The sequence below is a fragment of the Protopterus annectens genome, chromosome 8.part0, assembly GCF_019279795.1.
Source record: "Protopterus annectens isolate FY-2018-M chromosome 8.part0, PAN1.0, whole genome shotgun sequence".
In the NCBI taxonomy this organism is placed as follows: Eukaryota; Metazoa; Chordata; order Ceratodontiformes; family Protopteridae; genus Protopterus; species Protopterus annectens.
Genome location: NC_056741.1, coordinates 433395460 through 433467548, shown reverse-complemented (window position 1 = coordinate 433467548; position 72089 = coordinate 433395460).

Sequence of the window (72089 nt, the reverse complement as noted above, 5' to 3'; positions counted from 1 at the left end):
TAGGGTGTTTGTGTTGACAAATTCCAGGAATCTCTGGGCCTGAATGGTTGAGGTCATATATGATTCCCAGTTTATAGTGGAATAGTTACAGTCAAGAATATGGTATGGGGTTGAATGGGAAGAATCACCAGTATATTTAAATATGTGATATGCTGGCTTCTTGAATAATAGAGGAGGAAGCATAGCTTGCCAAGATATGCTGCAGGACTTTGCTTATGGTAAGTTGGACATGGAGAAGCTTTAAACATGTGATACTGTTTGACAAGTCTTGAGGTGAGTTAGTGTTTGATGGAAATTGAGACTCCTCCACTTTTTGTCCATTCATGTGCAGCTGATGGTCTAAATGTGTGGAAGGCATTATATCCCTACACTGCCATGGCACTCTCCATGGCTTTAAACCATTTCTCTCTAAATGTAGAGATGTCAATATTCTCCAGGCTGAGGATAGCTTGGTGGGAGTGGAGTTTCTTGTTTAGAGTACTGGCAATAAGCAGTACCATCTTCAGATTATCCTGGGTAGGTTTAGGTAAGTCAGAAGGTTTATCCAGTTGGCAAAGATAAAAAAAGGATCTATAGAGTAGACAAGGTTTTATCCAATATTCAAAAGCCAAAAGAGGACAGGTGCAGACCATCCCTGCAAAGCAGCATGGCCTGTCAACCATATCCTTCCACGCAGATATTGTACTCCCTTCAAATTACAGCAGAAACTAAGCTATTTATTGAAGTCAATTATCTTCTGTTTATATTGTGACATCAACCTTGGAGAAGGTAGAATGGTGCTCAACTAGGCTCATACTGGCCTGGGAGACATATTCCGAGAACTCCATTAGAGGTACATCTCAGGTCGTTTACACCCACATGGACTATGACAGAGTCATACTAGCACCTGTAGTTTAACAACCTGAGTGCTTGCATGGTCTTGCGGATCCTGGCCCCTGGTAGGCAACTGACTGGGACTCTCTCCTGATGCATGATGAGCAGTGATACGCAAATGCACCAACTTTTTACAAACATGGAAACTAACTAAACAATCAAAATGGCCCCCTGGAAAATCAGCCAATTACACTTGATCCTGACTAGAATGATTCTCAAGCTCAGAATGAGATCAGGCTACTCTCCACTGACACTGGAGTACAGACCTTCTTCTTCTTCTTCTTTTGGCTGTTCCCATTAGGGGTCGCCACAGCAGATCACCTGTTTCCATTTCTTCCTGTCCTCTGCATCTTGCTCTGTCACACCAACCACCTGCATGTCCTCTCTCACCATATCCATAAACCTTAACTTAGGCCTTCCTCTTTTCCTGTTACCTGGTAGCTTCATCCTTAGCATCTTTTTCCCAATATACTCAGCATCCCTCCTCAGCACATGTCCAAACCAAGATAATCATGCCTCTCTGGCTTTGTCTCCAAACCTTCCGACCTGGGCTGACCCTTTAATATACTTATTCCTAATCCTGTCCACCCTCATCACACCCAGTGCAAATCTTAACATCTTTAATTCTGCCACATCCAGCTCAAACTCCTGCCTTTTTGTCAATGCCACTGTCTCCAACCCATATAACATAGCTGGTCTCACTACCCTCTTGTAGACCTTCCCTTTCAGTACAGACCTAATCTAATCCTTCCTAATGTAAAATCAACTTGGTTGTAGCAAAAAGAGTAGGAGCACAATAGCCAACAAGCAAATAGAATGAATCACTGCCTAAAGAATGTTAACAAAGTGCAAATATCAGTAACAGATGATAGTAAATTTTAGGGGCACTTTAAAATGAGAGACATAGTATATAGTGCAAAATGTAAAGGCAGCAGCCTTAAACTGTAAACAGAAGTGCAGTTTAACAATGTATTGTACTTATTTGCCAAGGATGGCACAGGTTTGAAACAGAGCACTCTCATATGTCTGACATGGATGCCAAGCAGTTGGAAGCTGTCTGGAAATGAGCCCATATCTGCGCAAGTATACTGGCTTTATACAGGCACAGAAATTGAGTAAACAATCAAAATAGCCCTCTGGCTAATTGCCCAATTACAGTTGAAGCTGACTCGAGTGATTCCCACGCTCAGAATGAGATTTGGCAAGTCTCCACTGCCACTAGAGTGCAGACCTAAAACTTCCTAATGTAAAATCAACTTGGTTGTAACAAAAAGTGCAAAAATACAGCAACTAGCAAGCATATGCGATGGATTACTATCTAAGCATTGCTTACAAAGTGCAGAAATCAGTAGCGAATGACAGTGAATTTTAGGGACCTTTTGGAATTATATAAAGTGCGGATACAGTTCAAATAAAGCAAAAATATGAAATCAGTGCTATCTGAAAATGATCCCAGACCTCCGCAAATGTGCCAACTTTATTCAGGCACAGAAACTGACTAAACAATCAAAATGTCCCACTGGCCAATCACCAAACTGCACTTAAATCTGACTAGAATTATTCTCAGGCTCAGAATGAAATCAAGCTATTCCCAATGCCACTAGAGTGCACGCCTATACTTTCCTCATGTGAAATGAGCTCTCTTGTAGCAAAAGTACATGGATACAGTAACCAACAAGCAGATGCAATGAATTACTACCTAACATTGCTTATAAAGTGCAGAAATCAGTAAGAAATGACATTGAATTTCAGGGGGGCTCTGAAATTATATAAAGTATAGATACAATTCAAATAATGCAAAAATATAAAATCAGTGCTATCTGGAATTGAGCCCAAATCTGTGCAAATGTGCCAACTTTATAGAGGCAGAGAAACTGACTAAACAATCAAAATGGCCCTTTGGTCACTCACCAAATTATACTTAAAGCTAACTAGAGTGATTTCCAGTCTCAGAACGAGATTATGCTATTCTCCACTGCCACTAGAGTGCAGGCCTAATCCTTCTTAATGCAAAATTAACTTGAAGGTAGCAAATAGTGTAAGAATAGTGTAAACAAGCATATACAATGAATCACTGCCTAAGAAATACTCACAAAGTGAAGAAATCAGCAACAAATTAGGGAAAATTTCAGGGACACTTTAAAATGATGTAAACTGCAGAGACACAAAAAATAATACAAAAGTATAACAGCAGCACTCTTAAACTGCAAATAAAAGTGCGGTTTAGGAAAGTATTGTAGTTATCTGCCAAGGATGGCACAGGATTGAAGCAGAATGCTCTCAAATGTGTGTCATGGATGCCAAGCAATTGGAAGTTATCTGGAAATGCATGCTATTGCTCATCTGCTTCTTATTTGGGCTTCACACTCTAAATGATGTCACAAGACTGCAGAATTCTGATGTGTTACATGATTGTGCATGCTCGTACTGGTATACCTACAGCCCACTGATGTCTGTGAAAGCAGTTAGGTGCTGCTGTACTACATCAGCAGTGTGGCACCTTTATATATGAGACATGATAGAATATTACATTTTGTGTTCAGATGTGCTGACAGGTAGGCAGGGGGATCACATATGGGAGTTTTTGCTTATTTGTGATTGCACTTGTCAGGGCACCACTTCCAGATGTCAATACACGTCTTATCTCATGGAGATAACATTGATTCCAGTGCATTGTGTATAAATTATCACACTATTCCGTGTGTCTGTATGAACAGCCTTCTATGTCAGAGGGAAAGGCAGTCCATACAGCCTACCTCGATCTGGCGAAGGCCTTTGATACAATACCCCACTCGGGTATCATTGAAAAACTCATCAGCTTAAATGTTAACCCATACATCACAAGATGGGTTGCAAACTGGCTGAGTGACAGAACCCACAGGGTCAGAGTTGCTGGCGCCATGTCAGACTCAAAGCCTGTCACAAGTGGTGTACCACAGGGCTCAGTCCTGGGCCCACTCTTGTTTGGCATCTACTTTTCCGAAGTACAAGCAAACACAGGAGGGTTATGAGCTGACAAAGTTTGCAGATGACTGCAAACTGGGTGCCATAGTAGAAAACACATCTGACACAGATATCCTTCAGAAGGGTCTCACAGAAACGGATAACTGGTGCCAGAGCCATGGCCTAAAGTTAAATGCCAAAAATGCATAGTCATACCCTTCGGGAAAAACAAGGTTACCCCTAGCTACCAAATAGGTGGCAATCCACTGAGTACAGAAGAAGTTATCAGGGACCTGGGGACCCAGGTTGATAGTAGTCTGTCATTCGACACCCATGTAGCTAAAGTAGTTAGGAAGACCTTCTACATTGCCCACCTTATCATGAAGGGATTCTCATCTAGATCAAGGGAGGTCATAGTCTCCCTATACTCATCACTCATCAGACCAATGATTGAGTACAATGCCCCATTCGAATGTATCTGACCCGACACTTGCAGCAGCTGGAGAGGCCACAAAAGTTCCTCACCAAAAGGATAAAGGGTCTCAAACATCTGTCCTATGCTGCCCGACTGAAAGAACTCCAGCTCTATTCAGTCGCACCGCTTGCTCAGAGGTGACCTTTGCCTAACATACAAGGCCATGTCAAACCCAGATTTGATGAATATGCTTCACCTCAAAAATCTAGATCCGACAGAGCCACAAGGGCGGGAGACTTAAACCTCGACACGGCTATTAATAGGACGTGCTGGAGGGATAGATTCATCACCCAAAGACTCCCTATGCTGTGGAATAAAATCCCAGTATATGTGAGGCAGAGCACCTCGCTGGCCTTGTTCAAGAGAAATCTTGACCAATGGATGGGAGATCGCAGATATACCCCAGGGATTACCTCAGTGTCACTGCTCAACAGAGGCACAGCAAAATAATGGGTATAGTTCCCCATACTAAAGGGGTGGCGTAAGCCACAAAACTATGGGCTAGGCTTGTAAATGCCCTCGGGCAGATAGCCTAGTATGAACCTATGAACCTATGTGCCTCCCTGTATGTAACACATATTTATAGCAGTTAGCCTACCAATGCACTTTTCAATGTGTACTTGTCTTTGGTTTTCCATTTGTTAGTATTTGTTAGCAGTTTTGTGTCTGTATTTTATGGCTACTACTACTTTGTCCCTCCTGCTTCATGATCTCCTCACTTACATAACCTTTATGTGCTGTACACCTGGCCTGAACCTGGAGAACATTCACTGGAATCAATATTCTTTTCCAGTTAAAAAATCCATTACATAAATAAATAGATAGAAGTAATGATGCCAACATATATGGGGATCCTCCCATATTCATATCTGCTGACGTCTTAAAAACTGCTTTTTCTTCTTTCACTTTACTCATTCTTCATTTACTGTAGTGCAACCAGCAACATGGGCCAGCTGTTGTACCAGCATTTTGAAGTAACTACTCTTTATGTATGTTACAACATTTACAGAATTAAAAATGGTTCCGCTATATTTCTGAATCTCTAAATCATATAGATGTCTGTATTCTTTTCCCCATCCATCAGACATATCCTTTCTTTAGGCACATAAATAACAGACTACTTCACCATATATACTTTCTCTGAGTTAGTGCATCCTCAAGGCATGTGACAGTATAGCCTCTATGATGAGGGTTTGAAAGCTTGTGGGGATTAAGCCTCCATGATGAGTGTTTGGAGGCTTGTGGGTGTACAACTTCCATGATAAGAGTTTGGAGGCTTGTGGATGTACAACCTCTATGATGAGGGTTTGGAGGCTTGTGGGGATACAGCCTCCATGATGAGAGTTTGGAGGCTTGTATGGGTACAGTCTCCATGATGAGGGTTCAGAGGCCTGTGGGATTACAGCCTCCGTGATGAGGGTTTGGTGGCTTGTGGGGATACAACCTCCATGATGAGAATTTAGAAGCTTGTGGGGGTACAGTCTCTATGATGAAAGCTTGGAGGCTTGTAAGTGTACAGCCTCCATGACGAGGGTTTGGAGGCTTGTGTGGATATAGCCTCCATGATAAGGGTTTGGAGGTTTTCTCTCCTTCAGAAAACACTTTTTAAGTTGCTGCTGATCACAAAGTGCAGCTGCTATAAGTGATCTGCAGCAAATTTCTGAAACTTCAGCAGATGGTACTCGAGTTACTAAAATAGATCCTTTATGTGCATGTATGGTCTGTGAAGTGCTATGTTAGTGTGTTAAGCAAAACACCGTTACATAAGACTACTGACTTTTAATGGCCTCATGTGTCAGCATTATTCTGTGTGCCAAGAGTTTCATAGATTCATAGATTATTCATAGATTAGTACTAGGCTAACTGCCCTTGTGAGCCATTTTAAGCCTAACCAATTAACCCTTGTGAGACTCAAACCCTGCACCTTGTGTTTGTAAGGCAAACACCTTAACCATTATGCCACCCTCCCAACCCAACGTTGCGTCACTGAATCAGTTGCTGTCAGTATATCTCATTACCAAGAATCATGTCTGCTACACTTATTTATCAGCATTACACTGGGATAATTCCTTTACACATAGAGTCAAAAACACTGTCTCTAAATCTTGTTATACATCAACACTTCATCAGTGTAACTCACTTATCAAGAACTTTCTCTCTCTCTGAATTGCTTCTTCTGTAGCAGCATTATCACAGCATAACTCAATATCAAGAACCCTGCTTCTAGGTTACTCTTATTAATCATTAACATATTGGAATAATGTACTAACTCACTTTCTGGGATTCAGAAAAGTTTTCTGTGAGTGGGAAGCCTTAAAATGGTTGTTTACTCACAGAGTAAGCCATTCTAATTCTTAGACCACCCTACTGCTGTGATTTCCCACTAGCAGGAGTCTCAGCACAAAAAGAGATTATAATAGCAGAGCTGCGTGGTAATGCAGCAATCCAGTGGAGTGGCTAATGTTAATTTGTCATGTGTTCTCCCCAGGAAATTCCAGCAATCCTGATTTACACTGTTGACCAGTTCAGGGAATTGTTTGGCTGAGTAAATTTCCAGTGTTGGATGAAAAAGTAAAAATTATCAAAGATGGTGATTACCCATTCACTCCTATGGAAGCAGTTGTGGTGCAGGTAAATCCAGTGAAAACATGTGTGGGGGGGGTGTCAGTGTGTGCATGTGTATGGGCATATGTGTACATGTCTGTGGGGGTATGAATGAAGCAGTATAAAATGCGTGTGTGTCTGAATGTATGTCAACCTGGGTATTGCACAAAGAGCATTTGGTAGGGAATCAAGAGTCTGGATGCATCTGTGTTGCAGCAAGTGAGTGTGTGTGTGTGTGTGTGTGTGTGTGTGTGTGTGTGTGTGTGTGTGTGTGTGTGTGTATGTGTGTGTATTAGTGTTTTCCTGACTATGGGAGGGAGCCTTGTTTGTTGACAGGTGTGTGTGTGTGTGTGTGTGTGTGTGTGTGTGTGTGTGTGTGTGTGTGTGTGTGTGTGTGTGTGTGTGTGTGTGTGTGTGTGTGTGTGTGTGTGTGTGTGTGTGTGTGTGTGTGTGTGTGTGTGTGTGTGTGTGTGTGTGTGTGTGTGTGTGTGTGTAAATGTAGTGGGGAGTGCACAATGCATGAGCTGCCAGAGAAAAAACTATCACGATCAGGTCTAACAGCACTAATGTTAGAAAAGTGTGATTCAGAAAGATGCTTATGAGTCAGTGATGAGGACTTTCTCATGATAGCCATAGCTGCCTGTGAATCACATTTTCTCACCATTGCATAAATTGACTTACTTGCAGCAGGCAGTTAAGTGGTGAGGATCTTTTTGAATCCTAGGGACTGAGTACCAACAGTCCTTTCAAAAACTCTGTTGCCCACGGAGTACCAAATGTACACAGCAAGTGCCAGTTTTCTGATTCAATCCCTGTATGTTATTCATTTTGTGTTTGTAAGCTGCTTTGGGTGGTGCATAATAATAAATTTGACTCCTGCTATATACTTTGCATTAGGGATACTTCAGAAAAGCAACACAAGAAGAACATGAACTGTCCTTTTCCACGATAAAGCACCTCAAGACTAAGAAATATGACTATAATTAATTACCTCTTTTCCTTCACAGAACACTTTTTTTCTTGACATATATGTCCTTACTACAAAAATAACCACTCGCATCTGCCAACAATAAAGAAACAAACAAAGCCCCCATCTGGGTGAAAATCTACTTAGTAAAAAGAAAACGTTTTCCAAAATTGCATAAGTGAAAGGATGCTATTACAGGCCCAAATGAACAGCAAATCTTGCAAGATTACTGCTGGCTAGAGGAGAAGAGTTGCATTTTAGATATCCCTTCTGTCTATCCTGCTGTGGGCAAGTGGCCACAACCATGGCCATTAGTACACCATACTTCTCCCTTAACCTTGGTACACAGATGTTTAAGTCAGTGCTGGCCGGTATGCAGGGGTAGAGCACAGCCCATGGCTCATGTGTGAAGCATAAGCCTAAATCTGTATGCATGAGTACCAGCCTGCAGTATCTTAATTATGCCAGGAGAACACAAACACATACATCCCCAAAGCTAGGATTTGTAACTGTCGGGCTACGTCCCTTCCAGGCACACCCACAGCACAGTACTTATGTCACCAGCTTGTGCTATGGGTTACTTTCTTTCTGGTATGTTGACATTGATTTTGCTGCTGTAGCAGCTATGACTTTGTAGAGGTTTCCTTTCTGAGAGTGATGCATGGTCATTGCCTACCTGCATGTATGAGTATAGCAGCCTTCTTATGTATGCTGAAGGAGAGATGCTGATAGTTTTGTTTCAAGACTATTTATGTCTTTTAGTTTGAGCATCTCTATGCATTGCATTTCCAGTGGAATCCAGAACTTTATATACCTAACCAACTTTTCAGAATTGTGGCTGAGTCATTCTTCACATAATGCTGCTCATTTACATATGTTCTGTGGGCCACAGATCACTGTGGTTTGCGAACGCATATAACTTCTGTAGCGTTGTTGCTCATACCTCCATGATTTTCATCATGCAGAAGCCAAGCACAGCAAATACAATGTTTGTAAATTTTATCCCATGTTTCAAGTACCATTACAGGATATAGTTGTCTCAGAGTAGTTAGTCCTGCTGATGTATTTAATACAGATATACTATTTTATTTGCATTTGTTAACCTGGGTCACCTTTATGGACCTTTTCCACACTCAGCATGGCAATACTGTCTGGTTAATTGACTTGCTCAGAGTCATTGCTCAGACAATGGAGGCTGATAGAATCAAACCCAGGGACACTAGAGCACAGGAAATGGCTCATTAACAGCTCCATAGTCCCCTGCACCAACTGCCAGATAAATACATGTCAAGTAAATAAGTACAAATAAATATTATATGCAAGCCCATTATAGCTCCATTGTACATGTATTTATTCTGTGTTCAATGTTTTCAATGGCGTTTTCAGACTAGACTCATACAGATCTACAGTTACAGTGGTCATTCTTATCAACCTCTTTGCACAAGAAATAGGACATAGCCAAAAATAATGGGGGCACAAATGCCCAGAAATAGGGATAGCTTTTAAATATTGCTGTTATAAACTTTGAAAATTGCTTGAATAACAGGATTTGCACTAGCATGTATTTTCTGAAGAATATGCAGTCTGAAACTGAAATGTATGTCATTATTTAGTGACTTAATTCCTCAATGATTTGCCAGAAAACAACACATTTTATAAGGAACAGGTCGAACATATGAGACAAAAATGTGTGCACTTTGTGAATATCTGGACAGATGAGAGGTATGATAGTGTTACATCAAGTATTGACCAACATCTCTGTAGACAGGTGTGCACACACACACACACACACACACACACACACACACACACACACACACACACACACACACACACACACTCACACATCTTCTGCCAACCTAACAGTGTTATAGCTGGTTATAGCTGTTCTATTGGCAGTAACTATTTTATGCAATTTTTGAATCCCTCCCCTGACAATAATAATGATAAGCCACTCTAAGGCACCATACTCAATGTTTTATTTATTTGTGCAATATATACTTACATATATTCCAAATAAGTGTAAGATATATTTAATATATCCGTAATCAATCATATTTAACTCACTCAAGTGCAATATTAGACAAACAACTTAGGCATTTCAATCTGTAGTGTGTTTTGTATTACTTTAAATAGGGTAGTTAATTTAACTCATAGGAGGGTATACTTTTTATATATGAGTGTTGGTAAATGGCTCTGCTTTTTCATGCGTGTATTGTGAGTAGTACTGTATTTGATAGTTATGTTTATTCCTCTACTTGTATGTGTTGTTTCACTTTTCTTTGTAATCTCAAGAAGTGAGCTGACGTACAAAATTTTGTTTAGGCAACACGTGTGTAATTCAAAATGACAATAAAGTTTACTTTGACTTTGACAAACTTCACTTCTGTACCTGCAGAAGGGATATTAAACTAAATTCCCATCTGTTTGAGTTGATGATAGCTCAAATAGATACAAAAGATCCTACAGCACCTATTGAAAACAGCACCCTTTCCAAATTTCCCTTAGTAGTACAAATACCACCTTGGGTCTCCCATGAAAAGAGGTCACTAGCCTAGTGGGACCATATCAAACAAAAAATAAAGGATAAATAAATACAAATATAGCAGCCATGCAATATTTTATGGGTAATAAAAGGAATGTCACATGAGTCATGACTAGAATGATAATCCAAGTTATGCTTCAGTACATAACAGAAGGGAATCTTTCTTTTTTCTATGTGGTTTTCTCAGACTGCACCAGCCAAATATCAAGCCTCCCCATATCAGCCATGCCCAGTCATTTCCCCATGTTTAGGTATTCTCCAGTTAGTGCAAGAGTTGGCCAGGGGTACACTGTCATACAGATACCTCAGCAGTGGTTTGTGCTCTCACTGGTATCTGAAATAAGTGCATATTTATTAAGCCTAACCCCTCCCTTGGGCAGAGGGAAGGATGACCCACACCACCATAAAGATCACAACTCCCTTTCCCAACTTGGTCGCATGTTGCCATACACTTGTGATGAGACCTACCTCTGAAGTAACACTGAGGCTGAACACCTGCCCCCTGGGACCACCTCATGAAACACTGCCCCTCTTCCAAGAGAATGTGGCATTGGGTGGTTCTGGGCTGACCTCCATGATGCACATGAGCCTCTAAATCATCTCAAGTCACCTGGACCACAGTCAGGGCTTTATCCCTCTGTGCCACCGGAGCTGAATAGCAAAAGTGAATCTGTCAATGAGATGTTCCATTTACTAATCCAAGATCAGCCAGATTTAAGAAAAGATGAAGAAAAAAATGGGATTGTATAACATGGTTGCCTAAACCAAATTTTGTATGGCTTGATGACAACTGTGCTTTACATAGAAATCTTAACATAAAAAAATATAATCATGCAAATGTAATACATAATGAAATATTACAGTCAAAAGGTAATTTTGTTTTTCAAGCACTCTAGAAGAACACTGAGTAGATTATTTTATAGTATGCTGTTCAGTTATGTATCCTGATATATTATGACATTCTTACAATAAAGCAAAAACTGAACAGAATGGGAGCCTGTAATAAACAATTCCATACCGTCATATACAAAGTACACAATATTAAAACAAAAACTTATAATATTGTTAATGATATAAACATAAATATGTATTCAGGAACATTCTTATCACATTTTTTGTACTTTCTAGTCACTCAGAAAGATTACACTAGGTGTACATGTAGTCTACACTTTGTGGTAACCTTTATGGATCCCTGTCCATATTTAAAGCTTGAATATCAGTAGGAAAACTAAAATTAGGAGGAGTAACGTGTGAGTTATGTCTGTGTTTACCCAGAATAGTGTACACATACCCTGGGATTCAATAAAGCAATTTTACCATGCTAGAATAGTGTAGCAGCTTCTGCATGGAATATGGCCGCCGAGCGATTCAGTAAACAAGGCTGGGGGCATGCACAAGCCTGCCAGCACTATTCTGGCACAGACACCACTGAATAATGCTAATTACCTCATTTGCTGGTAAAAAGCATGCAAATGAGGTGAATTGGCCATTCAGTAAGCAGGCAGGCATTCGTGTCAGAGCAGTGTCCATTGCAAAAATGTATTCAGCTACTAACCATGTACATTTCTGCAAAAATCAAAATGAGGGCATGACAGCTCAAAGTAAAGCATGTATTATGACTATTAGGCATACCAATGGCCAAAAATATGGCCATTGGCATGGAAAACAGTTGCAAAATTATAAAAATAAATGTTTTTTTTTGGCCAATTGCGTCCGTTTAAGCATAGCGCAGCGGCGCACAAATGGGATCGTGCAGAAAATAAAAAAAATGTGAAAAGACAATTTTAAGTGAAATCTTCATTTTGCCATTATAGTGGGTAGCATGCAGAACCAAAACAATAACAGGTAACACTGGTTGCTAAGGAGAAAGGCTCTGATGTAGCAAGGGACTAAGGTAGTGGGGTATGCAAATGAGCTAAATTTATTGAATAGCACAATGGGAGGCCATGTCTGCCTGCACCTAACCATGAAGAAGCTATAATGCTGCAGTGTAAGCAGGAGAAGCAGCTGACATGAAAATGCGATGTGTCATGCTTGGTGTAAGCACAGTGGAGCTCTGCTGCCTCTATTTGCACTTAGCTAAGCAAGGGGGTGTGTCTGAGCTAGTTCATGAAATGCTGAATGTGTTCCCGTCCCTGGGAGGGTCCTTTTTGCTAAAAACTGTTTACTATAGCTGCAAGGGTTTGTGTGGCATGCCACAGGGCTTAAACACAAGGAAAAAAAAAACAACAGGAACCAGCAGAAGTGTTTACATTTGAGCAGTGGGTGTGTGCAGAAATGGGAAGAGAAAAAAGGGGAAATAGCAGAATAAAGGCACTCAAGTACACATAATATAGCTGCCAGGTGGAATGTATCATAGTCAGCCAAGCACACAATCAGCATCTGCAGCACAACAGTATAAACTATGCCAACACCTTTCAGTCTGTTTTTTTCCCACAAACTCTGCACTATTGGTGTACACATTTGGGGGAATTCTAACAGACAAAATGTTAGGGGCTGCTGTAACTTTGATACATCAATATGTGCTAGAGGCTGAGGGCACTGAGGAAGATAATGCTGACAACCACCCCAGACTGAGAAGGAAGAGAAGAGTGTTCAGACCCAGGGTAACCTACCAGGGTCTACATGATATGGAGACACTGGAGCACTACAGGGTGGACAGGGACTTATTTCAGCAACTCATCAAATTGTGCCAGCCTCACCTCAGACACAGAGCCAACAGAGGGGAACCCATCCCAGTGGATACAAAGGTATGTGTAGCCTTAAGAATACTAGCTACATGTACTTTCCAAAGACCTACTGGGGACATCATGGGGGTCTCACAGGCATTTGCATTCAGGGTACTCCACCAGCTCCTGGATGCTATGCTACCACATTCTGGTGAGCACATTTACTTCCCCAGCACCCCTGAGGAGAGGACCAGCAATATGCCCACTTCCACCATGTAGCAGACTACCCAGAGGTACTGGGTGCCATAGACTGCACTCACATCTACATCAAAGCACCATCCAGTGAAGAGGGTAGGATCTATGTAAACCCCAAGGGGTTTCACTCCATCAACTGCCAGGTCATATGCAATGCCCAGGACATTATCATTAATGTGTGTGCTGTCAGCCCTGGAAGCTATCACAGCTCCCACATCTGGCATTCCTCACAGCTGTACCAGGGATTTGCCAGGGGGGACATCATGTATGGCCATCTGGTGGGGGATGCTGGCTATGCACTGGAGCCGTGGATGATGACACCCATCAGAAATGCACACACACGCTTTCAAGAATGCCATAATGAGGCACATGCACAAACCAGAATCATTATAGAGCATGTGTTTGGGATGCTCAAGTCATGGTTCCACTGTCTTGACATATCTGGTGGAGCCCTGCAGTTACTCTCCAGCCACATGTGCTCACATGTTCATAGTATGTGCAATGCTACACAATATGATCTTGTGGAAACAGCTGCTGCTGGAACAGCACAGGGAAGGGCCACACATCCCCCCACCATTGCCAAGGTCCCCACAGGCACAGAGGGACTTGGAGGAGGAGCCCCCTGAGCCTGCTCCTGTAGGCAGACGGAGGCATGCCCAGTTTGCCCTGGCCTTAACAAAGACAGAATGCATAGCACACACACTGACACTGTAGGGACCCAGGGACTGATATCTCTCTCCGACTCACACACACAGTAAATGGATGCCACACACATCACACTACCTGTACCTTACCATGTATAGGTAGTGTACTACGTGCATCCGACATAGGCAATCCTCAAGCACCATCCTCACAACTGCTGCAGGCACAAGGTAAGTCAGTCTTCTTAACAATAAATGAATGGAGTAGTATGTTCTGGTAGCATATCTATGGTATTGCTGCATGTGTGCAAGGGAATGGAGTGGCCTCCTGGGATAGCAGCAGACAAATAACAGCTATGTGGGACACCAGGAAATGTTTGCCCAATACTGGCTTCCCCACACTATGCAATAGTACCTAATGTGACAAATCCCACTGCAGTATGTGTGGGGGGCCAACTAATTGGGGGGGTCATAGGTCACATGCATGGATGTCAATGTGGGGTCCCATACTCACCCCTCAGCCTTACCCAGAAAGTCAGCCATAGAAAACCATAAAGAAATGTCTGGCAAAGGCACACAAATGGTGAAAATTATGAAATACCCCCCTACAGACATACACAGTGATATTACAGCAGGTCTTGCAGTTGCAGTAAGGCTCTAAAGGGTAAGAAGTCCGAAACTCAAATGTATGCCATTACAATCTGACCTGTGGTCTTTAGTGATATGCCTCTAGTCTCCAAGACAGGTCATAATACTATGCTAAATGGAACCAAAATGTAAAGCAAATATCAGCACAGTCTGTGCAAATGTGTACAGTTGACAGGTGTGCCCCCCCACACTCATAGCCCCATAGAACTGCAGTAACATGTATGTTTGTAGGGAAATAGCAGCAGAGCACACATTGCCAGGGCTGTCCCACTCAACATGATAACTTGTTGCCTGTCCACAATATGCAGGGGTCAATGAGCTATGTATATGTGTGGTTAATACTGTCGGATGTGGCCAGCACTTACTCCCAGCTGTTGTGTCTTAGTGACCTAGGTACAGTACCATGATTGACAGGGTCATGTTCCAAGAACTTCAGTGCCAACTATTTTGCAGGTCAGCTACACCTATGGTAGGAGTTGTACACACTGTCTAGACGTTAATATCTGTTACTGCAGGAAATCTGGACAGGTCATAGACAGGGGGCCACAAATATGGACAGTACACAGCTTGGAGTAACCTACACAGTGCCTGCCATACCTCTCAACTGTACAGACCTATTGCAGAATGTCCAGAGGTTTGCATCATATTTGTGGTCTGTATATCATGAAATAGTGGTTGCCTGGCAATTCATTGGCAAATCACTTAAGACTAAGGTCAGAAAATAATAACAGATAATAACAGATTGTAGTTTCAGATTTCATACCCTTTAGGAAAATGGATGCTAATGCAAAACCTATTATTGTATCACCTTTCTAGGTTTGTAAGGCCAATAGTTAACAATTGTCCCTATATGTAGGCATCTGTCCCCAAATTACTTATGACTTTGTCCAGATGTCTGGCTCTAAATAGTCGGGAGGTATGGTGTCTAGTAGGACAGCAAGTATCTGAAGGTCAGTGTACTGCCAGTTTATAAAAGGCTGCCACTTTTTTGTGTCAGCACTGACAACATGTCACTGGCCAACAGCCATACCCCTGCAATGACAGAGGTTGTCACAGAAGGAGCACAAGTATGCCTTGTATATCTGTTCTGCTTGTCCTAACATTGCATTCACCTGCCAACTATTTGCACAACAAGAAAAGGACATGTCAAAACACCAACAGCAGACAGTGGAGAAGCAGACATTATACCCATAACAAAAAACAAGCAAAAACCAAACTGGTCCCTCAACTGTCTATTTTTGGCAGAACATTATTAACGCCCTGTCCCCATGTGTGGGCCTTCATCTGACTGTCATATATGGGCCTGTCCAGATCTGTGATGGTATGACAGCTAGGCCCACATGTAGCTTCATAATAACATATAGCAACACAAACCATCTGAGGAGCACAGCAGATGAAGTGGTGCAATGATGGACAATCTGCTATATAGGTACGCTCAGAGGTGTGAAGTCCACAACCTTGTGTGTGATGTTATGGCATTTACCCTACTCACACCGGAATTACAAATACATAACAGCAGCCACTGTGGACAAAGCCTGTGACTGGACTACAGAAGGACAAAGAGACACACATAAGGAGAAGGGGAACCACTGGCCAGACAAATGGAGAATCTGCACACCAGAACAAATATTGCAGTAACATAGGTGCCCTGCAGTGTATGGAGTCAGTAAACATCACCTGCAAATACAAGTCACACACCCACATAAGTGGAGGTCCACAAAAAATCAAAACCCCAAGCAAAGGACACCTCAGAGGTAAGAACACATGAGAACCCCACAGACTCGCACACCACAGATCATGCATAGTCCACACACCAGGGTCTTGCAAACACTAAGGCCCTACCATACACCCAACATATTACTCATGAATGACTCCACTGTGAGACACACAGATGTGCCACACACCAGGCAAGATAAGGAGAAAGTCACGGTTACTTGTCTGTCAGGTGCCATAAACTGCCATATCACGCATTCACATAAGTCACCATACAACAGGTACAGGTATCACTCTGGTCTGGTCCATGGCAGTGTGAATGATGTCAGATGTACCTCCCGGTCTATAGGAAGACAGATATGAGCCAGCTTGCTGAATATGTGTCCCATGCAGGTATGTCCCTAGCCTTAAGCAGCATCCTGCTGTCACCCAGAGTGATGGTTCAATACAAATAGAAAATGATTGTCAGTAGCTCTTGGCTCACTTACTGGTGTCATCCCAGGGAGATCCACTGCCTGGCAGCCTGGGAACATATGATCGAGAGAATGCACTGCCTTGCTACAGATGGCCTGCATCTGTCTCACCTGGCCTACAGGCCTCTGGCAAAGGCCCATGCCTCACCCATAATGCCTTTGGAGGGAATGTCATGGAGTCCATACTACCAACATAACACAGTCAACAAAATGCAAATGAAAGACCATGCTGCTAAATGCTAGGAACATACCTCTCAACCTCCTAGAGCAAGAAATCTGGACAAAGCCATAAATAATGAGGGGATAAAGGCCCAAATATAGGGACACTTTTTAAATATTGCTCTTATAATGCTAGAAAGTTGATAGAATAACAGGGTTTGTATTAGCATGGATTTACTGAAGGGTTTGAAGTCTGAAACTCAAATGTCTCTGTCATTATTTCCTGACTTCAACCCTGAGTGATTTGTAATAAACTTGCTGCAAAACCATAATTTTATGCGACACCAACCATATATATGAGGCATGAATCTGGACATTCTGTGAAAATCTGTCCAGTTGAAAGGTATGGCTAGGAGTCTAAACAGGGAAATGCACTCATTGCAGGCAGTCGTACCCTGGAAGATGGTGACATGTCTGCACTCACAGAAACTTGGCCCACAGCCATGGAGAGAAACACATCCTTACCTGATCACTCATCCTATCACACAGCCAGACTCCAAAATGTGGGCAGCAAAGCCAAAGGAGGTGGAGTATAAATATATGTTAGACAGACACACACACACCTCTAGGCTGGTCAAACAGTCTGACATACATGAGACACTCCAAGTGCAATCAGTCATTGACAAGACCCCTCTGCAAATTATAGGTAACTACAGGCCAACATATCTTACTCAGGGCACCCATATCTGGCCCTCTACAAATCTAACAGGATTCCACCCATCACCCTGATCCTGGCTGACTTATATTAGCCAATCATGAATTGGAAATCCAACCATGCCAGAACAGAAATGCACAGAGATTCCTCCATCTTAGCAATGCTACCTCCTTAGGACAGTCACTTGATACCCCCACAAGATCTGATACCTATGTCAGACATGGCAGTAACCAACATGATCAACAGCTGCATCATCCCTATGGTATCATCCTCCCTGGCAAGATCCAACAGAAAAGTGTTCACGTGTCATCACCATCAACCCTGACCCCCCTCTAGCCATGGTAAAAGGAAGATGTCCCACAAGCTGATCACAACCACCAGTGGGATGGTATAAACAGCTGAACAGTCCCCTACCTCACTAGAGGAACAGGAACCAACTTACAAATGTACACAAAATGACTATGCCAGCATATACATAGAGATGCACAAAATCAGGAACACCTTACAGGACAACATCACCATCTGCAAGGGAGACTAAACCTGTCCACAAACATCTGCAATAGAGGAACTACATAACACAAGGATAACATTGCTGAACAGGACCAAGAAGGAACAGGTGCACAATTTGAAGTAATCACCCCTTAGCCTGAACAAACAAAGAAGAGCACCAGTGAAATCCACTAAAGGCAAATCTGAGTCCAAATTACCCACATCTAAGACAGACAATCGTGAAGCCTACCACACATATGTCTGCATTCTCAAAGGAAGTTCCCAGATCTGTGCAGAACTGGTTGTCAAGGACACCATGTACACAAATGCCATAGTTATAGCCAATCCACTGGCTGACAAATTCAGTGGAAATGTCTTACCTCTGCCCCCCATCATGGAAGCAGGCCATTCCCAGTACCTGAGCACCCAATCCTTATCACTAGGGAAAAGGGCATCGCCACCCTCTCAAAGTCAAGAAGACAGCCTCCATGGAGCCTGAAGACATCCCAGGCTTCAACCTACAGGAACCCAGGCACAAACTAGCTGCATCATTTTGCACCCTACACACCCAAACCCTGAGTATTTTCACAGCTGAGTGGCAGACTGCCACTGTCAACCCTTGACACCAAGGTGGACTGTTTTCCAATCCAGGAAATGAATGACCCATCAGCCTAACTAGCCTGATCTGCAAGGCCATCCAATGGATTACCATGGATCACATTAACAGGGACATTGGCAAAATCCAAATGCATTACCCTACACAGTCTGCCATTCTCAGGGGCGGTATGTCAGTGAACTCTGGATGACTTCTCTGAGGCAGCCAACAAAGACATGGATGAGGGAAAGATGGTGCACTCCAGCCACTGTGACCTGGTCAAAGCCTTACATACTATTCCCCACTTGGCCATAGTACATGAACTCTGTCAATTAGGCAGCAATCCATATGTTACCAGATGGGTAGCAAATCGGTTCATAGCTAGAACCCACATAATCATACTAGGGGAACTCAACTGAAACAGTACAGCTGTACTGAGTGGCACACCCCAGGGATCATTCTGGGCACACCTGGTATATGGGATATATGTCCCTGAGGTGCAGTCCAAAAACACTGGCCTATGGCTGACCAAGTAGGCAGATGACTGCAAGCTGGGAACAGTCATCAATACCCAAAGTGATGTGGATGCCCTACAACAGGGTCTCACCAAACCAAATGACTGATCCCAGAAACATCGCCTTAAGCTGAATGTTTGCAAATGCATCAGCATCCCCTTCGGGAAGACTGACGGCTCCACATAGTATCACATTAAAAACAATGTCCTACATATACAATCAGTAATGAGGCATCTGGACACCCAGGCTGATAGCCACCTGAAGTCTGAGCACCATGTTGCATCCATTGTACAGAAAGTTTCATAAGATGGGACAACTCAAATGTAAGGGTTTTCCATACAGGGACAAAAAGGTCACAAGATCCATGTATGCTAACCTTATAAGGCCAATTATTTTGTTCAACACCCCCTTTGGCATGTACCTTACAAAGCACATGCAGCAGCCAGAGAGACTATAGAGGTGCCTCACCAGAAGAATGCAGGACCACAAACACTTACCTTATACAGATAGGCTAACAGCACTGCCCCCCTACTCAATTCCATACAGACTCCACAGAGGTGACTGCTGTCTGGCATACAAAGCAATCCAAATCTAGCCTTGATGGAACTGTTGCACATCTGGAAGTCAAGGCCCACTCAATCTACCTGTAGGTGCAGCATCAGCCTTATTTATTTTTATTTATTTAACATTTGTTAACTGTGAAAGTCCAACTTGGAACAAAGCCAATTTTCAGTGGAGGCCCAGGGAGAAACATTCCAGATGCATGTCTTTGTAATGTGGGAGGAAACTGGAGCACCCGGAGAAAACCCACATGAATTCAGGGAGGACATGCAGACTCCATGCAGAAGGCACTCCAGCTGAGAATCGAATCAGAGAACCTCTTGCTGTGAGGCAACAACACTACCACTGTAGCACTGTGCCATCCAGCCTGCTGTGATTAATATCACAGACCACTAACCTGGTCTGTGATATCAATAGGGCTTGTTGATGTGACAGATACATGTCCCACACACTCCCCCATCTGTGGAATACACTCCCTGTTCACACCAAGCCAAGTGCCTCAATACCCCTAGTGAAGTGCTCCATGTATAATTGCATGGGAAACATAACATGCAGTCCTGTGATTCTACCTGTGTCCCTGCTGGACAGGGGCTCTGGGTGCAGACATGTCTTAACATGGGCTACACTCTTGTCTGCCAGGGTTATAAGGGCTTCAGGGCCAATAGCCTACTAACCTCATATCAGTCCATCAACTTATACACAGATGTCTGTCAGTGGTTCACCGCATTACTCTGTACTGCTCTGCCACTGACATACCTGGAAATCACAGTGCTATGTGGAATATACCACATATATAATGGACATCTCTGCCTGTAGAATGCACTCTGTAGCCACACCCATACCTCTCAACCTCTTACAGCAAGACATTTGGACACGGTCATAAATAAAAGTAGGACAAAGGCCCAATGATAGTCTTGTGTTTTAAATATTGCCCATATAAACTTAAACAGTTGGTAGAATAACTGGTCTTGCATTAGCATGAAATGGCTGAAGGTTATGAAGTCTGAAACACAAATCTTCAGTCATTACTTCCCAAATCTTTAAGTATATGCCACCAACTTCCCAGAAAACCACAAGTTTATGACACATGGACAAAAAATAGACAAACATCTGGACAATCTGAAAAAATCTGTACGGTTGAGAGGTATGTCCACACTAGGATATGACCTTTCAGGTAAGAAGAATACCACACAAGCAGGAGATCCCCAGCCAGTATATCACCAAGGTGCTGGACTGTTTACACAACTTCATCAGTCATTCGGCTGTAGCCACACCGCTCAACTGGCTGGGTTGTACAAGAATGTCTAGCGTTTGGCTCATAATCTTGGTCTGTGCATCATCCATCTTGTATTTCTCTAGTAAATCACTGTCATGATCTGAGTATTTCTGTCAGTGGGTACTGACACAATACATTACAGTGTCAAACGTCATATATGTCAGAAAATATCTGCTAAAACAAACCCTGTAACTGTAGTAACTCATACATTAATAAGAGAAATAGTTACAGTATCCCCCTATGTTTGGCCCACTGTCTCCCCATTTTGGCAGGCTATCTCCAGATATCTTGCACTAACAGGTTGAGAGGTATGGCTGTAACACACAAAACTCCAGATTGGAGTACAACTATCTCTGGAATGGAGTCCCACACTTATTATAGAAGGTCATACTGGGCATGCTCCTAGACTTAGAGAAGTAAAGCCCATGTCAGAAACCACATCATACTATCTGTATTGTCCAGATGTCCTTGCATACACACAGCTATGTACACCTTAACTGTCTCCACACACACCCATCAAACAGGATTACCCACAGCCAGCTGTAAGTGGCCCATATGTGGTATATCTGCATCGGTTGCGTTTGATACACACACATATACTGTATATGGGCAACATAGTACAATATGTAAAGCATACACACACATAGACATGGAGAAGAGAGAGACAGACAATGATAGAGATACAGACACAGGGAGACACACACAGAGAGTGAGTCATAAACAGGGATACCCTGAATGGCATAGAGTGATGTCCTGCTGCAGACAGTAAGCTTATGGTGTGTGCAATAACCACTTAACAGTACAGTACAAATAACTAGATAGGTAAGAGTTCTAATCTCAGTCCTGGCAAATGTAAGTGTGTGTGTGTGTGTGTGTGTGTGTGTGTGTGTGTGTGTGTGTGTGTGTGTGTGTGTGTGTGTGTGTGTGTGTGTGTGTGTGTTTGTAAGTCTATATATTTGTAGGAATCAGTATTTTGAGGCCTTTTTCTCCCAGTACACTTCACCATTGCCATATTTTACAAGGGCTGGTGATGTTGTACACCTTAGAAGTATTTGGGAAACTCTCTAACCCTATAAGCTCCATGGCGCATGCGATAACTGCATAACACTGTAGTACCAACCACTAGATAGGTAGAGGTGCTAAACTTAATACTGGCAACTGTGATATTGTGTGTGTTTGAAAACAGTATTCTGTGTGTGCATGTGTGTGTGTGTGTGTGTGTGTGTGTGTGTGTGTGTGTGTGTGTGTGTGTGTGTGTGTGTGTGTGTGTGTGTGTGTGTGTGTGTGTGTGTGTGTGTGTTTGGAAGAGGCCATATCCACTGGGGGGTGTGGGTTTTACCATTTTGAGGTGAGTTCCACCCTAGTACACTACCCACTGCCCTCTTTACAAGGGCTGCTGATGTCATCCACCATAGAAGTACCTGTATACATTCTCAGCCCTATAAGCCCTGTGGCACGTGTAATAATTGTGTAATACTACAGTACAATTAATTAGATAGGCAGAGCTTCTAATCTCAGTTCTGGCAAATGTGTATGTATGTGTGTGTGTGTGTGTGTGTGTGTGTGTGTGTGTGTGTGTGTGTGTGTGTGTATATAAGTGTGTGTAAGTGTAAATGTGCATATTTGCAGGATAAGTATTTTGAGGCCTTACCTTTTCACTACACTGCCTATTGCCATACTTTACAAGGGCTGGTGATGTTAATCACCTTAGAAGAACCTTGGGACATTCTTCAACCATAAAAGCTCCGTAGTATGTGCGATAACTGCATAATACTCTAGTATCAATAATTAGATAGGGTTCTAAACTCAATACTGGCAATTGTGATACTGTGTGTGTGTGTGTGTGTCTGAGAAGCATATTCCCTGTGGCTGTTGTGTGTATTGGGTATACCATTTTAAGGGCTGTTGACTCCCTCACCATGGCATTACTTTGCAGAGCCAGTTAACGGCATCTGCTGTACATGCAACATGTTTAACTGTCCAGGCCATACCAGCCATCTGTACATATGTATATGGAATATCCAGATGTTTGCAACCAATATGTTGTCTGTGACCCTTAGCAATATGCACTTATGAGACACAGTGCTAAACTGTCACAGCCACTGTAGTGACAGACATGGCAGCAGCAGACCTCATACCTGTCTGAAACATAATGCTGATAGTCTGTTACTCTATCACTGTATCACATCACCTTGCAGCAGTCTACAGACTGACAGGTGAATGCCATATGTGAAGCTGGGGCAAACAGCAAGCATTGGGCACTCCCATCACATATTGCTGTGACGCACATGGGAAATGGATAGGGGAACAGGTCATGCAACTGAATGCACCCTCCGAAGGGTATGTGTTGTTACATGACAATAGCTGTACGTAGAATGTCAGTCTGTCATGATTTTACCAGATGTTGGCCAGAAATGTACATGTTCATGACCGATGTGAAGAAATCATGTGTCAGAGATCAGGACGATCTGCACTCATATGCAGAGGTCAGAGGTATGGCCACCATCTGTACCCATACCTCCTAAGCTGTTGGATCAAGGAATGTTTACAAAGCCATATATAATAGGGTGACAAAGGACACATAACAGGGACACCTGCCAAATATTGCTCCTACAAACATATAACGGTCATAGCACAACAGGGTTTGCATTAGCATAGATGGTCTGAATAGCATGAAGTGTGCAACTCATAATGACTGCCAGTATGTTATGACTGCAGCCTGCAATGGTTTGGCAACAATTTGCCAGACACAGGTGTATGAGAAAATGGACTACTGATATGTGGCGTGCATCAGGGCAGTCTGTGTAAACTGTACATTTGAGAGGCATGTCTGAACCCTCCTGCAGGTTCCACTCTATGTTTGGAAAGGTGTAACTTGTGATGACAACTGAAACAGTTAAAAGAGGTCCCAGAACTGTGGGACAAGAAACATTTCATACAGTTCTGTACTCCTTGTATAGAGAAGTGATTGCACATGAGAAGTACCTTAATGTCATGAGAAATACTGCAAGTGAAGGTAATGTCACACAAAGAAGGTGTCATACTAGCATATTAAAGGACATCCTGTGTGTTGCACTTGCCGTGGGCATGCTATGTGCTGCCCACTCTCACAGTACTACAATTCATGTCCCACACTCCACAATTAAATGTCACATACACATTGAGTGTCGCCCATGTGTGTGTAATATGTACACATGGAAGGCCCTGTGACTACTGTGTGCCCACAACATAGGTGAATCTGTTGTGGTTAAGGCTATGGCTAGGCTTGTGAGGGACCTAGTGCCAGTACTCTAGTAACCTCCTCTGTATGTATGAGCCTGTGGTACTACAGAACACTGAAGTGACATGTATGAAGGATAGCTGTCTGTGACAAGGGGTATGTATGCAAGGTCACACTGTCTGCCAACAGTGTCCCTCACACACTGTTGCATGCATACACACCTGGTAAACATGTACATATACAGCTGTACCTTAGCTATGACACAGTCGATGTGTTTCCACTCTGCTATACTCCCTATTGGTAATGTCTGCAGGGCCACAGCCTGCAGACACACAGACACTTGGAACACAAACAGAATACAGCATGTCAGACTACATTCAGTCAGTGGTAATAACACCAATAATGCTTCATGGCTAATAAGGTACATAAACTTTGAGGTGTACCCATAACAAATGCAAGCAGACAGCACCTTACACAGCATTACATAGCTACACTGTACTATATTCACCCTGTGCATCAGACCCATATTAGCATGTCCCTGCATCGATGGTATGGATGGCAGGGATGTGGCACATGTATCATCATATGCATAGGGTGTGGTGTGGTGTGGTTTTGGCAGAGGCCTAGGCTGGACCATATGGTTGACATCATGCGTGTGTGTTTGGAGGGGGTGTTCTATAAATAGGCTATACAGAGGTGCTGTGTGTGTCTAGAGTTGACCTGCCTGTGATAGAGATGTGTGTGTGTTTGTACGCACACAGTTAAACCATGTGGATGCCCTAAACAGGGGTATGATGGACAGCTGTGGACCGTACATGGCAGGGTGTACAGTTCACCATATCCAGCCATAGACATGGGAACTGGTCCTGCCAGAGGTCTCACTGTCTCACTGGCACCACCAGGCCCAAGGCCAGATGCAGTACTACTTCTTGATGGTGACTGCTGTCTGCTGGATCAATGTCCCTGATGGGATCAGCTAGGACCACATACCCATGGCCTGCTCCGTTGTGGTGTGGATAGCACCCCCCCTTCAGTAGTGCTGATGGTACTGCCACTATGGGAGTGTAAATGTGCATGGCCCTGTAGACTCTCAGCTAATCTTGTTGCTGACCTACGCCCACATGGTTGACGCCCATCTCCCACCACATGCTCCAGCACAGACATTCCATGGTTGAGAATTGCCAAGGTCTCACCCCACTGTCTATCCATGACCTCACTATGGTGACGTGTGGCCTCAGCAAGGGCATGTAGGTCGTCAAGGATGCCAGGAAAAGTTGCATCCAAGACCCTGTCTGGTGCTGCATTCAGCACATGCCTGTGCCTCCATGATGGTCCTAAACATGTGTCTGGTGACATCAGCTGTGGCACTTGTGAAAGGGGCTTGACGGGCAGCAGTCCTCCTTCAAGCATCTCTGTCAATCTGCCTGTGTGGGACCGTGCCTGTTCTCTGGCTATGGCTAGTGTCTACACTCACACTTGCCATAGTCACCACACTAGCCTGTTCCATACCACCACCCACCAACTGTCCATTATCTGTGGCTGCTGGGGACGGGGTATGTGTGGGCATTGTGACTGTGTGTGGGGACATTGTAGTTGACAGTGGGATGCCAACCGACAGCACAGATTCAGCCCCTGACAACCCCACCTGTGCCTCACTATGACCACCATCATCATCAGAGTCTGGAGAGACACTGACATCAGATTCTAAGCGGGAGGGACCACAACCCCCAGGTCCACCTGTGAGGGGAAGGTGACATACCTGCACTATATGCTGGTACACACGCACGCGGATGCACACAGACACTTACACACATACACACATGCACGCGCACACACGCACACATGCACACACACGCACACATGGACACACACACACACACAGACACATACAGGTGACGTGGCAAAAAGGCATTACATAGACCTCACAATATCCGAATGGTGACATGCATGACACACAGTCATACCACAACATACACATTCTAGACAGGCCCTCAATATCATACAGTGCATCCATTCTCACTTAATGTTACTACTAATATACACTTCTGGGATACATGAGTAGTGTTAGTAGGTGATGGGCCTTCACCTACCACACACTGCACCCATGTACACATTATTGCTGTTCACCTGTATAGCACAGTGACAACACCTACAACATACCTCTCAACTATACAGATTTTCGTAGAATGTCTAGCTGTCTAGCTCATATTTTTGGTCTGTTCTTCAGAAATCCTGTGTTTGTCTGACACATTACTGGGAGGATCTGAGGACTGACGCCAATAATTAATGACATACATTTGTGCTTCAGACTTCAGAACCTGCAATAAATGTATTTTAAAAAAATCTTGCTACTCTAGGAACTTTCTAAGCTTACAGTGGATATAAAAAGTGTACACACCCCTGTTAAAATGCTAGGTTTTTGTGATATATAAAATGAGACCACAATAAATCATTTCAAAACTTTCCCCACCTTTAATGTGACCTATAACCTGTACAATTCAATTGAAAAACAAACAAATCTGTTAGGGATAAAATATAACAAATAAAATATGTACAACAAGCTGGTTGTATAAGTGTGCACACCCTTATATTAATTATTTGTTGAAGCACCTTCTGATTTAATTACAACATTCAGTCTTCTTGGGTAGGAGTCTATCAGCATAGCACATCTTGATTTGGCAATATTTGCCCACTCTTCCTTGCAAAAGCCCTCCAAATCTGTCAGATTGCGAGGGCATCTCTTGTGCACAGACCTCTTCAGGTCACCCACTGTTGGATTTATTTATTTTATTTATTTATTGACATTTGTTAACTAGGAAAGTGCACTGGGTCAAATGACCCATTTTCAGTGGAGGCCCAGGGAGAAAAGCTCCACAACCACTCTATAGTGCAAAGTCTAAAACATACATAATTTTACATAAATGGTACATGCTGTTGTTAGAACAGGTGCATATATTTACAACATATGTAAAAATTTATGACTGGGCTCTGGCTGGGCCATTCCAAAACTTTAATTGTCTTCTGGTGAAGCCATTCTTTTGTTGATTTGGATGTATGCTACAGGTCATTGTCGTGTTGAAAGGTGAAATCCTCTTCATCTTCAGCTTTCTAGCAGATGCCTGAAGGTTTTGGGCCAAAAGTGACTGGTATTTGGGACTGTTCATAATCCCCCCCACCTTGACTAAAGCCCCAGTTCCATCTTATGAAAAGCAATCACAAAGCATGACACTGCCACCACCATGCTTCACCGTCGGGATGGTGTTCTTTTCATGATACGAAGTGTTGTTTTTGTGCCAAATGTGCCTTTTGAAATTGTGGCCAAAAAGTTCATCCTTGGTCTTATTAGACCATAACACATTTTCCCACATGCTTTTGGGAGACGTGATGTATTGTTTTGCAGATTTTAGCCAGGCCTGGATGTTTTTCTGTGTGAGAAAAGGCTTCCATCTTCCAACCCTACCCCATAGCCCAGACATATGGAGAATATGGGAGATTGTCGGCACATGTAGTACACAACCAATACTTGTCAGACATTCCTGCAACTCCTTCAGTGTTGCTGTAGGTCTCCTGGCAGCCTCCCTGACCATTTTTTGTCTTGTCTTTTCATCAGTTTTGGAGGGACGTCCAGTTCTTTGCAATGTCACTGTTGTCCCATATTTTCTCCACTTTTTGATGACTGTCTTTACTGTGTTCCATGGTATATCCAATGCTGTGGACATGTTTTTGTACCCTTCTCCTGACTGATACCTTTCAACAATGAATGATAAATCTGATGCTTTGTAAGCCTTCTGCGAACCATGGCTTTTGCTGTAGCAGGCAACTGAGTAAATGTCAGGAAAATCCTACCATGACAGCTGAACTTTATTTGGGGTCAATCAGAGTCTCTATCATTGATGGCAGCTGTGTACCCAAGAAGACTGAATGCTGTAGTTAAATCAAAAGGTGCTTCAACAAAGTATTAGTTTAAGGGTGTGCACACTTATGCAGCCAGCTTATTGTATGTTTTTTTATTTTCCATATTTTTCCCCTAACAGATTTGTTTGTTTTTCAATTGAATTGTACAGTTTATAGGTCACATTAAAGGTGGGAATAGTTTCAAAATGATTTACTGTGGTCTCATTTTTCTGTATCGCAAAAACCTGGCATTTTAACAGGGGTGCGTGCACTTTTTATATCCACTGTATAAGACTTATATTTAAAATATGTCCCTATTTTTGGGCCTTTGTCCCCTCCATTTTGTCAGTCTTTCTTGCACTGACAGGTTGTGAGGTATGCTTCAGAAATGTTACATCTCCTGCAAACAGGCCCTTGTGATGACCGCTGTGATGCAATGCAGTTAACCCCACCACAAGTGAATATGCACATATCGCAATATGGCTAAGAGTAATAGTTGTGTGCATGCCCTTAACATGCCTGGGGTATTGGTGAGCCAGAAATGTTACATCTCCTGCAAACAGGCCCTTGTGATGACCGCTGTGATGCAATGCAGTTAACCCCACCACAAGTGAACATGCACATATCGCAATATGGCTAAGAGTAATAGTTGTGTGCATGCCCTTAACATGCCTGGGGTATTGGTGAGCCGCAACATGACATTTCCATACTCACCGGCTTCAGGCTACTGTTCCACATACAGACTATAGGGACCAATGTAGTTGTGGGAGAGAGGTATCGTCAGCAGATTCACATGTGGCATTGGTACAAGATGGATGCTGCTTTTCTGCACATGTGCAGTAGAGGCTCCAATACTACACAATTTGCTGTCCTTCACCATAGATGTGCACTTCTGTGCATCACAAAACTCCACCCACAACTGTGTTTTGACCTGACATATGTGTCTAGATACTCTACAAATGCCAGTATGGCTGCTACAGTAGTCAATTGATGTCCACTGGGGCGTTACCTGGTCGCTCCTCGCCTGTTGTTTGGGTGCCACCCACCTCCGCAATGTGGGTGCGTTGACTTGGCTGTTGGTGTGTGGTGGCTGCCCCAAGGTTGGCAAGGAGCTCCTCAGTAGGTGTAAGTGGGGCCTGCATAGCAGGACCCCCACCTGTGGCTGTATGGTCCCTGACCACAGCAGCAGTTCTTCGCTGGGCATGATGGATGAGGTTAGTTGCACGATGCCTGACCTGCTCATATGTACATGCATGCTGGTCCACATCATTTACCCTGTTGATGAGGTCATCCCACAGGGCAGTCCACTCCCGCAGATGCTGTTGGCTATGGCCAGACATTACACCATGGTACTGTATGATTATCTCAATAATTTCTGTTGTCTCAGTTTCAGTGTAGGGTGGTTGTCTAGCATGCTGCTTTCCACCTGGAAGACATAAACAGGGAAATACATCACAGGACCTCATACATTGGTCAGCATTATTTACAGAAACTGCACATCAACATTGACTAGCACTAGCCACCACTTATGACCACATCATATCACTATCGTCTATCAGCAAAGTATGAGCTTGCATTGCACTCCTGGTCCTGATGTGTCATGTTTCCCTTAATGAGGGCCAGTAAATTGCATAATCCTTCATTCATCATTCACTTTTGTGTAGAGGGATGACAGTGGCCATCTTCCATGCAGATGGGATGTCACTAGTGCTCGGGCATTTTTGACTACAGTGTGTAATGGAGCTGAGAGCACATGCCTGTGTTCATGTAGGATGCAGACAGGGATGTTATCAGGTCCCATGGAAACTTAATGTTGTTGCCTTTGAGTAGGCATTATGGACCTGCTCCCCTGATGATGAGGTGAGGGGTGTGGGTGCTGTGCATATCCACCTATATGGATGGGGGGACAGGGAGGTTACATTTTCACTTAACCTGTCTGCAGTGGGTTGGCTATAGCTATGGCATGTGTGTACGTGGTGTGACTGACCACCAGTACAGGGTGGGTTGGGTTGTTGCCTCTGAGACTGAAGACATATGTGAAGACAGCCTTGCGATTGCCCTTGGAGGATGTGTCCAATTTGTACTCATAGGTAGCCTTACAGTCATTCAGCTGTGACCTTATATGCTTGTTCAGACAAAGGAGGACTTGCTTCCAGGTTGGTGCCTGCTCCTATTTGGCCCTGTACAGCCAATATAGTGACCTATTATGTGGTTTGTGTATTGCTGCTGTCCACCAAAGGAGATTACTCTACCTTGGTGGAGGTGGGGTCAATGAGTAGGGTATTGCTGAGTCCATACAGCTATGTAGGTGTTCATATAGATGTTTGTAGTAGGCATGGACACGAGGTCATAACACAGTTGAACACTTCTCCAATTTCAACCTGATAATCATGCTTATTCTAGTACCCATTTATGTGTCAGGGCAATGCAACAACCAGTACCTGTACACATTTATGTCTGTTGGGTGCACTGAAACTAAGATTACACATGTGTACAACATGTACAGCTTATTTACCTCATGTTTTGCAACTCATTTCTGTTGTTTTGAGGCTTCCAGCTACACCTACTCATGCATACATGTGCACAGGTAATACCTGATATACATTTCTGTTCTATGTGGGTTTATATTATAAGACTGAAAGTGCATATGTGTGACTACATAAAAGTCGAAACATAATGCACGAAACCTAACAATAGCAAACAGCCACGTAAGTGAAATTTTCCCTAGGGAAAAAAACTTACATGGCCGTTAGCTAAAAAAATAATAATTTAACATCATAAACAGGTGGGGGGCTTCACACCCCCACCCCCCAAAGTGGTGGGGCTCTGCCCCCCACACCCCCCTAACTAAATATACCAACTCTGAGATCGCACTATAGGGAAGTAAAGGGCAACTCCGTGAAGTTGGACAACTATCTCCTTGCCCTATAACATATTCATCAAATTGCTTAAATGCAGTTCGATGAATATGTGTTACTGTTTCCTTATTCGTTCAGAAGCATTTTCATGCTTCTAATATTGACCCGTTCTATGTCAGTATGACACACTGTATTTACACTCTTGCTGCTCAGTCATACCTCTCAACCTGTTAGAGGACATCTGGATGGCAGCACACATACATGGGGGGCAATGGCCCAAATTAGTGACACTTTAGTAATATTGCTGTAACACACTTAAGTCAGTTGATAGCACAGTAGGTAGGCTTTGCATTCACAGAAATACCCTGGAGGATGTCCAACATTCATGTGCATGCTATTATGTTCTGATGATAGTCTTCAAAGATTTGCCAATGATTTGCCAGACATAACACAACTCTATGAGTAAATGACTACAAATATGAGGCACACATGTGGTCAGTGTGCAGAACCCTGGACAGTTGAACGATATGTGCCCAGTATATCTCATGCAGTTCAACACACACTTCTGTGATAGTAATTTGCTATGCACATACCCTATATAGGTCTCTTAGATTTGTAAGGCAAGCATGTGTGTCATAGTGGTATTCACAAGTGACATATGGATATTTACAACATCCCAGTAGGTGGTAGGTGGACTGGCAGTGTCACAGTCAGTATTGTTCAACAGACACTCCAGTAGTAGTCATATCTGAGCTGACCTTTCCTGGGGCAGCTCAGGGGCCAGAGCTGTAATCTATGTTACTGCAGACAGAGCCAGATGTGATGGCCATAGGTGCTGATCAGCAATATATCATTACAGCAAGTCTTGTTGAGACATATTTGTTTAACTTCCTATTTCCCATTATTGCATATCCCCTTCTGCATTCCATTACAATACAACCTCCTCAGATTAATAACTCAGATATACTTGCCACCAAATTGCAACTTAATAAAAATAAATGCATTAATATCATCTGTATGTACATTCCCCCAGGTAACAATATATCTATATTTGAAGATATCCTGCACTGGCTATCATGTCACTACCCCCAAGAAACCCTACTACTTGGAGACTTTAACATAGACTGGGGCACCTGTTCCTCAGAATCCCCAACCACCCATATTAACCTGCATGCATTTACACAAATCATATCCACCCCTACCAGGACAGGTAAACCCAACCAAAAAGAAAGTATACTTGACTGGGTACTCATAAACAGTCACCCCCAACTGTACACCTCTGGTACCCTCCTTAATGGCCTAAGCGATCACCTTCTCACATATGTAATTAAGCACAAAACCATTAATTCCCAATAACCCTTACTCAGAAAGGTTAGAAACAATAAAAACTTTGACCCTGCCAAATTCCAACAAGAACAAAACTCAGGTAATTGGTCTATTCTAAAACACCTCTACTTAGAGGAAGCAGTAGCATACTTTAACAACAAATTCCTTGAGATCCTTGATTTGCATGCACCTGTTCGTTCAAAGAGAACCAAGGCAAAAACTGCACCATGGCTTTCTATAGAGTCTAAACTCAAAATTACCCTTAGAAACAAAGCATGGGCTTTATGGCGTTCTTCTAAAGACCCTCAAGATCACATTAAATACAGGCAATCCAGGAACGAAACCAAAAAATCAATTTTACAAGACAAAAAACAATACTACTGTAATTTACAGACAGTAAATCAAAATAACCCTCAGAAGTTTTGGGCAGGTTTAAATAATCTACTACATCCTGGACAAACTTCAACCCCAATCCCTGCTCCTACTATTGATAAAACCCCTGAAGATGTTTTTGATAGTTTTAACCAATTCTTTACTGAGAAAATTCAAGCCCTAGCTAGCCAACTACCTCCTAGCTCCCCTGGTCCTGAATGTAGCACCCCTAGAAACCTACTCACGTTCAGCTTCCAACCATTCGCCACTTCACTTATCTGTACCTTGATCAAAAAATTAAAACCCACTACACTTTCTGCTGATCAACTCCCTGCCGAGTACCTGCAAAAATCAGCTGATGCTATTGCTTACCCCGTCTCAATATTAATCAATCGAACCATATTAGAAGCTAAAATTCACACCATCTGGAAAATATCTTATGTAATCCCACTTCACAAAGGAGGCAGCTCTACTGAATTCTCCAATTATAGGCCAATAGCTATACTCTCTCCACTTGCAAAGATTATGGAAAAATGTATTCATAGACAACTCATGCACCACCTAATCCAAAATCGCCTTATGGCAGACACTCAGCATGGCTTCTGTCCTCATCACAGCACTACTTCAGCCCTCCTAGCCTTTACTAACACCATAAACCATAATCGCAACAATAATTATATATCCTCAGCCCTCTTTTTGGATCTTTCCAAGGCATTCAATATGGCTGATCACCAACTTTTAATCTACACCCTGCAAACATTCTGTCTAGATACTGGAGCCCTCCAGTGGTTTCAATCCTACCTGAATGGTCAACAGCAGGCTGTCCTCTGGCAGAACAAACTCTCTAACCTTCTACCTAGCACCCTTGGAGTACCACAAGGCTCTATACTAGTGCCCTTGCTGTTCTCCATCTTCATTAACGACCTTTATACTGTCATCCCAAAAGTCAGCTGTATCCAATATGCTGATGACTCTACTCTGATTTGCTCAGCCACATCTCCAGTAGGAACAACACAAGAGCCAAAAAATAAACTAATAACCAACTGATTTCACCAAGGTAGAAGCAGCAAAACAAAACAATGTAGCGTAAAAGGAATAGCGTATTACAAATTTTATTCTCCGCTTTCGTCAACAGACTTCTACAGTGAAATCAGTTGGTTACACATCTCCAGTAGAGTTATGGTCAGCTACCCAGATCACCTTTAATACAATAGAAAACTGGCTTTCTGAACATCGTCTGATCCTAAATCCCAAAAAAACTAAAATGCTGTTATTTTCACCAACACATAGGTCTACCACTTTCACCTTTACCATAAAATCAAATGATGGCACAATAATCTCCCCTGACCCATCTACAAAACTATTAGGTGTCATCATAGACAATAATCTAAAATTTGACCTACATGTTAACCAAACTATCAAAACCATCAATAAAAAACTAGGGTCACTTTACAGAATAAAAGCCTTCCTAACCCCTCCAGCTAAAATTGCCATAGCTTGCTCTCACCTTCTTTCAAACCTTCTGTATGCATCCCCTCTACTCTCAAATTTAAACAAGACTGTCCTTAACAAACTCTCAATTTGCTACAACCACATTGCCAGGTTTGCTACTGGGCTGCCTTTTAGGACACATCATTGCATCAATTTAAATCAGCTTGGATGGCTTGAACTACCCAGCCTAATCCAGTATAACCAACTGATTATGGCCTATAAAATCCTCTATAATCTGAACAATACTCCTGCACTTAAAAATATTATCACCCCCATAACAATCCAAGACCACTTCGATCCTCTAACAAACTACTAATTCAGACTAGCAAAATTAATAACACAGCTGGTGATTCTGTCTTTGCAAACTCTGTAAGTAGATCCTGGAACTCTCTTCCAGCTGATATTACCTTACTTTCCACCTTAGGTCAATTTAAAACTAGACTCAAACAACATTTGTCACTTAACTGGCTATGTCAATGTATCAAGCCTGGCTAACTCTCTCTAGAATGTGTAAAAATCTGTTAACCAGTTTACTGTGTAATTTAATTTAATCCTGACTTGTGCTCAGGATTAACTGTAACCTGTGGAACTTTGTTTAACTTGCTTACTTATGTAATCTCTGTAAATAGTCTGTTTGTAATATGTAATGCTGGTATTATGTAATGCTGTATCTGCTTACCCTTGGAGCTTTTCTCCCCGGGCCTCTGCTGAAAAAGGACATGCATCCAGTCGGACTATCCCGGTCAACAAATGTAAAATAAACAAATAAATAAAAAATAAATTGCATGCTTACTTGTTTGACATACCTGTTTTTTTCCCCAAGTATTCTTAAAGTTTCTCTCTCTCTCTCTCTCTCTCTCTCTCTCTCTCTTTCTCTCTCTCTCTGTCTATCCATGTAGAAGAATAGACCTGTTTTGCATAGGCAGCAGCTTGCCTTTTGTAGGTAATGCTTATGAGTAAGTGATGGCCTGTGCACCAATTGGTGTCCCCCACTTGCTAATTGCATGCAGAACAGCTGTGTTGTTGTTCCAATAGCTAATGGCATGGCAACACACTCATATAATTGAGTACTTCATGTAGGCGTTGCCCCTTTTACTTGCCTGTGAGGAAGACATCATGGAGATGTGTGAGCTACAGCATCACTGAGGGTAGGTGGAAATACCTCTTACAACAGGACATGTGGAGACAGCCCAATAAAATGGAGGAGGAGGTTCCAGACTTAGGCATAGAATGTAAGTATTGCTGTTATACAGTTGGAATAATGCTAGTTTAACAGGGTTTGTCCGGACATGCATTTTTTTGCGTGATTTCAAGTCTGACAGTGTTATGTAGATGACATAGCTCTCAACTGTAGGGATATACGTAGAATGGCCAGAGGACTGCCTCTTATGTTTGGTCTCTTCTGCAGACAGTTTTTGTCCTTGGCAAACCAGTAGGATACTCTGGGGATTGCAGTCAGTAATTGCTAACATCCATTTCTGTTTCTGACTTCATATCCCTCAGAAAAGATATGTTACAACAAACCCTGTAACACCAGCAACTTTCTCAGTTTATAACAGCAATATTTTAAATATGCCCCTGTTTTTTGGTCTCTGTCTCCCAATTATGTCAGGCTTTGTCCAGATGTCATGCACTAAGAGGTTGATAGCTATGGTATATCATTATTTAGGGCCTTCATTCCTGATATCGTCCCAGTGATATAGCAGAATCCCAGACATGTTATGAGGAAGCGTCCAAATATATGAGGCCAAAGCCTGGGCATTCTGTGGAAATCTATACAGTTGAGAGGTCTGTGTATGTCTGGCCATTGTTAACAGACTGTCAGGACTGTGTAGCAGTGTAGTGTGTAAATGTTAGTTGGGCTGTGTAGGCAGGGGAGTAGATATGAGTGTCATGGGTCCTTTTCTGACTGTGCATGCTGCTCCAGTTTCTGGTGGTCTATCGGCTTTATATATTTGTAGGGGCAGACTGAGACATGTCCCATACCACCTCAAGATTCCTACTACACTGTGACTTGGGGCAGTAGATCTAGGGGTAGTGCGTGAGTGGCAAACAGGATATTATTGTTCACACAGTCATTATACTCTAGTATTCAGTTGGCTAACCAGTATGTTGCTGTGACTGTGGTGCTTGTGGTGCAATTGGTTGTGGGTATGCACTTTCACACCGGTGTCTGTTTTCCACTGCTCTTACATCCCTGTAGTGCCTGATATATTTGCAAATGCATGTGCAATTCCCCAGAGCTGACTTGGGGTAGTGTTGTGTCAGTCTGACTGTAATTTGGACGGTGCTTGGTGACATGTTTGGCAGCTCAGTGTAGTTACCTTAATGATATATGTTATGCCCAAATAGTCATAGGATGTCCAGTTGTTTGGCTCATATCTTTGGTCTGGTCCCCATAACTGTTGTGTATTTCTGACAAATCAGTGGGATGATGTGAGGATTTCAGTCACTAAATAATTAGAAGCAATTGAGTCTCAGACCTGAGATATTTCAGTCAATATATGTTAGAACAGATAGTGTTACTGCAGCAACATTCACAGCGTATCCACTCAAGTATTTCAGATATGTCCCTATTTTCGTGCCTTTGTCTCCCCCACCCACCCCACTTTGTCAGGCTTGTCCCAGATTCATTGCACTAAGGGGTTCTGTGGTATGACTGCACTGCATGTCATACACACACACACACAATATATATATATATATATATATATATATATATATGTATATATATATATATATATATATATATATATATATATATGTATATATAAATTAAAATATATATATATATATATATATATATATATATATCCTTCACTAATGCATTCTATGGGCACCTACAAGAATGCATGGATTGTGCTATCCCAAACAAAACCAAGACTCACTCTTCCAAGAAAAGGAAACCAGTCTGGTGGACCCCTGCCATAAACAAGCTATACAACAGAAGGAGGAAACTAGTACAGAAAAGAGAAAAATCCCAAGAAGGGAAGACATCCCTGATCAGTATCAGCAAGAAACTACAATCCCTCATAAAATCATCCAAGGCTAGCTTCAAAAGAAAAATTGCCAAGGACTCCAAAGATAACCACAAGGCATTCTTTAGCTATGTCAAGAATCTAAGTAGCAATGCTCGGAGTTAGTGGAGAATGGCACAAAATACACTGAACCGACTGATATCGCCAACATCCTGGCAGACAGGTTCAGTGCAAACTTCACCTCCTCTCACCCCCAAAAGGGCCCATAACCATACCAGAAGAATGTAGAGCCCCTGAAATCACAGACACTCAGGTTAAAGCAGCCTTCTCCAAAGCCAAAAACACAGCATCAATGGGACCGGATGGTGTTCCAGGCCACGTCCTAAATGAGTTCAAAGATGAATTAACCCCTCACCTAAACACGCTGTTCAAACTCAGCCTCTCCACAGGCTATGTACCCATAGAGTGGTGCACAGCAATGGTTATTCCACTCCACAAAGGTTAAGCCACAACAGACCCCGGGAACTATCACCCTATAAGCCTGACTAGCTTGGTCTGCAAGGCTATGGAGCACATCATCATGGAACTCATTAACAGAGACACTGGGAACCTCCAAACACTGGACCCTACCCAGTTTGGCTTTGTTAAGGGCAGATCATGCCTCCTAAACCTGGTGGACTTCTTTGAGATAGTTACCAAGGCTAAAGATGAGGGGAAAGGTGGTACACACAGCCTACTAGACCTTGCAAAGGCCTTTGACACCATCCCCCATTCTGGTATTATAGACAAGCTCACTAGCCTAAACATAAACCCCTATGTCACAAGATGGGCTGCCAACTGGCTCACAGACAGAAACCACATGGTGAGAGTTGCAGGAGCTAGGTCCATCTCTAAACCGGTTACAACTGTCGTTGCCCAGGGCTCAGTCCTAGGACCCCTCCTGTTTGGCATATACTTCTCAGAGGCAAACACAGGAGGACTATGGCTGACCAAGTTCACAGACAACTGCAAACTAGGGGCTATAACTGACTCTCTGGCTGACACAGACATCCTCCAAAAGGGTCTCACTGAGACGGATACCTGGTGTCAAAACCATGGCCTCAAGCTAAATGCCAAAAAGTGCATAGTCATCCCCTTTGGAAAAAACAAAGTACCCACAAACTACCACATAGGTGGTAGTCCCCTAAATACGGAAGACATAATAAGGGATCTGGCGACCCCAAGTAGATAGTAATCTCTCCTTTGATAATCACATTGCCAAAGTGGTTAGAAAATCCTTCTATGTGGCCCACCTAATCACAAAACGGTTCGGATCCCGATCAAAAGAGGTCATTGTGCCCCTCTACTCATCACTCATCAGACCCATCATAGAGTACAACGCCCCATTTGGGATGTACCTTACAACAGCTGGAAAGACCACAGAAGTACCTCACCAAGAGGATCACTGGCCTCAAACAGATGCCCTATGCAGCTCGACTGAAAAAACTCCAGCTGTACTCGGTTGCTTACCGCCTACTCAGAGGTGATCTCTGCCTGACATACAAGGCCATGTCCAACCCAGAATTGATGGACATGCTCCACCTAAAGAAAACCATATCCCCTCGAGCCACATGCTCTAGGGATCTAAACTTCACCACAGCAATAAATAGGACATGCTGGAGGGATAGATTCCTCTCACAGAGACTTCCCATGCTTTGGAACAAGATTCCAATCTATGTTAGGCAGAGCTCCTCACTAACACTCTTCAAGAAAAACCTTGATGAGTGGATGGAAAACAGAAAGTTTACCCTGGGGATCACTTCAGTGGCTCTGCTGGACAGAGGCACAGGGAACTAATCTAGGGAGGTGGTGAAAGCCAGCATATTTTGGCTAGGCTTATATCTGCCTTCGGGCAGATAGCCTAGTACCTACCTATGAACATATATATATATATATATATATATATATATATATATATATATATGTGTGTGTGTGTGTGTGTGTGTGTGTGTATATATCTATGTATATATTTTTTCATATATATGTATCTCCATACATATATATTTGCGTATATTTATATATACAAAACATGACTGGTTCCACAGAGTGTTATCTCTACTGTTGAACGACGCTACTGCATGATATGTTTGAAAAAGCATCAGAAATTCCTACAGCTCAAATTGTGTAGTGGTACATTGCTCTGACCATAGTGTATAGGGTCCTGGGTTCCAGAGCTGTCTATTTTGTTGTTGGGCAGAACAGGGGTTGGTGGAGACAAAGTGATTAAAGCACTTTTAAGAATTTGAAAGCAGTTTTGTGTGGTTTTGAGCGAAGCTAAGTGATGCTAACAGATGGTTAAGTCCTCTTAGCTTAGCTTAGCACCACTTACACCTGCTTAAACCCGCGCTAATTTTATTTAAAGAAAAGAAAAAAAGGGTGATTGGGAAGTGGTAAATTGGGGGCAAGCAGGGGGTAGAACATTAGGAAAACCAGATAGGTATGTGCAGGACAAGTGTAGGAAAGGATCATAGCTCTACATTTCTTCTGCAGCAACAGCTGTGAATAATGTGTAGAATTTGGAATTTACAGCCTCACACCCCACAAGGAAGGGATTTGGTGACAGACATTTGTAGAATAATGCTTGGGTAGATTGATTAATTTCACTGTACATGGGGGTGAAATGTAGAGCTATGTATGGGGCAATGATTTTTTTGCGGGACAGATGCCCTTTTTTTTAAGGTGAGAGTGGGATGTTGGGGAAGTGCTATAGGTATGTTTGGGGAGGTAGGTTGGGTAGGACAGGCTGCATTTGCAGACAGACAAGACAGACAAGACAGCAGATGGGGTGATATATGATACATGAGTGGGGCAAACACCTTTGACAGGGAGGATGGCTGGGAATCCAAAAGCCATCAGCCCCCAAATAGATACAGTGGGACTGAGGTCCCCACCCATGGGCAGTTACCACTACACCTTCATGGCCCCAAAGGTGGCTGTGCTGGGGGCTAGACAGGAGGAACAGCCTGCCTCTGGAGGTGCACCAGATGGCCCTCCATCTGGCACAGCCATCCATCCAACTCTGTGTGGATGACACTGTGCACCATACCCCGGAACTGGTGTCAGGTGATGGGCTCCTCTCCATGCCCACACCCATGGGGGGATAGGCCCTAGCCCCTGAGGCAGTTCTACCTGAAGGTGGTGCAGGACCAGGGGAGGAGACAGTTCTGGGTTGGGTCCCAGATGTGCTGGGCCCAGTGCCATGGCTAGATGAGGCAGGACAGGTGGATCCACCAGGATCTGCCTTCCCAAACATGCTATAGTATTGAGATTTTACAAAATATATTGGTTAATCATGAAAAAAACATTTCAAAATTAGTTATAACAGCATACGTGGGTGTTCCAATTAATCCCATACAACAGATTTGAAACAGTTGCATAGCAAACAGAGCACATGCATAAATGGAACAACAATATGCATTGTAGCAGCATGCCAGTAACACTGACTACAGCAGGCCACCAACAATGGTATTTGAACAAGGTATGTTAACATCCAACCAATCAAATATATGAACAATAATAGAACACAAGTCCCAAAATTAGGTTTTGAGAACAACATACCTGTAGTATATGGATGATAATTACTGATGCAGATAAGGGGTGGGGTGAGAGACAGAAAGTCCATTAACAACTGTTTAGGCTTCTATTTTTCACAACAGTCTTGCTCAATACTCTACAGGTCTGCCCTCACTTTACATCTACCTTTGGCCCATAGTTTCTGTAGCACAAACATACCTGTTAAAATGTCAACCTGGAATGGTATGGGGCAAACTGTGACAACTCTGGGTACATGACTAGAGGGGACTCATACATGTCAGGGTTACATATATGGCACAGAATGGGTGCCCTGCACTGCTGTAATGTGAGTGTGCTACTGGCATACTTCACCTGGTTTCCTATCTGTGTCCAGGGTTATTGGCAACAGTGACCACTAGCCGTGTCAGCATGAAACTTGAGAGACATGTATCGGGAAGAGTGCATGTTGTATGTACCTATCCTGCTGTCATTTGCAGGCATGGGGTTGAACAGTGGAACAGTTGTACACAGTGTATTAGTATACCCTTCATACAGCTACTACCAACATTTTTATCTGTAAAACCTGTGGAGAAAATATTTGTTAACACTACCTGATTGTTTCTACATTTATTCATGATTCCTTGTGTGTAAATATGCACACATCTTACTACCATTCCCTGGAATAGAACCATGTCTGAGTGTGCAAAATTAGCAACTAAGCTATTTCTCATCACAGTGAGCTACTGGAGAACGTTTTTTGTTTGACTGGTTTCTGTCTAATACTCTCTTGTTTAGACAGTCTGACCTTGCAATCCTGAGAGGCATGCATGACAGATAGTTAATGTACTGTGCATTAATCCTTTGACATAATACAATCTGGAAAGCAAAGTTTAACACACAGCAATGCTGCATGGGATACACTGTGATACATTACACATTATTATTCAGGGTTCAGAGCCTGATGCAGTAGATATTTCATATTTTATTTATATCTTGTTTTACAGCTCCACAATCTACAGTTTTTCTTAACAGCTGTTTCTCAGAACAACCTCAGTTAATGCATGCTGTCAAAGTCATATTTGCTGCGGAGAACCTGTATACATTCTATTTCTACAACAACATACCAGAGTAAACACCTTTGTGGTATGGATATTTATTACAGTGACATGACACAGTGCTTTAGTACTACATATCCTGTAAATCAATATTAGTAGGACAAACTTTATTCAGTTAACACAGTAACAGTATACCTACTAGCAGTAAACAATGTACTCCTTCTTAGTTATTTGCACTATATACTGCAAGACAGATTTGAACTCACCAGCCTGTCAGCACAGCCTTAACAGTCTGTTGGCATGGGCTTCAATATTGCTAGCCCTCTCTGCTGCAGCTGTAGGGGAGAAAAACAAACATTATGCATACCTATCTATCACATACTCAGGCTAGACTTTGGTACAAACTACTTGATATTGATACACACTATTGGAGCATTCTGTGCTCATGCATCTTGGATCCACTGGGCCAAGAACTCCACCTTCCTCCGGTTTAGGTTGGCATAATAATGCTGTACCTGCTCACCAGTTCAGGGGATGCCAGTAGCACTGGTGAGATTGCATGCAAGATGGTCCCAGGCTTCTGCTTTGTATTGTGAGCCCTGGTACTGGCGCTGCAGCATCGTGGTTTTCTACAAGGAGTCCAGCCATGACCCTGGACTCCTGAATGCCCCAGCGCTGTGCCCTAAAGTGAGCTCCTTCATAAATTCCTGACATAGTACCTGCACAGATAAACTACAACAGGTTCTGGCTGTATTCCTGCCTGTGCGGTTTAAATAAGGCCATATTTCTGCCCTTTGCTGTCATTGGACCATTTTGAAAATCCTAAGCTCAGCTAAGCAGTGTGCAAATCTGCTAAGCTGAGTTGAACAGTGCTTAAAGGGGTAAATGCTGAGCACTGCTTAACAGTGCACAAATCCACTTAGCTGAACTAACTGCTGCTTAGCATTTACATTTAAGCAATGCTTAAACCAGCTAAGCATAGCTAAGCAGTACTTAGCATTTGTCAGTTTTCATTTAAATAATATCAGGATTGTAGATTAATTCATCATTACAGACATATTATTACGTGTATATGATTTACTTTACATGACATCCCCCTATGTGCTTTCATTACATTACCTTGAGGTGTGACTATACCGTATGGGACACTTGTGTATACATGGGTGATTTCACATGTTATATGCACTCACACTTCTATTTTGGACCAGCTACGCTACCCTGGGTGACAAATATCACTTACTACATAATTTAACATAAAAACTTACTTTTAACAATCAGGTAAAAAATAGCTGCTATATTTAGTGTCTCGATAATAACAGTAAGGTTTGTTAGTTAAAAAAATGGCAAGACACCTTGGCAGAGCAACAGTCACTATTCCAGTTTCAGTTTTTTACTTACAGTTAGTGGAAAGCGAACTGGAATAAACGCCTCAGATAATTGATGGTAACCATCCAAATTGATAGCCAAAAGCAAGTTTATGTTGGACAATAACTGTCTGTTAAGATAGCAGCTGTTAAAGTTTCACGCCTTCTGCATACGGTTTACTGTAAAATAGTCAGCGAAACACACCGGTTGTTTAGATCCCAGTAAATTTTTTGAGTTAACAGGTCGGTTTTCACCTCACCAAACAGAAACTTGTTCCACAGTTAAACAACACAAGCTATTATGTGTTGCAGTTCGGTCTTCACCTCATTACAAATGGAAACAACTGTCCAAAATACACTTTTGAAAGGACCACAGCAATATAATCTTGTAAATATGAACACTTTATTGACAAAAAACTGGCAAGCGCTTTCACCTTGTAGGCTTCCTCAGGCCAAACACATCACAAAGCTTTTAACATATATATATATATATATATATATATATATATATATTATATACTTTAGGTCTGTGTGACATCACTTCCCTTGTGCTTGACTCACATTCAAATATTTAAAGCAACACTAACTATATAAAAAATGTGTATAAAATGCAGAGTATAATGTTGGTCGACTATGATCAGCTCAACATATACTACTTAAAATCAATTGTATAATAATAATAAATAAAAATATAAATATGAATGTCATACTTTTATTCTAAATTTGAACACTCTCTGCTATGCTAAGATGGATTATTTAAGATGACATCAAGTAAGCGTTTTTTTAAGAATAAAACCTTATAAAACAAAATAAAAGCCTACAATTAAACTTGTACCAAGTAGGAGTAGCTGTGCCAAGCAAACAATCTCAAGCTTATAAAACCATTCAACATTAATGAATAGATGACTAAAATACTTCTCTAGGCATAACATGTCAGTACAAACCCTGCACTCAGTTGCATTTTAGGAAATATAAAGCTTAAAAATTATCAGGACTAACATCAAACACTTCAGTCGAACATGTTTTAAATACCCAAGTTCAAATAAAGGCACTTCGGTTGAACATATTAGATACCCAAATTCAAGTGATAGCACTTAATTGTGCTTCTGATGAGGAAAAACAAAAATAGTTCGCTGGAAATAGCTTATCAAAGCAATGCCTAGATTCTAGGTTATATCTCAAAAATAAAGTGATACAGCTTTCTTTAAAACTAATATAGCAGCATTAATCCCTTTTATGTTAGATGCACAGATTCAAGTAAGAGTATACACATATAATTCAAAACGTCATACAAAAATCTAAAGACTGAATTGCAGACATGACCAGCTAATCTCTGTTGAACACATGTTATATGGTAAATAATGTAGGTTCGCTGGATCAACATAAAATGAACCTTGTAACCTCAGCGTTAATATGATTAGAGCAAGTGCAATTATATGTGTACACTCTTACTTGAATCTGTGCATCTAACATAAAAGCGATTAATGCTGCTATATTAGTTTTAAAGAAAGCTGTATCACTTTATTTTTGAGATATAACCTAGAATCTAGGCATTGCTTTAATAACCTATTTCCAGCAAACTATTTTTGTTTTTCTCATCAGAAGCACAATTAAGTGCTATCACTTGAATTTGGGTATCTAATATGTTCAACCGAAGTGCCTTTATTTGAACTTGGGTATTTAAAACATGTTCGACTGAAGTGTTTAATGTTAGTCCTGATAATTTTTAAGTTTTATATTTCCTAAAATGCAACTGAGTGCAGGGTTTGTACTGACATGTTATGCCTAGAGAAGTATTTTAGTCATCTATCCATTAACATTGAATGGTTTTATAAGCTTGAGATTGTTTGCTTGGCACAGCTACTCCTACTTGGTACAAGTTTAATTGTAGGCTTTTATTTTGTTTTATAAGGTTTTATTCTTAAAAAAACGCTTACTTGATGTCATCTTAAATAATCCATCTTAGCATAGCAGAGAGTGTTCAAATTTAGAATAAAAGTATGACATTCATATTTATATTTTTATTTATTATTATTATACAATTGATTTTAAGTAGTATATGTTGAATAGTTAGTGTTGCTTTAAATATTTGAATGTGAGCCAAGCACAAGGGAAGTGATGTCACACAGACCTAAAGTATATAGTATATATATATATATATATATATATATATATATATATATATATATATGTGTTAAAAGCTCTGTGATGTGTTTGGCCTGAGGAAGCCTACAAGGTGAAAGCGCTTGCCAGTTTTTTGTCAATAAAGTGTTCGTATTTACAAGATTATATCGCTGTGGTCCTTTCAAAAGTGTATTTTGGACAGTTGTTTCCATTTGTAATGAGGTGAAGACCGAACTTCAACACATAATAGCCTGTGTTGTTTAACTGTGGAACAAGTTTCTGTCTGGTGAGGTGAAAACCGACCTGTTAACTCAAAAAATTTACTGGGATCTAAACAGCTGGTGTGTTTCGCTGACTATTTTACAGTAAACCGTTTGCAGAAGGCGTGAAACTTTAATAGCTGCTATCTTAACAGACAGTTATTGTCCAACATAAACTTGCTTTTGGCTATCAATTTGGATGGTTACCATCAATTATCTAAGGCGTTTATTCCACCCGCTTCCACTAACTGTAAGTAAAAAACTGAAACTGGAATAGTGACTGTTGCTCTGCCAAGGTGTCTTGCCATTTTTTACTTTTAACAATGCTTTCCCATGTAAAATTAAAGTGCCTGTCTTGGTACTCAAGCCATAAACACCTGCATGCAAACCCGGGACTCTAAGCACTATGCTATCTCATCACTGAGATTTTAGCTATACATTTTTATTTAGTTGCTATGAGATGTCTAAGCAATGCTGAGAAGAGAGCCCTAATGCACAAACCTGCTCAGCTATGCTTAAACATACCTTAGAATGGAAAAAAACAATGGACATTAATAAAACCACTTTGTTTACATGTATCAGTACTCCTTGTCAGTCACAGTAAGGGTAATTGTAAGGGGACACATAGGGACAGATTTTAAATATTGCTCTTACAAACTTAGAAAGTTGATAGAATAATAGGTTTTGCATTAGCATGACTTTTCAGATGGATGTGGAGTCTTAAACTCAAATGTTTGTCATTATTTAATGACTCAAATCCTCTGCTATTTGCAGGTAGGGACAGATATTTGGGGGAACACATAAAAAATAAGATGCAAGGTGGACATTTTTTATTTTATTTATTTTACATTTGTTAACCACCCACGGTAGTGGTGCTGCGGTAGCATTGTCACCTCACAGCAAGATGTTGTCGCGTTCAATTCTCAGCTAGAGTGTCTTCTGTGTGGAGGCATGCATGAATGGGCATGCCTTCGTTAAAGGTTGTGCGTCAGGGCTGGTAACTCGGCACGTAAAAATTCACTACCAAATATTAGCGGACCGGAGTTCCACTGTGGCGACCCCTAACCGGGATAAGCCAAAAGACACAACATTTTGCATTTGTTAACTGGGCTAGTCTAACTGGATATATTTCCATTTGCAATAGAGGCCCGGGGAGAAAAGCTCCAGTAGTAGCAAATAGAAATTAAAATCAATATTGTTACATAGTAAATGAAAGGATTTCAATAAAAATACAATGAGTAATAATAAAACAGGTATTTACACTAAGAGAACCATGTTTCTACTATGTTAAATACCTTCTAAGTTAGAGAATGTAGTTCTGATGGGGAGTTTGCTGAGCACATTAGCATAGAATCATCTGCATATTGAATGCAGGTGGCTTGAGGAATTGCTACATGGGGGTCACTGATAAATAGTGAGAAAAGAAGAGGTCCTAGAATAGAGCCCTGAGGGACTCCAAGGATGACTGGCAAGAGGAATGATATATTATTTTCCTAGAGAACTACCTGTTGCTTATTGCTGAGGTAGGACATCTGGACATTCTGTGGAAATCTGTTGAGGGTTATGGTTGCACGCCACTTTAACAATGCAGGTGGTATGTGACAGTACCTGTCACACACCCCTTGCATTGCTTGCTATCTAAACTTCCTGTTTTCAGTGTCTGCAGACACTGAAAGCACTTGGAAAGTGCCATACAGCACTTTGACAATGCAGGGGGCGTGTGACAGTGCCTGTCACACACCCCCTGCATTCATTTATTGATCTCCTAGCTATTTCAGTGTCCATGGACACTGTTTTACTATTTTATTTGCTTTCAATGTCCTTAGACACTGAAAAGCATTTAAAAAGTGCTGTATGGCACTTTGAGAGTGCGATAGGCATGTTAGATGTGCGTGCACTACTTAGACATGACCCCTGCGCTAAATAGTGTTCGTGTCCACTTAGCCTTAGCAGTAGTGCGCCTTCATGAATATGCAAGGGGTGCTGCTATTAAAGCTATGTGGAAATGGACACATTTCACTCCGTGCAGGAATAGCACTATTCCTGCACGGAGTTTATTGAATCCTGGGGATAATGTAAATTTAGTGTAGGCATTATTGAATCCCGAGGATAGCCTTAGTTATCACCTCTTGTGTTTACTTTATAAACAGTAGTTTGAAATGTTTGTTCTATGAAGACTATTTGCATTTAATATCCATTGGCAGCTGGTCTCAAAAGTCAAAATGGGTTTCCTATGAAACACAGACTTCCTGAAATTCAACATTTCAAAAGAACAAAAAATATGTCTGATGGTGAAAAACTCTTTTTCTGCTTGTGTTTGCAGAGGGCAAGCCCCCCACAACCCCCAAACATTGATATATAAACTCAACAGTTGTACTAACTCAAAGAATGGAGAACTCTCCAAAAAGTGAATCATTGCCAGCACCCTTAGATATTGTACCAGCAATGATTTCCTATTTGGCGTTGCACTGTTCAACTTTTTTTCTGCAGGCTGCTGACACTCGTACAGTTTCTCCTCAAGCTTGTGTAGGGAAGCCACCAAAATGATGGTATCATGATCAAAAGAACCTTAGCCTCTGGAAAATAATAATTGTGGGTGTTTAGTGCCATCCAAATTCATTAAACAGTTTGTTAAAGCAGTGTTTAATAAATTACTCTCATAAGCTCCCTGTCATGAACCATTAGACAGCAGTGTAGTTATGGTGAGGTGAAGGGGATCATTTCTCCATTCACAGTGTGTTGTGGGGTGTGATCAGCCTATCTCAACCACTTTTTAATGCACAGCAGCTTTTAAAAGTGGTATTGTATTTGGGATCCCTATTGAATGATTGAAATTTCAAAACTTCGAATCTCATATGTCTGGGACCATATGATCAAAGTTTTAAAACTTCGAACATTCAAAAAAAAAAACAAAAAGAAATTACTACACATTTATTCAGGGGGCAACCCCCCCTGCACCCCCTCCTCGCTATTTAAATATACCAACTCCAAGATCACACTACAGAGAGGAAAAGGGAAAATTCCCATTCTGCACTGTATAGAGATCTCCGTTTAGGTGTTCAAAGTTTTAAAACTTCGATCATATGGTGCCTGCCATATGAAATTCAAAGTTTTGAAACTTTGATCACCTAAATGGACCCTGCATTGAAGTCAAACTTGAGCACTGTTGCACCCCCCTGTGTGATCTAAACTGTGTAGCAAGCAATTTGCTAGTGTTTAAAGTAAAAAAAAAAGGGTTTTTTTCACCTTTTTTTTTAATTGAAAACCAGAGTGCTGTAGCGCTCTGTGTGTGTGTGTGTGTGTGTGTGTGTGTGTGTGTGTGTGTGTGTGTGTGTGTGTGTGTGTGTGTGTTTTAAACTGTCTGTATCAACTGCTAAAGTTTAAAAGAAAAAAGATTTTTTTCTTCTTTTTTTTTTTTCACTGTGTCATCAGGAAGGAGTGTTGGGGCAGAAACTGGACCTGATTGGCTCCTGTATTTCATGAGTCTTTTTTTTTTTGCTATTCCACTGAATAGCAGGCTAAATCGAGTACCAAAAAACAGAGACTGGTTGGCCAAAAAAATGGATTTACATATGCTAAGTCCAAGATGCAATTTCTCAGAGTATTCCCTTTTCTCGAAGGTATGGCAATCTTAGAGGTGGTATATATAAGTCTGGGGGTAGTGCAAAAAGAAGTTTAAAGGAGAAGAGCGATTTTCAAGATTTGCTCTTCTCCTGTGTTTTCAATCTTTTCTGGCTTGCCTGCACTCTGCATTTCGAGTGCCAACATTTCAACAGGGAGCCATCTTGCCACCTATTTGGTATGCCAATGTAAGGAGTGAAAATTTGTATTTTATTTTTGTTTTTCCATTGAAGAGCTGGGGCAGGAGGGAAGGAGTGCATATTTGACCACTTGTTTGATGTGCCAGCACAAGGATCAGAACTTTTTTTTTCCCTTGTTATTGAAGAGCTGGGGAAACAGAGAGGGCCATGTATCTGGCCACCTGTTTGGTATGCCAGTGTAAGGAGCAGAACTTTTTTTGTTTGTTTTTGCTATTCCATTGACGATGAGGGGAAGAAGGAATAGAGCATGTATATTGCCACCTGTTTGGTGGACCAGTGCAAGGATTGGAACTTTTATTGAAGACCTGGTGCAGAGAGGGAGTATGGTTGGTGTGCCAGTAGCAGAAGAGTTTTTTTTTTATTTGTCCATTGAAGAGTATGGGAATGGATTGGGAACTGTGTGCAAGAAGACTAATTTTTGTTTTTGCTCTTCACTTAAAGAGCTGATGGGGTAGGGCTAGCTTGTGGGACCAGCACAGGTTGCTGGTTAAACCAGTTATGCCTCTGCCTGTAGAAAATGCATGATAAATATACACTTCTACCTATGCAAAATAAGTTCAACAGTAGCTAAAAAAGATGACTTTGATCTGGTTATTTTCTGAGAAACAGACCAAAATATGAGACAAAAGTCTGGACATTCTGCTAAATTCTGGACACTTGAGAGGTATGAGTAAAACATGTACAATAAAATAATTATTGTAACAACGTTAACAATTAGATGAGTCAAATCCTCCTTATTTTTTTATAAAAACAAACCTGTTGGACTGTTTATAAGAATATGAATGAGTTTATACAGTGCTTTTCTGTTATTGCATTTAAATTTGAATCACATAACTATAAAATGTGTGAGAGTGTGTGTGTGTGTGTGTGTGTGTGTGTGTGTGTGTGTGTGTGTGTGTGTGTGTGTGTGTGTGTGTGTGTGATGGAATATGTAAAACTCAAAATATCTAAAAACACTGCAAATTCAAAATATCACATCACAAAATATGGAATAATTCTGTCCAAGTAAAAATGCCCTATGTCATATACCAAAACTACAAAACTAATATCAAGTGTCATCTTGGTAGTGATACGGTTAGGGAAAGGGTTAGAGACATGGGTGTATGTAGTGTTAGCACACATAAGCAAGCTGGGTGGGGGGAGGGTTTCTACTACCTCAATGGGGGTCCTGCCATCTTACTAGCCACATATTTTCAGCACTGAGAAAAGTAACTCTAACTATCTGGCTATTGCCTTAGCACTGTTTTTTTTTTTGTTTTGTTTTGTTTATTCAGGATTATTGATTCAGGAAACATAATTGCTTAGTCAATAATCACTAGAATGTACTGCTATCCATTACTAGACTTTTCTAGAAGATCTACAAAATCCATTGCTATCTACTCAAATAGGACTTCCGTAACAGGCACAGATATCAGTGAACATTTGAAATTAAGATGGGGTACCATCTTTTGACATGCTGGTCAAACTGAACAGAAACTGTCATTGTCTTTCTTTATGCTAGGCTAATGACATCTAGCTAAAATTCTAATTTGGGTTTGTCTTACTTTAACTGACTTCCCAAAATATGGATGTTTACCAGTTTCATCGCAAATGTATCTAAAAGATTTTAGAGCCAACAGTTGCTGGAGTATTTAGTCACCCTACCTAGAAAGTCTTTCCTTAACTCAAACTATGAGTATGCAATGGTGTCATCTGTTTCTGTTTCTATTCAGGCTATATTTTCTTTGACTCCTCTTAATGTATCATTCTACCACTTTACTTTCTCAATATTTGCATTGTTTATCTGCAAAATCTTGAGAGTCAAGAACACTTTTTTCAGTTCACGGACATGAAGTTAAAAGTACAGCCTCTTCCCCTACCAATACATGTATACATGCTTCTTCTTATTCCATTCTTATCTCTATTAAAGGCAACTCATGCCAGAGACTTTTTTCTGCATTGTCTTTACCTCAGTAACTACAAGTATATTCTGTCCATAGAAAGTTTAATCGTGCTCCCTCCCCACCCATACTTTCTGCAGAGCCCTGAAATGAAGGAGGTCTTGGCCAAGCATGACATCATGCATTACATGAGCTACCAGTGCTACAAGATGTAGTACTTTACCCAAAAGGGTTTGAATTTCTACCTGTGTCAAAATATACTATTTCCTATTTCCATGGCCACGTATTACTTCCACTATCCTCTTGTCATCTGTTTTATGTTTATCAACATATAGTTTATTAATAAAAGTGCCCCAATATCTAGTAGCTCTTCCATTCCTTCTCATCCACCAATATTCATATGGCTAAGTTGGTAGTGGCACAGAGACAACATGCTTATTCTACTGCTCTAACAGTCACTTTACCACATTCCATTTGTACAATTTTTTTATCAGCGTACTGGTTTGAAGTCACATGTTGATAGACACAGCATTTCCATTTTCATTACCAGCATGTTGTTTAGAACCCATGCTTTTGTTAGATATAACATTCCCTTTACTAGATATGCAATGTTTAACAATATGTTCTCACTTCTTACATCCAAAACATATTTTTTGGTTACTGAGAGTTTTATGTATTCACAGACATTTCTACATTCTTAAATATAGGCTTAGGTTGTGAAGTTTTTAACAGTGCTTCATTAGCTTTTCATCTTTCAATTAGCACAACCAATTTATCAATACTCTTGGGAACTTTCTTAAAAGATGATTTACATACATTAATTGAAAATGTCCTTTTGAATTTATCAGCTGCTAAAATAGCTATCATTTTACTTTTGCTCTTCACTTCTGTTTCTAAGCACACATTTAGAATATGCTTTAGCTCAGGTATTTGTTCTTTTACACTTTTACTTTAATTGAGAGAGTAGTTTGTGTTTCAGAATACACTCCAACCTTAGCTTGCACTTCTTCAGTACCTCCTATGTCTATAATGTCCACGCAAGCCTTGAATGTTTCCCCTGCAAGCTGTGAAGATAACATTTTAGTCCCATCAGTCTGAACCAAATCCTCCTGGATAGCATATCTCTCAAAAGCAACAAGGTATGCTTTGATGTTTCCATCAGTACTCAATATGCTGTGGAGTGGGTTTTGGAATGGTTAGTGCAAAGACTATCACAGACAGCTGTTCTATACAACCACACTACTTTTCTGAAGTGCCAGTATATGCTGACCCATATTTATGATGCCCTGAACCTCGGTCTCTATGAGATTCCCTTTGTGTTGCAAAATATAGCAGTTCTTCACAGAATGGCAAAAATCTCCCTCTCACTCTCTTTCTCTTTCTCTTGCCAAAACAGATAATTAACTCAAAATCTTTCTGCACTTACAGTTTGTGATACAGGAATGGAACTAAAATAGTACAGCTTGGTATACAATGACCAAATCATGTCTACTGAAACCATCAGTGTAGCAGGTATAATACTGAAGAGAGTTTCTTCAGTTTAAGAACTGATTTTTATAGTGGAAATTTTCAACTTAAGATAAAACAAACATTCTTCTGCTTATCATATTTTGTTTACTTGGAGTTCATTTCTGTGTTTGCTAGTCTATTCCTAAAGTTTCTCAATGAAACACAATATTTACGTGGTTCACAGGAAGCATGCTGGGCCCATAACCCAGAGGGAAAGGGTAGAAAGCTTTAAATGCTAGTTGGGTTTTCCACTGAGCGTGTGGTGTATGCCTGTAATCCTAGCTCCTTGGAGGCGGAGGGTGTTGGATCAAATCATACTGATTCATGAGAGACAATACTTCCTGAAAAAGGGGTAAAAGTAACCCCAGCAGGACACAATTCCTTACAGTTCACAAACTTGGTATTGTGGCTCTGGTCAAGATCCAAATACATCTAATGTATAACTCTTGATACCTTTTAAGCAACTGCACATTTAGGCTTCTGGTATTCCTTGAGTAAATCCACAGAACTTTCATTGGTATTTTCCAGAATATCCTCTAGTCAGTGTCTACCATTCTTGACCTTGAAATCTTTATCAGTGAGAGGTAAATATCACTGACAATATGAGATTCCAGTCTTTATTTTTACAACCCTTCTCAGGTGATTTACATTAATATTTGCTATTCTATGGCATATTCACTGCTATAATATGTTATCTATGCACACCACTATACATATATGTTTATATGTACAGCACATCAAAACAGCATTTCTGACATCTCAAAAAGGAGCAACCATGACACATATTAGAGTTTGTCTCTCACAGAAAAGGCTGGCCTTATGTGAAATAGAGCTCTTGACAAATGACTCCATGGTGCCCCCAGGGCCCCCAGTGTCCACAGTTTATTCCAGCCTAGCCTCTCTTCACCGTCCAAATTATGTTGTCACACTTTCTCTGATTCTTCCACTTTTTTTTCTGAATTATTTCAGCACCCCCAAACTGACCAAGATTGCACTGTAATAACTGTGGAGGAATCAATTGAATTAATATGGGGCTCTGTGGCCATTCATCTGCCTTAAGTCATAGGTTTCTAGATGCTTTAAGGTGAATTGTAGAGCTTTTTTTCCAAACTTTTGACCCAGTCTTTGCCTGGACAAAAATCATGACTGAGGAAATAAATTCAGTCTTACTCATCTACTTTTTCCTGTAAACTTTCAACACACCTAGCCCAGACTGTATTGTAATAATTGCTCTGAACCTCATTTTAGAACTATTTTCCAAAATTTTGACCCAAATGCTGGCATATACTAAACTCATGAATAAGGAAAGAAATCTAGTCTTACTTTGTTTTCATTCAAGGAAGAAACAATAATATTGCTAATCCCAGTATCACTTAATAACACTCATAGTAAGGTATTTCAACTTTATTTTATACAAACAGTAGCCAAAGTATTCCATATTGCTTCACACAAATCACTTTAATCCTATAAAATCCAAATAATAAGCAAACAACAGCAGGGTCAGTAATTGTCATCCACAGACAACTCTCTACCCAGAAATTATAACTACTTTGCTTTATACATATATGTCTGACTGCAGTGAAGTTATAAAGTAAGATAAGGGTCATAGTAATGAATTTCATCTCTGTTTCATGAGAGCATACACTTGTTTTTAACACATTCCTAGAAACCACCTGCCTCCCATACTCACAGTTACTAAATGTCCATCTCTAAAATGTGGAACACCGACTCTGTCAATGTGGAACAAACAGACAAAATGTAGAACACTCGCCAGCCACTTCATGAATGAAACTTAAAGTGCACGTAATAACTGTTTCTTTGCACTTACTAAATATCGCTTTATGGAACCAACATGCTACAATCTTATTTACCATGTCTCTTTAAAAAAATTAATTCAAATGAATGAGTAACAGAACTTTTCAATGTGGATTAGCCAAGTGTATCTGAGCAAAATGATTAAATCCACTCTATAGAAGTAAGAAAAAAAAAACAAGCACATTTTATGGGTATGGCATACATACATGCAAATAAATATTTCAAGCACGGGTATTAATGCCTGTCTAGCTTGCCAATATACCAAAACACTTGTTCCCATAGTAAGTGTCCAGGCTGTTCTTAAAAATATCTAAACTAGTACTTGCTTTAATGAAATTTGGTAGGATGTTCCATGCATCAGCTGCTCTCTCAGAAAACAAATTAGTATACTTCTTATTCCTACACAATTTTCTACATAGGTTGTCTTATGATTCTCTACTACTTTTTGATAACCCCAAACATTCCCAGAGGTAATTGTCTCTAAATGCCCTATATACCTGAATAAGATCTTCTCTTAGATATCAATAAGAAACACTGCACAAGTTCAGATATTTTAGTCTTTTATAATAACTTAAATTTTCACATCAATGGATGCCCTTGGTATATTTCCACTGTACACTTTCCAGTTTACTCTTGCTTGTTTTCTTATAAGGTTTCCATATTGTTATTCCATACTCAAATTTTGATCTAATACAACTAACAAACAACGATGTCATTATTTCTGATTTCCTAGACTTTATAAATATTTTTATACAACCTACAGCTCTACAACTGTCATTAACCAACTGGTTGGTATGATTAGAAAAATGCATATATGGATCTACTCATATACCCAGGTCCTTAAATAAGTCTACTGTTTCAATCACTGTGTGCTGTATTGAATAGTCACCTTTCAATGTATGTCTCCTAAATCTCATATGCTTAGATTTAGATGAATTTATCAGCATATTATTCTACTGTACCCAAATGGTCACTTTAACCAGTTTCTGGTCATCTGCATATAGACTGTAAAACACCTCAGATGAAAATGTTAGGTCTGAAAGATACAATCTAAACAAGAAAGGGCCTAGGATAGAGCTCTGTGGGATACCCTGACTGTAACCAAGAATTTCACCTGTCCAGTTGCTGTATGATACTAGTCATGTCCTATTTGTAAGCCATGCAGCTGTCCATCTTATCAAGAGTGCATCAATACCTAGTTGTTCTAATTTATTGATCAGTGTTTTGTGTATGACCCTGTCAAATGCTGAAGTTAAATCTATATAAATTATATCACAGCACAATTTTTCATTCATTGTTGTTATTATATTGTTATAGAACATCATGTTACAGGTGGTAATAAATCCATTTTCAACATATGCATGCTGATATATGGTTTCAGGTCCCACTATATCCAATTCTGACAATAACTTATCCAATGTTACCGTCTCCATTATTTTTCCAAAACAGGCAAGTAGACTTAAGGCTCCATATGACTCTGGGTTTGTCCTACTCCCCTTTTCCTTAAAGACAGGTTTAATAAATGCATGTCTCCAATCTTGAGGAATTTCCCCATATTTATATGACCTAGTGAATAATAAATACAATTGTACTGTAAGTTCTTGCTGAAGTGTTCTCTGGTCAATATTACTAATTCTGTCTCCTCCCTGTACTTTATTTGGATCCAGTTTGCGCAGTTCTTTTTCAGTATAATCTAATTTGATTTTAGTATCTGACGTTACCTGGATGTCAGTAGGACAACTTATCACCCCCTTTGTGGAGCCAAACTGTTTTGCATAAGATTTTGTAACTATATCTATAATCAGTTGTGTGAGAGAATAAATTTTAGAATTTGCACAGTTTATTAATTTGTATGTCCTTACTCCTTCCACATCTTATATATCTATAAAAAGATTTTCTATTATGCTCAGCATCTTTATAGAAACTTTATTCAAAATTGTCTTGATGTTTTCTCATACTATGCTTAATTTGTTTGTCCACTTTGTTCATTTCAGTTTTTTTAAAGTTGTAGTTTGACTTCTCTTCCATTTCTTATTATTTTTGTCTCTCATCTTAATCAGTATCTTGTTCTTATGGAAATATAGCCCCCTGATGTTGCATGCCTAGATCCCGATGCTAAAAGTTTTTTTTTTGCACTCAAGCAATTTCTCTTTCAAAACTTTCCACATTACAGCTGCAGTTTTTCCACTGAACAAATCACTCCAGTTAGTTTTACATAGGGACTGTTTTGCTTCCATATAATATGTAATTAACCTTCTCTGCCTTGGTTTAGATTTCCATTTGGCAAAATTATCTAGCAACAAATTAATGTCTATAACCCCATGATCACTACACATCAATAGTGGCAAAACTTGAGTTAAAGTAATAGTAATTTCTTTAGGAACACAAACAATGTCTAGTATTTTCCATTCCCTGATAATATTTTTTTTACAACCTGAAGCAATTGTTCCTGAATAGTTTCCTTACTAATGTTGTTGAATCAATATTATTGCAATCTGTTTCTAGTAAATTTAACTCCCCAGGTAATATTATTCTTCTCTCCTGTGTTTCATGTAAGAAATGTATGAATTCCTCTAGGTCATCTGCACTTGACTTTGGTGGTCTATACACTCCAACTATTGTTATATGTTCCAGAGTTGTCTTTATTATCACAGTTACACAGTCTATAGCATTGGCGTTATCATTGAAAATGTAATAATCACAGGTCTTATAACTATCTTAAATCCCCATCATAACACCTTCACCTGATTTTTTTGTTAGAATGTCTGTGACAGTAAAAACATTTATACCCTGACAGAACTAGTTTCCAGTCACTGTTCTTTAACCATGTTTCACAAACAATAACAGCATCAATATTGTGGGAACGCAGCAAATTTTCCAATAAAAAAAACTTTATTAATGCTCCTTGCATTAACAACCATCAGAGATGCATCAAATGTTGCTATCTGCAAACTGTTAAATTTTCAACCTAGCAACAATCCTGCCTAGTGTCTGCCAAATATTGCAAAATATCTACTGCAAAAATTCTCTTCCTTGATCTTGATAAATGTACGCCATACTGTCTGAACACGTGTGCTCAAAACTAGGCTTGGATGCTCTACACATTTCCATTTTTTTAAAACAGGACATTTTTTCCATGTAGGTATTTATCCCAAAAATCTTTTCATTCATGGTGACCTGACTATCCTTTCTATATGTGATTTGTGAAAAATATGTCCTAACAGCAATAGAAGCTATACTATTTGAGGGCTGTAAGTTCCCTACTAACAGTCAGAGAGTCCTTGCAGATGAGATCATTTGTACTGACATGAATAAAAACAGATCCATAGTTCCTTACATTAAGGCTTTCCAAGGCTTGTCTCACATCTTCTATTTTTGCTCCTGGCAAGCATAACACTATTCAATGATTATTATCTTCTCTGCAAATATAAGTATCATTTCTTTAATAATTGAATCTCCAATTGCAAGGATATCGTTTCTGACCACATCTGAAGATGGGGCCCTTATAAGCCCAGCCAAGAGTTTATCTCCAAAAAGAAACCTCAGCCAGCACCTTCAGCTTCTAATACAGTAATATGTGCTCTATCAGTCATTACAAAGGAATGATCTTCATCACCAGTAATCTTATTAATCCCACTGTTTTCATTTTGTATTAAATTTGTAAGTATACAATTCTGATTCAGCTGGCTTTGTACATCCACAGCTTGAGCCATGTAGTCAACATCTGTCTTTCTCTTCTATTTTCATACATTAAATGATGCCTTTTTCTGTACACTGAAGGTTTTGTGATAGACATATGTTATAATTCCCTGTAAACTGCGTGTTACATGACAAAGCAGTATCCTTTTTAATATGTATTCTCTTTATTTTACAGACATTAATCAGTTTCTTTTTCTTCCTTGTTATTTGTTATGAACGTCTTCCTTTCTTTCTTTTTTTGTTTCCTTCTAAACACTCCAAATCCTTAGATTGCTGAATACTTGCATACAGAATTCTAAAGTTGTCAGGGGCATTGTCTTGTTTCATAGGGGTTGAATGACCCTCACATACAACAGACACACCATTTCCTAAATCTCTTCTATTTGCTCTTTGCCTAACTTTATTTATCTCACCAGTCCAGTCATTAATATATGTAACAACAGCTCTCCAAGCCGTGACAATTGCACAAGTGCAATCATCATCATCAAGTCTAGATTTACTTCTAACAATGGTAAGCAAATCATCCAACTTCTGACACGAGGAACACAGATTGACAGTGTTATCAGCTGTTACCTTCAAATATGCATAGCACTTACACTATACAAGATATTTGTGCTTTAGCAAATCATTAATTCCATACTCATTTAAGGAATCCATATTCAACTTCAATAAGAAAAAGAAAAGAGTAATCAAAATCAGTAACCACAGAATTCAAAGAGAACCTAAATCGATTTCTATGACAAAAATCACACAAGTAATATACAACTAAATACTGAAGTAAGTACAGTAAAGTTGTTTTGACCGTACAGGTTCTGAAAGTCCAACAAAAGCTGTAATTCCTTTACATGCGTAGCAGCTTCTGCTCACTGTCACTCGCAGTCACACTTTTTTTTAATATTAAAGATCAATAAATCACAAACCAAGATATGATCATTTAGATGGCAGTCATTCTAAATTAAACAGAACAGCTGCATAAAACAGTTCCACACCAGTTATGGTACACAGAACTTTTCACATGAAATGCATGCTGCAGATGTATAATAATTGAGGTTAAAAAGACATTTCAGCAAGACAATTACTACTCTCTGCACATCACAAATTTCTTTTATTTAGCCTTGAAACTTTTAAAGGGGTAATAGTTAAGCGACCATGTTATGTACCAAATACATTGCTTTATGCAACCGTTTATGGGTAACATGTTGGCTTAGTACTTAAGATCTCTGCCTTTCAGTTGAAAGGTTCTGCATGGAACATGGAATACCTAAAACTCAAAATGACAAACATTCCTTATAATCAAATATAGTCAGGAGGCATGCCCATATCTCCCTTTGAGTTGTTCTTTAGACTGCTTTTGAATCTACTTTTTATGTTTTAAATTTGCAGGTGTTCTGGTCCTTGCCATCCCATGATCTAGACAATGAATCAGGTGTATGGTGGGTAGAATGCAGCTAAAAACCTGCAAACTGATTGGACAGGTGGTATATGGTATCTCTCCATGGTTCTACTCCAATTTGTTGAATTTTTAAATTGTTGAAATTCATATGGTTAAGACCATATGATCGACAATTTGAAATGTCAAAAAACAACTATGCAAAACACTGTTGCACAGAGATCTCTGTACAGTGAGAATTGAAGAATGTGCTTCTTGGTGTTAGTATATATAATTAGCAGAGGATATGATGGGTGCATGGGAGTTTGCCCCCTACAAAACTGCTGTTTGTTTTCTGTAGTTGTTTTTAATACTTTAAATGGACAGCACAGTGGTACAGCAGTGTGTATTGTCACCTCACAGCAAGAGGGTCTCCTGTTCGATTCTCAGCTGGGGTGCCTTTTGTGTGGAGCCTGCATGTCCTCCCTGCACTTATGTGGGTTTCCTCCGGGTGCTCTAGTTTCCTCCCACATTACAAAGACATGCATCTGCTGCATTTCTCCCTAGGCCTTCCAAGTCAGACTTTCCCAGTAAACAAAGTTAAATAAATAAATAATTGTCGATCATATGGTCTCAACCATGTGGATTTCAATAATTTAATAATTTGTCGAAGTGAAATATATCCCTCTCTACAAAGCATTTTAGCTGAGTCTGCTTTAGACAGAATAGCATGTGCAATTTATTAATTTATGTATTGGTTTAATTAGTTATTTTAAAGAAAAGAAATGCAGCATTTGTTTACTTAAAATAAATAAATGCTGGAAAGCAACCCTACTTGAATGACGTCTTAGTTGGCCCCCCCTAGTTTGCCTCAGTCAAGGAGTGTGAAGACCAGAGAGGGAGTTCTCATTCAGGAGTAGAACTGGGTGTTTCTCTATAATGCACTACCTCCTCTGCACATGCTCATCATTATTCAAGGGACTGGCATGCAATTGGCTTTTGCAATGCACAGTCACATCTCCATGTAACATAATCAACCGATTGTGGCTGCCTTGTAGATAGGTATGCAATGTGGTCCCAGTCTTCATCAGGGAGTCTGTCACAGAGAGAGTGCCCAGGGCATGTGCTCCACCCCTCACCCAAGCAGAGTCATGCAGGCTTAAGCCTTATCATTCCATTCCTTTCCGAGGTCAGCATCAACAGATGTCAAAGCTAATAGTTGAACTCGGGTCACCTGGGTCATAGTCAGGGCTTTATACCTCTATGCCAAAACAGCTGTCCTGTTTCCACATTGAGGATTACATATACTAAAGGACAAGTATGTTTTTTTTTTTTTGTGGGGAAACATCATATGTGCTCAGTAACAGTTGGTTTAAATAAAAAATCTTATAGGGATTACCATAACAAAACTCTATCACTAATGTGTATTCAAAGTGAAGGATGACAAAAAGACATCGCTGGTAAGTAGAGGGTGCATTAATTCAAATATCAAGCCTAAAATGTGCAAAAGATGGCAGAAAGAAATAGCGATACTGAATTACACACACAGGTGTGATAAAGAAACTGCCAAAGATAACCTGAATTACATAATGTGTTGAAAAATGATCAAAAATGTGTCGTCATCCCCCTTGGGAAAAACCCAGTTCCCTTGAATTACCACATCGATGGTAGTCCACTGAACACAGAAGGCATTATAAGAGATCTAGGAACACAGGTTGACAGCAACCTCTCTTTTGACCACCACATTGCCACTGTAGTCAGAAAGTCCTTCTATGTGGCACATCTCATTACTAAGGGTTTTGCATCCAGAAAGAAAGAGGTCATTGTCTCCCTCTGCTCTTCCCTCATTAGGCCAGTCATCAAGTACAGTGCCCCATTTGGCATGTACCTCACTAGACACTTACAACAACTGGAGAGGCCGCAAAGGTACCTCACAAAAAGGATCCTAGGCCTTAAACACTTGTCCTATATGGGCAGACTCAAAAAACTCAAACTATTCTCTGTCTCATAGCGCCTATTTAGAGGCGATCTCTGCTTGACTTACAAAGCCATGTCTAACCCAGCATTGTTAGAAATGCTACATCTAAAGAAAATCAAATCCCTCCACACCACATGCTCCAGAGACCACAACCTCATTACCACAATCAACAGAACATGCTGGAGGGACAGGTTCATAACCCAGAAACTGCCCATGCTATGGAATAGATTTCCCATACATGTCAAGCAGAGCACATCACTGGCCCTCTTCAAGAGGAATCTTGCTGAGTGGATGGGAAATAGAAAATTCACCCTGGGGATCACTCCAGTGGCTCTACTCGACAGAGGCACTAGGAAATAAGGTTGGGTGGCACGATGCCAGGGTAATCCTATGTGCTAGGCTTGTAAAGGCTCCAGGGCCATTAGCCTAGTATACACCTATGAACCTGTAAAAATGTATATGGGTCACAAAAAGTAGAACTACACTGGCATTCCATAGACATATCATGTGTTGCCACCCAATATATAGCAGGGAGTAAATTAAAAAAATGAACTAATCTGGCCTTTCATAATGATTTTATTTGTTGTCAAAAATTATAGTAATAACTCAACTGCTGAAAAACTGATGCAGCATCAAGCAAGTATAAAATTTGTTTTTACCCAAGAAGTTGGAAGAACCTTGGTGGGTATAAAGACAAAAGCCGAACTAGAACAAAAATGCTAATTCAAGGATTCATAAAGCTCTTACAATTCCAGATGGCATAAGGCCCAAGGCAGAGCTAGTTTTAAAAAAAGGATAGAAGTGTATAGATATTACAGAAATGAGTCATGCTGATAGTGTCTGTGATAAAACATTGAAAAACACTATATCTGCACCTTTTTGAAGAGTTAATATAACCTTAGTTTTGAATACTTTGCAATATCAGTTACTGCAAGTTTTTGCCTTTCTAATGGAATGAAAGCATTTTGAAAATAATGGCCAAATATTACCTTTCATGCAGGTCGAAAGTGAAGAATCTTCCATTCAGTTCTTAACAATCAACACCCAAAAAGGGTTGTTCAAGTTCTGCTGCCTTGTTTTCAGAGTGGCATCTGCACTCACCCTCTGGCAAAAGGAAGTTGATGAAGTAGTCAAGAGTTACTTAATATTCAATATTACCTTCAAGTTAACACAGAAAAATGCAAATGTTTTTCAAGGAGGTAATTTTTCCTGTTTTGTACATTAGATTAACAAGACTGGGCTACATAAATCCCTGGATAAAAATGAGATTATGTTTAAGACACATGTGCTTCATAAAGAGTCACAGATGAGATCACAGCTAGGCTGGTAAAGTGCCACCACAGATAAATGCCAGTCCTCCCTGTGTTTCTACACCCATTACGTGTATTGTTACAGAATGAGAATGTCTGGAAATGAATGGACAACTATGACTAGGCCTTCATGGCAATAAAGCACACAGTTCTGTGGAGGGAGTCAAAAAGTAAGTAGGTTCAACATTCCTGGTAACAATACAAGGAGCAGGCAAGTAAGTAAATAACTAAATAAATATACGTGAGCTAATCTATGTTAATCTACGCTGAGTCTTCTCTCTCTATTACACTAGGATGTGATGCTTTGATCTGTGAAATATCCATGTCTTTGAACAAGTTCCTGGATGCTAACAGAGAAATCCACTGCATTTACATCGCAATCATTAACAACAGCTGAATGTACTTATGGTCAAACTGTCAGCTAGTCTGGCCTTGGAATAAATTTCACTAATGTTTGCATGGAAAGAGACTCACATTGGCAGCAGCTCACTGATCTTTAATTTCCAGTTTTTATCCCATGAAAGGATGCTTTGTTGATGACAGCATCAAGTGTGTGACATCATACACCATTTCCAGGGCCACATTATTACTATGACATCAAATGTAAAGGAAAAAAGTAGCATGATGATGTTGAGGGCTGTCATACAGGCCACATTAGAAAGTTCAGCAGCTATGCAAGGCCAATTCACTGGACATGTACTGCCGGGGACAAATGCCCTTGTACAAGTAGAAACCATGAATTATCCACTACTGTCCAAACTATGTGAAATTCTAATAAAAGAAGGGCCAAACAGAATCAGCATATGTGGGGGTGAATTGTTTAAGTACAGCATTTCTTTCCAACCAATGAACCACAGTGTAAAATGTTATACAAGAAAGGCAGATGGGCTGTGAACTATAAAAATGAAGTCCTTTACTTCTACCTCCATACAGTAGGCAAGTAAAGGCAAGCAAACTGATGATATATAAAGAGCTTGAATGTGCACTGAATACCAAATGCAATAAAATGTACACAAGCACCCTCATATCCATGAAAACTGTCATCAGTGCCAATGCAGAATATTAGCAATGACTTTTAGGACTATTCGTGGACACTCTCTGGGATTCGGAAAAGCTTAGTATGATACAGAAGCCTTATCTCAGACATTTTCCACATCACACTAAGCCTTTATGATTCTTAGACTGCTCCACCACTGTGTTTTTTTCCCTCATGGGGACTTAGGGCAGATACAGGTCTCACAGGCAAAGAGGCATATTAATTGGGCAGTACAGGACTAGCTAACGTTTTCCCAGGAAATTATTGCTATAGGAGATAAAAAGTGAATCCTGTCAAAAGATGGCAGTCACCCTTTCACTTCTATGGGAGTACCAGTGGTGCAGATAAGTAGAGCAGAGCCATAAGGATGGGGTGGGGGTGTCAGTGTACGTATGTGGGCATGTGTGGTGTAAATGTCTGTAGGGGCATGAATGAGGCTGAATCAGTGTGTGTGTGGGGAGAGAGGTGTGTGTGTGTGTGTGTGTGTGTGTGTGTGTGTGTGTGTGTGTGTGTGTGTGTGTGTGTGTGTGTGTGTGTGCACGTGTGCGTGTGTGTGTGTGTGTGTGTGTGTGTGTGTGTGTGTGTGTGTGTGTGTGTGTGTGTGTGTGTGTGTGTGTGTGTGTTGGTGAGTGCATGTTCGTGTATGAATGAGTGTTTCCATGACTGTGAATGGGTGTTGTGGAGCTTGTTTGTGGATGAGTAGATGTGTGTGTGTGTTTGGGTTGGGAATGTCTGGAAATGTGTGTGTGTGTGTGTGTGTGTGTGTGTGTGTGTGTGTGTGTGTGTGTGTGTGTGTGTGTGTGTGTGTGTGTGTGTGTCTGTGTGTGTGTATGTGTGTTTTGGGTACCTTTGGTAATGCAATAGAGGAGCTGATAGGAAGAACACTAGCAAGGTCAAGTCTGACAGTACTTTCAGGGAAGTGGTAATGAGTTGTTAATGAGGTTTTTCCCATTATGGCTACACAATGTCTCTGAATCAGAATTTCTCACTAGTGTGTTAGTTGACCAACAACCCAAGGTAATTAACACAGTCAGGGAGAAATTCGGTAAATACCAGGAACTGTAATTCTGATCAGTGTGCACATTCTAAAAAGTTAAATGCAGTTTGCAGAGAGCCTTCACCTCTGAGAAAATTATTGCAGTGTTACAGACAGCATTTCGCCAAAATAGTTTACTTGAAAAGATTTATGTGCTAGCAGAACAAATTGTGCAAGCTTGTTAAAAAGTCAGCAAGGCATGAGTCCTTATCATAAGTACACTAAATTCTAGTATATTCAGTGATTAACATAATGCCAGCAACAACGCCATTCCTAGTCTGAGATCCCATCTTCTTCTTCTTCTTCTTCATTTGGCTTTTCCCAGTTAGGGGTCGCCACAGCGAATCACATGTCCGCTCATGATTGGTAGCGGAGTTTTATGGTGTCGAGTTGCCAGCCTGGTGCCCAACCTTCCACAGAAGGCACACACAGAAGAGTTAATAAAATTGGGTATCAGAAAACAGGTACAATACATGCAACTTTAGGAAGTGAATGGCAAACCAGACGTTTTAGCAGTGGCCAACATGTGCTAGCTCATGAATACAGAACTGACAGATGGCAGCTTTTATTAAATTGTTTCAAGGTCAGAGCCTTTTATATATATATATATATATATATGTGCAGGTATGGTATGTGGAGAAGGAAAGCAGGCCACTTTCAAAGTGCTCCTTATCTGAAGGCCTAGCACATTCTGTAATGTATGTGCAGGTAACATCAGATTACTAATTTCATACCCTGGGAAGTACACCCTAAGAAGTATAAATAATCAATATTGTATCCTTAGAAGATTGAGCAGTAAAGGTAATTTCCTAAAAATAAATAGATAGCAAAGGCCATACCCCCAACAAGGCTGAGTTCATCTGCTGCACCAGCCAAATGGGCCACCACAGATTTGCTCCAAAATGCCAGAAGTCCCCAACAAAGACTCATTTTTAAAGGAGAGGAATAGTGCTGTGAACTAAAAAGAAACGTTATTACGCTAATTACAAGCCAAAGTAGGGTACATGTCATTCCTTTTAAGACCGGGAAGTTCACTTTGTCAATAAAATAAATAAACTGTGAAAAAAAATGAAAAATGAGGAAATATAAAGCATAAACCTTTAGCTTGCCCAGCTCTCAGCACTACTCCATACCTATCACCTAAATAGACCTTTTTGAGCCAGGGATTAAAAAAAACTTCTCTCTATCAGCAAAGCTCAGAAAGCTTCTGAAAATGCCCTGTACTCTAAATTCTGTAGCTAATATTTGGAACTCACTCTCTACTACACTTGTATTTTATTTTTGTTATTTATCCTTTGTTGACACTCTTAGTCCCACCCAGCTATTGGCCTCTTTTCAGATAAGACTCAATGTGGCATTTATGCTGCTAGGGGAAATTTAGCCTGGTATAGAAGAACTTCCCATACTCTTTTCTTAGGTCAATAAGCAACCTGCAGACATTTAAACCAGAGCTAATTCACCCAATACCAACAACAAAGTGGACCACACTAGCGGCAAACACCCACAGGAGAAGAAAGACAAAAAAGAATGGAAAATGACCAAACCACATACAGAGCCATCCCCGAACAAGGGAACACAAACAATGGGGGTACAAGCAGAGGGAAAACAGAACCCTCAGACGACATCACCCACCAATACAGCAGCCACACCGACGAATCCCTGTAATTTACTCTTATACCAGTCTTGGTTAAAAAAAACATTATATTTCATTCCCTCTACCTTGTCTCCCAACCAAATAGCTCTCACATTTATCAGCTCTTCTCCATGATATAAAGCATATGGTCACTCAATTTTTGTGCCTGACTCTGTTTTGTCAAATTAGCACTAATGCATATCGTTCCTCACATTCACATTCCCAGACTTCCCTCTACCCCCCTCCCCATCATACTTGCTCATATCAACTATTTTCACCTATTCCTTTTGAATAACCACATATCTTAAGTATATACACTCCTTCATTATATTGCAATCATTCTACATTCTATTATATTCTGCATAAGAAAGTATTTCAACCTGACATTCTGTTTTGCATTCACAAATGTTTACTCTTTATTCACACTGATATCCTTCAATCTGATGTTATTAACTGAGTTTATAATCTGACTGCCCAATATTCTCCCTGTGATCTTTACATCTGAATTTTAATGTGTGAGAATCACCAGCCTGCTGCAAAGACTGCACCCCTAACTGTGCAACTTCATAATGTGCATAAATAGCTTATTATTATTTTGTAGAGATTCATATAGTATTTGCTTTTTATTCCATATATTAATTCATAAATAAAAGCATTTGCTGCATGACTTGGAAGGTAATATTATCAGTGACATGATCAGGCATCATTGAACAGGGATGAGTTAAAGGTAAAATTCAATTTGAATACATTTGAACTATGATTACCATTATACATACCTACACATAAATGTTTATTTTTAATATAAACAAATGCTAACACTTAAACGTATTACATAATTTGCTTCCAGGTGCTATAGCTAAAATGAAATTCCAACATATTTGATGTTCATGTGCATGTACTTAAGGTCCGTGCATGTCTTGACCAGGTATGACTTATGTAACCTTTGATTACTGATCGAATGGCAGCAGTCACTTCAATCATTGCCTACACACACACACACACACACACACACACACACACACACACACACACACACACACACACATTTTTTTATTTTGTTGGAGTGAATTTGGATGAAACAATTCTTTTAAATACAGCAAAGTGCATGTAGAAGAACCCAAAGAACTACAACTTAGAACAACCTTTGTCAATACCATAGTTTTCCCCACTACCACAATTTGGGTGTACAACACCCAAAGTCACACTAAGTATTGCATTTTACAGAACTCAGAATCAACTACAGGAATGAATTTTGACTGCATTTAATAAAGTCACAAAAATGTTTGTAGAACAGGCTGCTTGCCAGCATGAAGGTCAGCATTCACATCATTTGGCAAGAGCTCACTGTTCAAGCAGTTCTGTTTTTCTGGTGCAGAGACGCAAACACCCAGTTCAGACAATGTATTGGACAATACTAGATATTTACTTCACTATTTCCCCAATTAATGTTTATTATTATTTTCCATTCATTGTGAAACTGAATGTCCTCTCATTGCAAAAAAGAGAATTATATTTCCAGTCACTAAGAAACAAACTACTCCCATGAAGGCTTTACATCCGTTTGGCAGGAAAAAAATTCAAGTAGTTGATGACATTTTTTTTTCTAAGAACAACATTCATATCCGTAAATTTATTTGACAGACAATGCCACAAAGTAGATAAACTACCCCTTTCTTACCTTAGCTACCTTGTTCATTTTTCATACATATATGTAGCTTACCACATTTAAGTACATCAAACTTCACTTTCACTTGTCTTCATTCCAGGTTCAAACATTTACTGTTAATTTCAATTTCAACCAGCATAGAACATCTGCATCTACAACTACAAACGTTTCTTTGTCAGTAAGTTATCTTGTTGCTTTGCTCTTGTTGTGCCATTATATCTGTGTGCCAATTAGCATTTTTTGATAGAAGACAGTTGTTAATATCAGCAGGACTTAGCTCATTCCATGTTTAGCTTGTTACTATAATGTTTTGTCAGAAATGGATCACTCTGCATTCAGTTGCCTGAATAGGTTGGAACAGTTTTCCATAGCCTTGTCAAGACTGTTGCTATATAACATTTTGTTTGCTCATTTTTTTTTCAAGGAACTTATGTACAGCCCACACACAGTATGTGGAACTGGAAGGGAAGCATTATTTTGCTGAATACTCCAACTCTGTAGAAGTTGTTGTTGTTGTTGTGTCTTTTGGCTTTTCCCGGTTAGGGGTCGCCACAGCGGAACTCCAGTCCACTAATGATTGGCAGTTAATTTTTACGTGCTGAGTTGCCAGCCCTAATGCACAACCTTCAAAGAAGGTACGCTCATTCACGCACGTCTCGACGCAGAAGACGCTCTAGCTGAGAGTCGAACCAGTCAGCGTCTTACTGTGAAGCGACAATGCTACCGCAGCACCACCGTGGATCTCTAACTCTGCAGAAGTGCACAACTGAATTAACAGTGTTGTAATACATGGAGCTTTGTAATTATACTCAGAAATCAGCAAAAAGACAGCTCTGTTATGTACTTCTGTTACATCAGGAAAGCACATAACAACCTTGTGATACCTAGAATGTGTAGATTTTGCTCTGAAATCAGAAAAGTGTAATCTTGATATACACATTTTGGAGCTGTTGCGCTAGAACAAACACGGCTACCACAGAACAGTACTGGGCAGCTATAACAGCTATAGAAGCTATAATGCACTTCACATTGCCACAAAGAAGTGCAGGACTAAATATCACAGCTTTAAATGCTGTAAAACACTTCTCACACCTACACAGAATTTTCACTATAGCCACTAGTACATTGTAGCAACTAAATCACCATGTATTACAAAGAATTACAGTCAGGGTTTTCTTATTATAACTCGCAGGTTATGATTTCTCAAAATGAATATCAGGCTTCATTCTTGAGATGAATTTCTTGGCATCCATTTCTCAGACCCATAATAGTGTTTACCAGTAAGATTTATTCATATACATCTCAAGAATTAAAAATTTCTAGTAATTGCTTTACTAACAATTATTTTTATAGTGTGATCATAGACCTGATCACAAAGCTCTATGTTGGGTACTTTTTCACTGTTGTTATTATCAGGCTTCATGCTAACATACAGACAGCATCCATGGCAGAACTACTTTCCTTCTGGCTTCTTTTTGTAAGTCAACACTGACTGTGTTACATCTTTCAAAGTTGAAAACCTTTTTGTGTTCTTACACTTTTTTTATGTGCACCTAGTAATAACTGGGCAGATAAAACTTTATGTATTAAAAATATTATAGTTAGAATACGCCAATCAAAACCAATATATTATATGTACTTGAAAAGGATGTCAAGATTTATTTATGTATTTATTTGTCTTTGTTTACTGGGAAAGTCCAACTAGGTAATACCCATTTTCAATGGAGTCCTGGGGAGAAAAGCTCCATTTGATTACATTGCATTATACTAAATTGCATTTCTATTTACATTTATACACAAACAGTAGCTACATTTACACATTCTAAGATTTTACAGAGGTGGAAGTTACTAAAAGGAAAGCCCATGTGCAACTTAGTGGATTGTACAGGCAGCAGTTATGTATAAAAATTGTTTTGTCATTTCAGTAAGAGGTTGAGAGTATTCTTTTTAAGAAGAGTATTTGGAGAGTATCGTATGGTGAACACAAAGCCTTAACCTTGTGATGAGCATGAGCAGGACCAGGATTGCTTGTTTTGTTTGTATGGGGATACTATTTCAGAGTTTAGCAAACTACTGGGAGTAGAGCAAGCATCCTGCAACATTATTTGACTTATTTGTTAGTAATAAGAATTTGTTACTAGAAGAGAGGCCCCTTGCTGGACAGTAGGGGAGTAATGAGTTTTGCAGTGCAGGGCATTTTAATTTATGCTGAAGAGTTTCTGTGCTGTAGTTTGTTAAGAATATGTTAGGCTATTGTATAGTTCAAGCCAGTTTAATTGCTTTAAGCTATGACAGTGGTGGGTCCTATGAGGGAGACTGGTGGCAAATTTAGCTATTTTACTGTAGCAGGAGGCAAGTTTTCTTTTTTTGAGTAGTGCTTAAGTTCATTAGGATAGGAGCAACATATAAGAGATTCAGCAATAAGAAGTTGGTGGCTAGAATTTTTCTTGCAGTATCTGTAAGGAATCCATTGATCCTATAAAGAGAGCCTAGTTCCTGGTGTATAGATTTAATGATGGGCAGTATGTGCTGGTCATATTTGAGATTATCTATTACAATGCCTAGAGGTTTACTGTGAGTTACAGTTTCAAAGACAGTATTATTTGCTGACTTTATGGTAAAAGATTGCTTTTGAGTTTGGCAACTTTTGAGGTATAAAGCATTACCTTAGTTTTCCTGGCATTGTGTAGGAGCTTTGATCCTTTGAGCCAGGTTTGTACAGAAGAGCAAGATTTTTTTTGCTAATATCTTTTAGTTTATTTATTGTTGAGGCCTCACATATTAATGTTGAGTCATCTACATACTGAACGAAATTAACATGGTGAGTGGAGGTGTGGAGGTTACTAATAAATATATTAAATAGGAGACGACCCAGAATAGAGCCCTGAGGAACACCTGTAGTAACTGGTTGAAAAGATGAGTAGGTTTGTTGCCAATTAACAGCTTGTTCCCTTCCAATTAGGTAACTAAGAAACACCAACAAGGAATATTCTGAAAGTCCTACTGAGGAGAGTCGAATGAGCAGTTGCTGGCATGAGACATTATCAAATGCTTTGACAAGTCTAACAACATGGTGGACACAAGCAAACCATTCTTTCTATGTTGGTTTATTATACTGGTAAAATGTATCAGACCAGTAGTGGTGCTGTGCTGGGGCCTAAAGCCATGTTGTGTTTCTGAGAGCAGCTTATTTGAGGTTAGGTATTGCATCAGCTGCATATGGCTGCATTTCTCTAATATTTTAGAGGGGGAGAGAATTGCTTTCGGTCTGTAGTTATTAAACTCTGTTGATGTGCCACCTTTGTGCAGTGGTATGACGTAGGATTTTTCCACAGTGAAGGGATGTATCTTTCTGCTATGGCTCTATTAATTAGAATGGATACAGGGAAGGCTATGATGTCTGCTGCTGTTTTTAGGTAGTTTAATGGTAGTTGTTCTATAGTTATGGAAGTAGTTTTTAGTTTAAGGAGCAACTTCCTTATGAGCGAGGTAGGTACTGGACTAAAACTGAAGAGTTGTGGGTAGTTTTGATTGGACGGGGTAGAGAGAGGGAGTCAGATGTATTAGTGTCTAAGAAAAGAAAATATTGACTGTATAAGGTAGGAATTAAACTACGTGAGGATGGAGTCTGTTGTATTATCCATTTCTGGAGTGGAAGTGGTGGTCTTGCCAGGGTGGAGTTTATTTAGTGATGACCAAAAATGTTTTGGATTGTTTTCATGTTTGT